We start from the raw sequence: 72089 nt of genomic DNA on the forward strand, positions 1-72089 counted from the left end.
AGAAATTTCTATAAATCTACTTGGCTCCTAGGACAAGGATTTTCATTTAACTTTTCATAAATTTTATTTCTCTGAAAGTGTTGAACATTATCTAGTTTACTATATACATTGAAATAACAGTTAAGAAGTGCAATTAATTTCTTTTAAATGTTTTAAATATTTGTTATTATTTTCATTGAAGTAATGCCTACAGATACTGATAAAAACAATACATTCCACAGTGTCGTGGTTTAACCCCAGCCAGCAACTAAGCACCACACAGCCGCTCACTCACTCCCCCCCACCCAGTGGGATGGGGGAGAAAATTGGGAAAAAGAAGTAAAACTCGTGGGTTGAGATAAGAATGGTTTAATATAACAGAAAAGAAGAAACTAATAATGATAATGATAACACTAATAAAATGACAACAGTAGTAATAAAAGGATTGGAATGTACAAATGATGCGCAGGGCAATTGCTCACCACCCGCTGACCAACACCCAGTTAGTCCCCGAGCGGCGATTCCCCGCCCCCACTTCCCAGTTCTTATACTAGATGGGACGTCCCATGGTATGGAATACACCGTTGGCCAGTTTGGGTCAGGTGCCCTGGCTGGGCATGAGAAGCTGAAAAATCCTTGACTGTAGTCTAAACACTACTGAGCAACAACTGAAAACATCAGTGTTATCAACATTCTTCACATACTGAACTCAAAACATAGCGCTGTACCAGCTACTAGGAAGACAGTTAACTCTATCCCAGCTGAAACCAGGACACACAGTAAAATAAATGGTCCATTTCAAATAGTTTAGAATCTGAACATACATTTGAAAATCAGAAGGATACTAATTGAGCAGATTTCTGCTGACCATAGCTATTTCCAAAGCATTTCTAAACTGAGTCTGAAATTCATCTTGCTGTTTTGCAGTTACTCAAATGAGAAATGATATGCACTACAGTGAAATCCTGTTTTCTTTCAGGCTAGATGGGTCATGTTTTTCTGGATTAGACTTAGAAGAAGGGAAAAGAAGCAAAAGAGTAAAACACTCCTTTTGTGTTATTTGGTTTCATTCTCACTGTGTATTCAAGAATGGGTTAATCTTTAAGTATAACGGTTACTTGGAGCATTCAGCACCATCTCTAACAAGGTAAAGAGGAATTCCTGGGAGTTTTAAGGGGCATAATTAGCCAACAGTAGGTAAGGGGAACTTTTCCTGCTGGAAGAATAGACTATTCAGGCTTGTTTTCCCCAGGGTGACAATGAAAAAAGCGTGGGCCTAAGGACTTTGTTTGCTAAATATTCCCTTTAGGAAAAGAGAGGCAGAGTCCAAAGTGCATACACTTTACTCTCCAAAGTAGGCGAGGCAACAGGAGTGGTTAAAAAACAAGAGAAAGCTATTGGTCATCTCTGTTTTACCTAAGAAGAACAAAGTCAAATCATGCTGTGTGTCGTTAACCATATTAATTCTGCTGATTTTTGAATAATTTTTCAGAGGAGTAGACACAAACCAAGAACAACCTTCACAGTATGTAAAAAATTATTTTTTTAAAATCAGAGATATTTTATAAAATTCACTAATACCTAAAATTGGGAAAATTCCAAATAACTGCATATTCTTTTAAATAAACAACTACTTTCTCATTTATTTTGTACATCTGTGCTGAATTGCAGAAAATATAATGATTATATCATTCAAATGAAATTAAATGAAGGACCTGTATCTGTTTGTGTCAAACAGATACAAATACAAAATGTAGACGTTTGTCAACAAGCTCCAAACTTCTGGACTTGTTTCAACATGTTTCTCCTTGCCCATTGTGAGAATTCACTTGCAATGTATGACATTAATAACTTTATTGATTTTAAGAAGTATCTATATTTTTCTTTCAAACAAATTGTCATTGAGATTACTGTCCTTGGCTTAACATTTATATATTTCTTGGTCAAATATTATTTTACAGGGAGCTATCTTAAACAAATTTAAAATGCATTCTGAAGATGAAAATAAGCAGAAGCGTACTGCAGATGGAAATAATCATGAGATCACTGCATCCAGCCAGGGTCATGAATATGAAGACAAACAGTAAGTATTCTTAAACATTGTAAAGATGTTCTGTATTGAAGCTTCTAAGATTACATTATCGTATTTTAGATTTTATTTTATCTTTTGTTTATTTTATTTTATTTTATTTTATTTTATCAGGAAAGCTTAATAACAGCAAGCTTTGTATCAAGTTGAGAGTAGCATTGATTGACACATTCATTTGGTGCAGAAGGACCTTTTATCTTTTTCTTTTAAGCACTAAGTGCCCACAATATTGACTAAGGTTATTGAAAAACAATTCTAAAATATGACAGAAATGATGTTGGAATGGACATCTTGGATCCAGTTATGTCATCAGCTAAAAATTATCTTAAAATTTTTAGTATGGCAGGGAATCAATGTTTTACATAACTTGAACATTTTATGTATTCCCCATCCCCCATGTGCAAAAATTTGATTTTATGTTATCTTCTTCTTTCCTGTTTTGAAAGCTATATACTGCTTCAGTTCACAACTTCCCTAACCAGGCAGTGGAACCACCAGCCCTTGTTGGTGTTGTTTCACCCTTGAGAGGGGTGAACTGGAAAGAGCTTGAGTTAAATTTACAGCAGTCAGGAGCTAATGCTACTTATATACCTGGAGGTTTAAATACAAACATCTCAAGAACGCTCAATAAATCATATTCATTTTTTACACAATTCTTTCCTGTAAAATTATTTCATAATTATATTTTAATTGAACTTCATTAATATATTACATTAGTATTTCTGTGAAATGTTGTTGCTTTTTAAATGCCCTAAAACTATCATACCTTTTAAGCAAGGGAAAGAAGAAGAAGAAAGTGGAAAAGGCTAAGATGGTCAGCCCATTTACACTGGTAAGATTTATTCTCTCTCTCTATGTATCCATATATATACATGCGTGCACATTTCAAAGTGTAAACAAAAATAGTTAAAATTATGTTAGAGTACTGTATATATGATCTTGTCTTTACCAAATACTTTGACACTACAGAATATTTGATATAGTATAGCAATCAAGCCGTTCTTTTTGTGGATGTAGTTTTATTAAAGAAGCTGTCTTATTACTGATATAGATTCTTAGGAGTCTTCCCTTAGTAAGTTATCATGCTAAACACACCTGTACTAGATTTTTGTTTGTGAAAGCTAGGGACTTCCACGGTCAGTCATTTCTTCTGACACAATGAAAAAGGTGTCCATATACCTAAGATTATGTGTGGTCTTGTCCTCTAAATTACCTGAGTCGGGTACTAATCACACTAATTAGCCCCATTAATCATTATTCAGTCACCTGAGTCAGCAGAAAAGGGCAACTCAATGGCATTGATGAAACTTAAAATTAAAAATTGTGTACTAAAATGTACTTTAAATTCCAGAATTTTTTATTTTTCTGTATATTTTAAAAAAGGCAATCCATTATTATTTAATCAAAGTGAATCCTAGGTCCTCTTTTGGTAATACTGAAATGTTTTATATTTTGTAGTTTTAAGTGTGCATAATGCGCAGCAATGATATGGCAAATAACAGAAATAAAACTATAGCTCATGACACTGGCCAGTACCCAATTTTTCTGCTTTGCTAGACCAGCTTGCACTTGCACAATTACATCATACCACTATAATTTACAACAGTAAACTTAGTATTTTACAGTACAGAATAAAGCCAATGATTTTGTAACAGATGAGCTCAAACTTTAAGTTCAATGGCAAGAGGTATTTAGGATTTCAGTACATTTTGATAATGTCTATGGTACATTAGGAACAGTTCTTCTGACTGCACAATAATTAATTTACAGTAAAATTAATTATTGTCTTAGTTATCACAATGCCATTAAAATTTCTTGTAATTTGAACTTTAAATGGCAAGCCTAAAAAGGGGAAATGTCTTAAGCCTTGTTTTCTTATGACCTTTCTTACCCAGGTGCAGATATTGATACATTAAAATAGTGCACTTCTCTGGTTTTGAGAGTTCATATTATAGAAGTGCTTATATTAGAAGGATTTATTCCTGTACATTTAAATTGTTTTGTAAGCTTAATTTCTAATCAGATAAAGTTGTAGTTTTGTGACACTAGATGTACAATTAATAGCTTTTACTTGACTTTCTTGACTTTGTAGACATAACACTGTGTTAGCATTCTAATACCACAGTTCGAATTAATTTCTCTTCTCACTCACAGTTTCGATACTCCAATTGGTCAGATAAATTACTAATGATACTAGGCACTCTCCTGGCAATAGCCCATGGAAGCAGTCTCCCTGTTGCGATGGTAATTTTTGGTGATATGACTGATAGCTTTGTTGCTTCTGGAAACTCAAATTTTCCAGGTAAGAATATATCTGCTATGAAGAGAATGATGGCTCATATTTGGAAAAGAGCCAGGAAGATTCAAGCATCCTGAAAGGAGATACTGATGTCAGAAACCCCAACTTGCTACTGTACTATGATGCAAATTAGTAACTCTTGTGTTTGTTGTAATAGGGATACACTATGGAAATTTTTTTTGCTCCTAATTCTTAGTTTCTGCATTAGGAGATTTTATTTTTTAATTTTTTCAAATTATCCACTACAGTGCACATTCAACAAATCATGTTTAACCGTGGCTGTGATAAACAGAAAGAGGCTGGTTTTCCATGAGTTCCTGTTGATTCCCTTGCATCAAATCTGACAATTATAGTTCACAAGGTGAATCAGATCAGTAAGTAGGTGCAACAGAAAATTCATTACCAAAATAAAAGTACTAACTTTCTCTTGGATCCATTTGTTGAATAGCCTCATTTGCTGAATCAGAAGTATGAAATCAAACACAAAGGGGGACAGGCATGCACAGCTGGATACAAGAGGGAAGAGTGATACTGTCACTTTGGTATCAACTCACAGTTAGACCAGATTATATTGTCCTCTGAACTCACACATTAGGTGTTAAACTTGTGAACAGGTTTGTTGCCTGAAATATTATCTAATAAGATTTCATTAAACATTTTAATAAAATAGAAGGTGATAGAGAAAAAATAAAGGATGTGACTGTCTTCTATTCTGCATCCATTTTTGTTCTTATTATGCTGTTATGACAGAAACATAAGCATATTGCCTTTATCAGAACAAGTAATTTATGATTTACTCCTTCCCAAGTACAATAAATTGATCAGATTTTTATGATGCAAATGCAAAATGCTGCAGCTGTAGTCTTCTCAAAAGGTTTGTCACTAAGTCCTCATGCGGGGCAGTAAAATTTTAGTGCCAATACCAACATTATAGCCAATGTTTTCATAATAGGTTAAGCTATCCACAGTTACTGATTTGATGTCAGTGTCTAGACCTGTATTTTTAATGGGTTTTGGCATTATACAAATGCCCTATATTTTCAAAAAAGAAAAAAATCAAACAGCATTTAATGAATGCTCAGGAAGACCTTTTAGTCTCAAGTTACATCAATGTAGTTTTGTAGTCAGTGGAGTTACGACTAACCTTATATCAGTATAATAATTGTTTTTTAATAGGTAGAACCCTGAAATCATCACACTCCTCCTTTTATTAAGATCAGCTTGATTCAAAAGGAGTTGTAGCAACTCAAAATTTGCTGGAGAGCATGCAGGAAAACAAATTTGTTAAAACTTGCTATATTAAAAGTATTTACTCTTTTCTTCCTTTCTAAGGAAACATGTCTGCAGTGAATTTCTCTTCAGATATTCTTGGCAAGCTGGAAGAAGATATGACAAGGTAATTAGAAGTTTATATTTCCTCTTCTTTTTTTTAATGTAGGCACACTTTTCTAGTCAAGTCATTCTTCTCCCACAGATGTTTTGCATACTTTAAACAATGTAAAAGCAATGGTTGATTAAATAATGTATGTAACTAAAGATTTGCACGTGAGATTATTGGAGGCACTGGGATGATTCCTGAACATCCCCAGCCATTCCAAACAACTTCCCTGCAATGTCTTGCTCCCATCCATCCCACCCCCTTTTCAGGGGTGCTCTGTGTCCCAATGCCATCTGCATTTCCTTCCTTCTTTCTCTTCCTCTGAATTTATAAACAGTAATTGTTATGCTAAAACATTATATTGATATAATCCATAGATTCTTTGAGCTGTGGTGATTTACTGATAAAAAGCAGAATTAAAATTGCCAGGTAGTACCTACTTTGCTGCCAAAGCATCAAGTTCAACTAAATTATCTGGGCTACAGAAAATACAGAGTTAGGTTATGCATGACCTTAAATCTAGCACTCTAGAGTTGGCAACAGCAGAAGAAAATAGTCAGTAGGTGCTTCTTCTACAAAGCTTCATAAAGAGAAAGTCAAATAAGCAGAAATATCAGCTGCTAATAGATGTGTTTTGTTAAGGGGCTTTATTAACCACTGTCCATAGACTTGGTTTATGCAGAATGCCTAAAGTTCATGTACAATTTCTTGTACCACTTCAGCTTCTTTTCTTCAGGTTGAAGTCTGTTCCTCATTAGGTATTGAAAAACATCTGACATCTCAGGAATGCTGATGTGATCTTCAAGGCAGTTGTCTTTTCTGAAGAGAAGGAGATAAGGCATTCACTCTAGCAACTCCTGCTCATTTATATTGAAGTGCATTATCATTTCTGGCAACAGTAGACTGTAAACTTATAGATCATTCAGATTAAGTAGTTAAGTTCTAATAAAAAATATCTATTTACACCAAAAATAATTCTTTACCTTAAAATAAATGAGCAAGAGCTAGTTAGGAAAAGGCTGTTACTTAGAAATTAAGAACTCTTATGTAATGAGAATGAACTGGCAGGGAACTGGCAATTATGTTTTATAAGACAATATGGACACATAGAGTTTCTTGCTCCCACAGCATTTCTGTCAGTTAGTCTCTGACATGAATTCAAGTAATGCATACACATTTCAGTGGAATAGTTTTGTGCCCAGTGATTTGAAAGCAAATTTGAAGGCAAAATTGCAGAACAAAAGAATTTGTGCATTGGTGAAGTTACCCTAACTGTTCTATGTTTTGTAAATACCTGATGCTTAGTTGCACAACATTTGTAAAGTCTGTACTATGCTTCCTCTAAAGGAACTTTAAAAATAGTTGTTCTTACTACATATGCAATTATAGGATTCTTTTTCTGAAACTCACTAAGATCTTAGTCTCCAGCATGTATTTTGACAAGTCCAATAGTTTTATGAAGTGTCATATAAACAGCAATTCCTGTTAAAATGTAAAGTTAGATAATTTGAATTTAATTGAGTGTTCTGTTATTCTTGCAAATGTAAAAAATACCTGATTCATTTTCTCTACAGCAGTTAATTGTTCTCTATATTTCTACCTGTTTAATTATCTCTTTCTAGTAACTGGTCTTATGGTTGGATTGCCTTTAAAACTGTCTCACTTGCTGGTTTTTATTTCTCTTCATTTTAAAGATATTTGTGTTAGTGTTTTCATTTCTGCTTTGAAATGAAAGTAATGGCACAGCTTTAAAATCAACATATTTTCTTTTTTTTTTCTACTGAAGCATATCTAACCTGTATTTTAAGAGCAGGATGTACTAGAATTACACAAGGTATTACTGACCTTTATAGCATAAGAGTAGTGTGTAAATCAATGTGTCATTTATAAGTCTTTTAGACCAACAACCAATCCCAACTATTTTTGATTAATGGTTTGGGTTTCTTTTAATCTCTGAACTCATATCACATCATCTCAACTAAAAACAATAGGAATCCTCCCATTGTCCTCAGTGGGCTGTTGTCTAGGAGTCACTACTGCTTAAAGAACAAAGAGTACAGGAAAACTGTCAAGCTACATCAACATCTAAATGTTGAGAACTGCCTGTTCTCATGACCCTAAGAGATGGTCTATTTGAAGGAGGTCCAAGATGGACCCACTGCTGGCCAAGGCCAAGCCCATCAGTGACGGTGGTAGATATCCTCTGGGATAACATATTTAAGAAGGGAGAAAAAAACCTTGCACAACAGAAGCTGCAGCCGGAGAGAGGAGTGAGAACATGTAAGAGAAACAGCCCTGCAGACACCCAGGTCAGTGAAGAAGGAGGGGGAGGAGATGCTCCAGGCGCCAGAGCAGAGATTCCGCGGCAGCTCGTGGTGAAGACCGTGGTGAGGCAGGCTGTCCCCCTGCAGTCCATGGAGGTCCACGGTGGAGCAGATATCCATCTGCAGCCCGGGGAGGACCCCACGCCGGAGCAGATGGGTACCCAAAGGAGGCTGTGACCCCGTGGGAAGCCTGCGCTGGAGCAGGCTCCTGGCAGGACCTGTGGATCTGTGGAAAGAGGAGCCCACACTGGAGCAGGTTTGCTGGCAGGACTTGTGACCCCACAGGGGACCCACGCTGGAGCAGTCTGTGCCTGAAGGACTGCACCCCTTGGAAGGGACCCACGCTGGAGCAGTTCATGAAGAACTACAGCCTGTGGGAGGGACCCACATTGGAGCAGTTCATGGAGGACTGTCTCCTGTGGGAGGGACCCCACACTGGAGCAGGGAAAGAGTGTGAGGAGTCCTGCCCCTGAGGAGGAAGGAGCAGCAGAAACAATGTATGATGAACTGACTGCAACCCCCATTCCCTGTCCCTCTGTGCCTCTGGCAGGGAGGAGGTAGAGAAAATTGGGAATAACGTTAAGCCCGGGAAGAAGTGAGGGGTGAGGGGAAGGTGTTTTAAGATTTGATTTTATTTCTTGTTGCCCTACTCCGAGTTGATTGGTAATAAATTAAATTAGTTTTTTCCCCAAGTTGAGATTGTTTCACCCATGATGTAATTGGTGAATGATCTCTCCTGTCCTTATCTCATCCCACAAGTCTTTCATTATATTTTCTCTCCCCTGTCCAGTTGAGGAGGAGGAGTGATAGAGCGGCCTTGATGGGCACCTGACATCCAGCCAGGGTCAACCCACCACAAACATCATGCATGCCACCTGGTCTTTTAGACATTAACTCTGAAAGTACAAGTATGAATAAAAAGCAGCCTGAATTTCTCTTTAGAAACAAATTGTTGAATGAGGAATGTGTTACTTATTAGTAGCACAGGAGTAGGTTCTCTTTTCTAAAGTTTCTAGTTAAAGCCTTGAGTTAGTGTGTTCACTGATTTGAATAAGTTGTTTGTAGCCACCTCTTATTTCTCTAAGAATGCCTGCCAGCAGGTCAAATAATAATAAAAACTGTTTACAAGGACAAAGTTCTCACACAGCTGTGTTCAAGTACTGAACTACATGCGTGGACTTGGTTGTATTTGTTACTCAGACAACAGTTTGCCTAAAACCCAACTATTTCTCAAAAGAAAAAGAACCATTATGTTACAATGCAGTGAGCATTTACTCTCTGTTAAGTTTCAGCAGTGAAATTACTGAATATATTTCATCAGCATGGAATCTGGCAAAGATATGAATCCCTTTTGATACAATTTCTCATGAAATAAAGTCCAAGCATAAAACAATTCTTTGAAGTGATGTAACATCATAAAGTAATTGTCTAAAGTAATTGCTGAATTTTGAAGCAGTGTTCTTGGTTTTACTTTGTTAGTTTCTGCGTAAAGTTTTAATGGAACTGAATATGATCACGGTCAATATTCAACTAACCAGCATTCAGTTAGGCATTAACCCATTTTTATTAAACAGTTTAGATAAAGTTCATTTCATAGTAAGTATAGTTCCAAAGTCCCTGAATAAACTGTGTAATATCTTAGCCACAAAAAAACTGGATTAAAGTTTAAAAATTTAATCTATAAAGCCATTATCTCCTTTTTTGAGCAGAACATTTACACACAGATTCCTGCAATTTGCTCCTGCCAAGTTTCATGCTACAGTTCTAAAGAATCTGTATGCATAACTAGCTACATGTGAGTGAAAGTCCTAAGAGTTTTAAAGCTTTTTGCTAATGATTTATATAAATGCAGTAGTCTTACAATTACATGTAATACACACCACAAATATTTAGCCATTGGTTTTGGTCATGTTTTACAAACAGGGAAGCAGTTCAGTTACATTTTTCTGGTTTAGTTCTGGTTTAATTTCACCTGTAAGTGATTCTGATGTCAATTCTGTATTAAATCAAGTCTGATTTGATCCTGTTTGAATGGTTTAAAACTGTGGCTCAAATTCAGTTCCAGTTCAAGAAATATGGTGGTTCACACACTCCTTGGTTTTGATTTGACACCCTGCTCATAGCACAGAGCTGAATTAAGTAAAATATCACTTATGAATAAAATAGAGAGCAAAAGAATTTTTGATCTAATGGCATTTGCTTGCAATAGATGTATATAGTAATGCTGTATTCTCAATCAGGAAATATTTACAGCATCCATGCATATATATATTTATATAGGCAGGCATGTTGTATGATGTAAATTTGTGTGTAACATAGGTATATATGTTTAGGTCTGTCTATATGTGTTAAAACAAAAATGTTACAGCGTTTTTGGAAATGACACATTTAAGTGAAAAAGGTATTGTAACTGAAATACAGTCCTAAAATAATCTTATGAGAAAATATATACTATATTGACAAAAAGTAATTCCTGTCCAACCTCATTTATTGCATATCTGAAAACGTATTAAATCTTACTTGTAGAAAACTTGCCAAGTTTTACAGAGAAGTGTAAAATCTAGTATAAACATATAAACTCTGATTCAGCTCTGAAACAGAAGTAAGCATCAAGCTAAATACAGACTAGCAAAGTAATTAAAAAACTAATGTCAGGGAATCTTGCCTTTTTTTTTTCCTTTCAGATATGCATACTACTATTCTGCAATAGCAGCTGGTGTTCTTCTTGCTGCTTATATCCAAACTTCATTTTGGACCCTGGCAGCAGGCCGGCAAATAAAAAAAATTAGAGAAAAATTTTTTCATGCAATTATGAGACAGGAAATTGGATGGTTTGATGTAAATGATGTCGGAGAACTTAACACTCGTCTTCTAGAGTAAGTATACTATACATTTCCTAGTGTTATTTTATCTTATTAAGCATGTATGAGTTACAATTTTTTTAATTTTTATTTTAAAATTGAGTTATTTCATTGTGAAATTGAATTGAATTATTTCATTGTCAATTGAAGTTTTCAAGTTTTCTCATGGAGAGTCTCAGGGACTGAACTTCTAATACTTCTGATACTGGACTGTCACAAGGATATCAGAAAAGCATTTTGATGAGTTCCCTTGACTCTGAGGATGACTAAAGCCCAGCCTATGAGATTAGCCCCATGAAGAGAAAACAGTTAATTTCTGTGCACACTGAGGACTGAATAAGGTGCCAGCTGACCCCAGCAGTGTGAACAGCTTTAACTGCATGACAAGCTATTCCTTTGTCTTTGCCTACATGAAAGGCTTTATCTTTTCTTTCCAGATATCCCACAGTTTCCAAACAGATCAAAAATTTGGAGTTAAGAAAGTGAGAGTAACTTTGCACTGCAGACAGAATTACAACCTTTTCAGACAAAAGAGGTTTATAGTATTACATTTTCACATGAAACATGAAATTTTTCTTGTCCAAAATATATAGTGCTTTATCTTGAAGCAAACTGTTGTTTGGAAGTAATTGAATAGTAAAGATTGTCCTCCACACATATGCCCATGTAACAAAACTGAAAAGGTTTCTTGTGCTTCCTACATTTTCCTTCTTGTCTGGATGTAATTTGTTTTTCAGTGATGTCTCCAAAATCAGTGAAGGAATAGGTGACAAAATTGGATTGCTTGTTCAAGCAGTAACAACATTTGTAACAGGATTTATTGTTGGTCTCATAAGAGGATGGAAATTAACACTTGTAATACTAGCAGTCAGTCCTGTCCTGGGACTTTCAGCAGCCATCTGGGCAAAGGTAGGTTAACATATATTCAGTGACAGGTTTTATATTAATGAGAGATAATGAAATAAATCTACATATCTGTAATTCCTACTGTTATAATGTATTGCTTAGAACAATTATAGCTTTAGGCAACATCTATGTACATAAACTGTCAGGTGAACTGTTTGTAAGTACTCTCATGTAGTTTGAATATTATAATTCCCATAGACTGGACAGACTTGTTTGATTTGAAGCTGTTTCTGCTAATATAGCATATTTTTATATAGAAAAGAAAGCAAGATATACGAGTAGAATCCACATCTGTAATTGTTAAACTTCATCCACATGAGTACTTGTTCTGTTGAAAGGAATAATTGCATCTCTTGAAAAATAAGTGAATAAATTAGACCAAGCCTTGGTCCCAGACACAGAGTTTCTTTTCAGAGTTGTTAACAGCTTTGGTAAGAAATTTTAGACAGACTTAGGTGAGAGAAGTACTAAATTACCATGGGATTGGAGTGACTTACATTTGTAGTCTGGAAGCCTTTGGATTTTTATGGGATTTTATTTGCCTTACATTTCAAAGATCATATAAACCTTCTCTGTCTTGAGTGAGTATATTGTGGAAAACATAGGGGTAGAGAAGCATGTGCTACATATGTCTACTGCCTAAGAGTCTTCATGGACTGTGGCAAATTAATGTAAGCTATAGAGCCCTGTGGCTAATGTAGCCAGAGATGAGAATGAGCTGAGGAGATCTGCCTGGGCAGAACCACACCAGCTCAGTATGAGTAGTCATCTCATCTCCTGCACTGGGTGAAAGCAAAGTGGAAAATCCAGCCCTTAGCTGTTGAGAATGGGTAATGTTGAATTATTTGATTGAATTCATAATATACTTAAGGATTTTGGTATTGAACATTCTGCACTCATACATAATATAATCAAAAGGCTTCATATTGGAAGTAACTGTGATAAAAGCCATGAAGTGCTTGAGCTCATTCTGTTTTTCTTAAGCCAAAATATTTGATTCTGTACTAGGTTCTCTCTGCTTTCACTGACAAAGAACAAGCTGCATATGCAAAAGCAGGTGCTGTTGCTGAGGAAGTTCTGGCAGCAATCCGTACTGTAATAGCTTTTGGAGGACAGGAAAAAGAAATTAAAAGGTAAGAACAATGTTTGCTTTCATCAGCTGATTTTAAAGTACTTGCTTCAGATGGTTTGAAATTTCCTTGTATCTTTGCTGTTGAAAGTTTGTCAAAACAAGTAAGTCTTGTGCTTCCTGCATTTTTAGGTAATGCCAAATTGTCTGTTTTAAGGCTATTATAAGTTTTACTGCATGTTGAAAGACAATTAGTTATTTTTCTAGAAAATGACAACGTAAGTTGATATATTGTCTTTACTCTAGAAAGTGTAAAAACTGCTTTAAACTTCACAGGGTGAGAGCTTTAGACAAAAAAAAAAGCCCCTGCCATGAGAACAGATGATGGTATCCTTCATTATCTGATTACTCAGTAGTTGTGAAGGTACTAATAAACAATACCTCTATTTCCACTATACTGTCAAACATAATTCTTATGATATATTTTCACCTTTTATCTTAAGCTAACAATCATAATCTCAAAACCTGTCATGAATGGTTCACGGTCAAAGTTCACTGACCTGCAGGTTATTTGTGGAACTTGAATGCCAGTCCCTGAACTGCAATGTCCTTTTTTATCCTATATACCAAGTTGGCTGATGGCCTTAAAGTCTCTGTGCCTGACTACCAGGCTTACCTTTGTACAGTCTTAGGGTTATGTATTTTCTGTATCTTGTTGTACTTTATGAGTGTTCTTTTTCTAATTCGTCCACAGACTTTTTGGTGCTGTGTGCCACAGTACATGTCTGAGGCTATTTTGAACTTCTTTCTTTCAGATACCATAAAAATTTAGAAGATGCCAAACGGATTGGAATAAAAAAGGCTATTACAGCTAATATTTCTATAGGTGCTGCTTTCTTACTGATATATGCATCATATGCACTGGCCTTCTGGTATGGAACTACCTTGGTCTTAACTGATGATTACACTATTGGCAATGTTCTTACAGTAAGTATTAATAGTAAATTCCCAATAATAGTGAGAAATACTAAAGAAAATAAATTAAAGTGTATATTTGGAACTTATTTGAGTTTAATAATAATTATGTCCCAAAATTGGCAAAATAGCATCCCTTCTTAACAAAAAGATTCTCACCACAAAAGTCTACATGTTGTTTCTATAGCATCTCAAAATCCACATCAAGCCAAATAAAAGATACATTATTTTCAACTGTTTCTACATCTTTTCTGAATTTCATGAGATCAGACTGATATAGAAACAGTTCAATCAAAAACTGAAGTACAGTACCCTTCCTAGTTGCTTTTTGTTTTTCAGATTTGTTGTGCTGAATATATCTGCAGGATGCAGAAGAAAATACTTTTATTTTAGCTGGTGTGTTGTCTAAGTAGATCATTTTATTGATACTTTTCTTACATTTTGCACCATAAGAGCTTGGAATCACTTCTCAGTATTTTTAGAAATCGAGGGTGAGAAAAATACACTTGTGACTAGGAAATATGTCACCATCTAACAAAAGGAAGAAAACCATAACTCATAACTTAAATTCTTTTGATGTAGCAACCATTCTAATTTTGTGTGAGATATTAAACAAACATGGTAAGAAGAATAACTTTGTTAACTGTGATGAAACCCAGCCAGGAGACCACATATTTTTTAAACTACATGTTTTGTTTTATTTATGAATCACTGAAGTTTGCGAAAAAATGGCTCTGATATGTGTTATTTGCTCTTTTGAACCTGCCTATTTTATTTTTAAAGGCAGGCTGGCATACAGAACATCTCAGTAAGGTTCATGCTCTTGTGTGTCATTTTTTCAGTTCAAAGTATTTTCAGTTTCTGTTATCTATGTTGTAGTTCATTGGAATGGTGTTATAACATGGATGGGAGGGTGTTGACTTAAGTATCACATCTGTGAATGACCACTGTTGGAGAAAAGATGACAGGTGTGATGGACCTTTTTTCTGACGTACTATGGCTGTTATTATGACCTCTGAGCAGTGTGGGTTTACTACTTTTGTCTTGATACTAGCTGAAAGCAATAAACTATGATTCTCTGAGAAAATAATATTTTTTTTCTTTTTCTGTTTTTTTCTTGTTTGCTTGCACTCACACTCCTTCATTCCAGCAGAGGAACCCTATATTACTTTGTGATAGAGAAGTTGGATTTGTGTACTTCTGTTTCACTGTCACTTTGAAAGCAGAATGAGAGTGCCTTGCATATCTGTCTTTGTTCCACTGGAAGATATGCAATATACTTTCTGGTCTTTGGAACATCTTTTGCCAAAGAATGAATTAGTACAATAAATCCTGAGACATCAAGTGTAATTATACATGTTTTGGCATAGATTTTGCAGGTCTCTGTCATTTTTTACTTCTTATCAATATGTTTGCAACATTCACATTGTGCAGGAACTCAGTTCTCAGCTGAGTCTTAAAAAGCCCTTTTCTTAATGTTATTCTTTGTTTAAGAGACACCCTTTAATTTTTTCTTTAATTCTAAATTCCTTAACCTTCTGTTAACAGGCATGGAGGCTCCTGACCCAAAGATATCTAATGTAAATAAATAAATAAATAAATGCAATTGTCTGCTTGAATAAGAATTTATATATGTCACTTAAACGTTTCTTTCAGGTCTTTTTCTCTGTATTGATTGGAGCTTTCAGCATTGGACAGACTGCTCCAAGCATAGAGGCATTTGCTAGTGCAAGAGGAGCTGCCTATACAGTCTTTAATATCATAGACAATGTGAGTATCTTTGCCCTCACTCTCATTTCAAAACTGAGACACCCTTCTTTTTAAAGTACAGCCACTATTTATAGATATGAAGTTAGTAAAAGTAAATAACAGTTTGTAAAATAAGCAGAAATATAAACATAAAAGCAGATAGAATGTGTAATTATTAGTCAGTTCCTCTTTGTCTTCTGGAGTTATCAGTCCTTCCTTCAAAGGTAAAAGTACTGGATCTCTGATCACTTGGTGTTGGAGGTATTCTCTAATGTTTTTATCATGAAAGGCACGTCACTAGTAGCGTGAGTCTCAGCAAATCAATAAAACGCAACCTAGTAACCTGGATGTGCACTTCAATTGCCAAGAGAGTCTGAAATCAGGGAAGCTGTGATTTTACTAGCTAATGAAGCTTGATGAAAGGCAATTGCATGTTCTGGATTATTGTTAAGACACGCTTCAAGTTCTAGACCCACCCTGGATGGAAATAAAACCAGTGATAATTAAGAACTCTGTTTCTCCTTAATGGTCAGGGGATTGGTTCTTTCTCACACAAATTGTTTCAGCAGAAAGAGCAAAGCTATAAACGAACAGTGTACGAACAGCTCATTAGAGATGATTTGTTGAGGTTAATCATCAGGCAGTAAAATGAATCCCAAATTGTGGCTACCTGTGGGTACAGTCTTAAAGACAACATACTAAATTCACACAAAAGCTTAAATGGAGAAATTATAAAAGTATTCTTGCATGAGCAGATCATCAATGTAGTAATGAGACAGCAAGACAGCATGCAATTTACATGTTTCAGAAATCTTGCTTAAATTACTTTAACATTACATTTAATATCTCTGCAGAATAATGGTGCACTCTAGGACCTTTTTATGAAAAAGATTATTAGGAAATATGATATATTTGTGTTTGGTTTTATTTATTTATTTTATTTTGCACAGGAACCTCAAATTGACAGTTATTCAGAGACAGGTTACAAACCAGACCACATTAAGGGGAACTTGGAATTCCGAAATGTTTACTTCAATTATCCATCCAGACCAGATGTTGAGGTACTCTAAATGCAACTTTACACATATTACAGTTAAACATGTGGATCATTTGTTAGGGAAAAAAGTCTCATAAATAAAATTTTGTTGAAAATATAACAATTCCAAGTTGATTCTCTAATTTATATAAAACTACCTTGACATCACAGTGATTTTAGCTAGAATTATTTACACCTTAGCTAAACATGTTAAGTTTTCTGAATAATTTTCTGTCTAAAGCTATAGTCAGTGTGGTTATGCAATAAAACTTAAAGATTTATTGCTATCAGAATCTAAATTTATGCATCTAACCCAAGTGTTTGTGTATAGTAGTAATAATAATGAGATAGTGGGTTTCAAAAGTACTTACAATGCAGCTCTGTTAAGACTATATCTCAACGAGTTAAAGAAAGCAGATCCAGCAAGGACCTGTTATATATGGAATAGAGATCAGAATCTGTGTTTTTCTGTCTAGACAGAGAAAAAAGTTTGCTTTTTAAAGCACCGTCATAAATCCAGGGTCTTAATGCAGTGGAGGTGGAAGGTATTTGAGTGATTTCTGAAAATATTTTCATGAAGAGTGTTTTTGTGCTATATAACTATTTCCTCCCCTATGTTGAAGGAAAAACACTGAGCTTGATAAAGGGATCTTTCTTACTTTTGATAGGCAGAAAGGAAAGACACAGAGCTTTCTTTTTAAGCCATTTTTACTCATAAATATGTTAAATATCTTGGCTTTTCCTTCTATCAAGAAAGTAAATGAAGTGAATGTGCTTGATTTTTCTTCATATAGAAATATAAATGAAAAGACAACTATTGATCTCAGTGGATTATTTTATAAGTTTATACAGGTATGATACAACTAGAGATTTCTCCCCCATGGTTTCAGAGATAATAATTATAGGAAGTTAAGGCTACACCAAACATTTAGTATTTCATAAATTACAGTAAAGAGAAAAATAAGGAGGTCAGATAACTCAGGGTAGTTAGTTTAATCTACATGACTTTTAAGTTAACTCTTATTTTCAACAGGATTAAATGCAGCAAAGTAACTGACAGGCATGATGAAGACTGCAAGTTACTTCTTATCTCACTAGACTGATTTATTTGCTGTCCTTACTGTCTCTTCTCTGTTTGCTTTAAGTTGTTAGAAACAGCCTAAATGGATTTAATTATGGATTTTATTTTGGTATAGGAAAAAGTTTCTGATCAATAGTCCACTGAAATCAGTGGTAATCCACAGGTTTTATATCAAATTCTATTTGCTCCTTTATTTACACTAGATTTGTTTTATACAAGGTCTATAGACTAAATGATCTATAGCATTATGACAAGAAGATTAAAAGATTAAATAAGGCTGCTTCATAAATTTTCAATTGTTATCACTTATGTTGGACTTCTTGTTTTGATCTAAAAATGTTATAGCAAAATAAGACATACTAGAAGATATGATTTGTCTATGCCTCTTGTTCCTAAACAGTGAGATATAATTCACTTGTAAAGCACACAAATATCAGTACTAAGGGTGAAGAGACAGCAGTAGTGCTGAGGGTAGAAATTTAGGAAGAAAGAGACCGTGACAAGGACACAGGGCTGCAAGGTATTGGGAAGAACATTGGGAGAGTATCGGAATGTATCGGTGCGTGGTTGTATATTTAGAATGGAAAAATGCACTTAGCCATGATGAAGATGCTGACATTCAGGTATGCATAGTTCATTGTAGCCTAGTCCTTCTAGAAGAGTAATTAGCAAAAAATATGCTGTTCTTCATTTCAGTATACATTTCTAACCACAGAAGTTGTACAAAGTCATGAAAGCTGTACAGACTCCTGTACACCTTTTCCTGTGTAAAGTAGAAACAAACACACTTTATTCCTTTTTTCCTATTGTATCTTCTTACTACTCAGGTGAGCAGGTGAAGAAGAAAGGTGGGCAAAATTAAATATACATGGCATGGATGTGCTAACTGTGTGTCTGTTCTCCAGCCCCACTACACAACCCAATACAGGTTATATTCTTGAAAATAAAATGAAGAAGCAATTACATGGCACCAAAGAGCTATATTTACCCTTTTTAAGAGACCCAAGGAAGGCAAAACTTTGTATCTTCCGTGGTTGTGAAATGCTATATTGTATGCTGACTAGTACAAAAAGGTTATATATTGTACAATGAAATGTCACCATTGTAAAGAAGCCCCACCAGCAATTCCAATCAAAAGGGGAAAAATTAAGGATACTTCGAGGTTACTAAAATGACTTTCCCTCCAAAACAATGTAGAGTATATTCTGTCACTTTGAACTGTGACTTTTACTGTATAATAGTTTTCCTGTAGTTTGCATGATGCATTAAAGAAAAAGGTGAGGCAACATAATAGAGAAATATTGCATCATATTTTTTCTATATTATATTTTAGTTACAGGTAGTAATCATATTGTTATTATTTTGTCATATGAACTGGTTCATGATACGGGTAATTGTGAAGTGTGTTGTATAAAACATTGGTATTGGACCAACTGTGATGTAAATATGAAGAAAATTAAGCTGAAGTCATTAGTTATCCAAAATTTAAACTCACATGTTTATAAATTTTACTTTGTACCAGATTCTGCTATACATATGAAGGGTATTTTATTATAGTCTTTAGAGTTTCTTCAAATTTACACTGGCATTTTTACATACAGTTATGTTTTTGGTTACCCTTCTTATATGCACAGATACTGAAGGGCTTGAACCTCAAGGTTAGCTGTGGCCAGACAGTGGCCCTGGTTGGTGGCAGTGGCTGTGGGAAAAGTACAACCGTTCAGCTCATCCAGAGATTTTATGATCCCAAGGAAGGCACGGTAAGATACCTCAAGTAAGATGACTGCCCTGTGTGCCACAGTTGTTGGAAGTCTGGTTCTGGCCTCATGGGCCTTGTTCCAATGACACGATAAAGTCTCCCCTAAAGAGGCAAGGGCCAGCCTGGGGAGAGAGGTTTCTTGACCAAAACACTTAGTAAACAGTTGTTGTCTGCTTCCTTTCATTTAGGTTACCATTGACGGGCAGGATATTAAGACCTTAAATGTAAGATATCTGCGGGAGATTATTGGTGTGGTGAATCAGGAGCCCGTGCTATTTGCTACTAGCATTGCAGAAAACATTCGTTATGGCCATGAGGACGTCACCATGGAAGAGATTGAAAAAGCTACCAAGGAAGCAAATGCTTATGACTTTATCATGAAGCTACCCAATGTAAGCAAACCAGCTGTCCTGCTGAAATAACTTCTCCTAAACCTTCTTGTGCCAAAGAATTCCTTAGAAGGGATTCTTGTAAGCAGAGGAAGCTATCCCTGGAGCTGTGAATAAGCACAGCTATGCAGACCTTCCTCATAACTTTTGAGAATAATGTTAATTTTAAATCTTTAGGTCATGAATTGGTGAGCATTTGGAGAACTATTAGAATTCCAGGGACAAAAACAATTAGGCAGGTATATCCAAGTGGCTGTTTATCCTGTAGAGTTTTAGAGGAAGGAGAAGATGCTGCTGGGGCTACTGATACCGACGTGCCTTTTCTTTACACTGCCTTTCTTTGGTGAAAGGACTGTGCCACTGAGTGTTCTGGAAATGCGTGTGGTTGTCTTGTAGAAGTTTGAAACTGTGGTTGGAGAAAGAGGGGCACAGCTGAGCGGAGGTCAGAAGCAAAGAATAGCAATTGCCCGAGCACTGGTTCGCAATCCTAAAATTCTTCTGCTTGATGAGGCAACGTCAGCTTTGGATACTGAGAGTGAATCAGTTGTGCAGGCAGCACTGGACAAGGTCAGTAGTGTTCTAAAATGAAGTAGGTAAGCAGGAGCCTAATATTTACTTTTTTCCAGACATTTGTTGAAAGACCTGCAAGAAATAGAGAGCCTTAAAACACTAATGGTAAACGTCAATTTGGCAAATATTCTCTGTACAGAGAGTTTTTGAGATCCTGTAGGTATTACAGAGAGGAATCTTGTTTCAAGTGAGAAGATGGAATTATATTTTCTGCATTATGAAGCTTAAATCAACATTTTCTTGGTGTAAACACCATCCCCTGCAATTTTCTGTCTTACTGACATGCATATTGTTGTCAGTCACCTACTTAATTAACTTGTGTTGAAGACTGGCAGACAAGGTGAGTGCTACCAGCATGTCATAAATGATCATAGCAGTGACTTCACAGGAAACACTCCAAGGAAACATTTGCTTCAGTTAACATGAATACTTCTAGGTTCTTGTTTTGTACTTAATGTAGAGCTGTCTCACTAAGGGACAGCTGATCCCTGGTGCAACCCAGGAGTCTCTATATTGGTACTGGGGCTGTATCCCCAAATGGTATTCTGAATTTAGTCAGATTCTGCTGGAGTACTGTAATGCTTCCCACTGCTGTTGGATAGAAAAAGACAGTTTGAGGAGAATTATTAATGGAAATACATTTAATAGAGAAGTTATTTGTCTAGCCTTTCTTGGTCACATTATCTTATAAATTTAGATCCTCATAAACCTTTGCAGAAGACCTAGGGACTCATAGAATGGTTTGGGTTGGAAGGGACCTTTAAAGATCATCTAGTCGAACCTCTCTGCAGGGCCATCTTTCACTAGATCAGGTTGCTCAAAGCACTGTTCAACCTGATTTTGAACACTTCCAATGATGGAGAATCCACAGCTTCTCTGGGTAACCTGTTCTAGTATCTCACCACCCTCATTGTAAAAAAATTCTTCCTTATATCCAATCTAAATCTATCCTCTTTTATTTATAAACACTGTCCCTTGCCCTGTCACTACAGGCCCTGGTAAAAAGTCTCTCTCTGCCTATGTTAGAAGCCCCATTTGTATACTGAAAGGTCACAATAACGTCTCCCCAGAACCTTCACTTCTCCAGGCTGAACAATCCCAACTCTCTCAGGCTTTCTTCATAGGAGAGGTCTTTCAGTCCTTTGATCATTTATGTGACTCTCCTCTGGACCAGCTCCAACAGGTCCATGTCTTTTTTTGTACCAGGGACTCCAGAGCTGAATGCAGTACTCCCTGTGGGGTCTCACCAGAGCAGAGTAGAGGGGCAGAATCACCTCCCTTGACCTGCTGGTCATGCTTCTTTTTATGCAGCTCAGGATACGGTTGGCTTTCTGGGCTGCAAGTGCACATTGTCAGCTCATGTCCAATTTTTCATCTGCCAGTATTCCCAAGCCCTTCTCTGCATGGCTGCTCTCAATACATCCATCCCCCAGTCTGTATAGATATAGAGGATTGCCCTGACACAGGTGCAGGGCCTTGCACTTGGCCATATTGAACTTCATGAGGTTCACATGGGCCCACTCCTCCAGCTTGTCAAGGTCCACCTGGATGCCATTCTTTCCTTCCAGCGAATCAACTCTACCACTCAGCTTAGTGTCATCCGCAAACTTGCTGAGTGTGCACTCAATCCCATTTATCTATGTCAATGATGAAGATATTAAATAGTATTTGTCCCAGTATGGCCCTTGAGGGACATCACTGAAGATGAACTCCATCGAGGTTCCAACAAAATTCCACTGCTTGGGATCATTACTTTGATTATTTAAACTAAATATTGCTTGATCATTTTAATATGGCCTGGTAATTAAAATGGCAAGCCATGACACTTGATACATCATATGTGATAAGTTTATAAATAACCAAAGACAGGTAGTTAGTTGAAATGTATTTCACATGAAATTGTAGACAATTTTATTTTCAGTGAAGCTACTTGAGTCAACAATGACTTAGAGCTTAAAACCCTGATTTTTTTTTAAATGTCAGTGTGAAATATTTTCTAATGCTTCTGAGTATAAGCTAACCTTCACAGATTTTAAGGTTTAAGTGAACAACTATGGGCTTAAATATAAAAATTTTAGCATTTTTTAAATTTTAAGGTTTTTAACATTGTAACATTCTAAAATATTAAATATTGAGAATTTTGTTTAGATATTTGTGATCAAAATTTGATGGGTTTATGTGCCACAGTGAAAGATTGTCGCTAATATTAATTTTCAAACTAAAGATTATATTTCTGTTTTAAGGTACTCATTGAAATCTGTTTCTTAATTTTTTTTTGAAAGCTATGTTTTTCTGTGAACCATTTTAATGTTTCCCTTTGGTCTTATTCAACTCTAATATGAAGACGAACAATTTTTGAATATACTTAGAAATACTCATACTAAATATTGTTATTTCTAGGCAAGGGAAGGACGCACAACAGTTGTAGTAGCTCATCGACTGTCAACAGTCCGAAATGCAGATCTTATAGCTGTGTTCGAAGGTGGAGTTATCACAGAACAAGGGAATCATTTTAAATTGCTTGAGAGAAAGGGACTATACTACAAACTTGTTAACATGCAGGTACTTTTTTCTCACTAGCTGTTGCCTCATTTTCTTTTCTGTATTCCATGGCCAAAGTTATTGTGTACTATCAGAAGTATGGGGAGTTCTGCAGCATATTTTGTTACAGCAAAAAAAAAAAAGTACTTTGAAAGGAGAGCAGTAATTTGAGAGAGAAGACCGCTAGTTTTGATATCAAACCTATTTAAACCCAGGATAGTACATTTTTAATCTTCTAGGGATTTAAACTTAAAAGATTATTTTAAGTTTTCCTTTTATGCAGTTAATATAGAGCAGCTGACTACAGTAGTCTGCTATTCCATTGCTTGCTCTTAGCCTATGATAAAAGGTAAAATACAGTAGCTGATACTGGAGGAATAGATTATGCACATTTTAGGCTGTTTAGTTATAATCCTTCATACTGAATTTCTTTCTAAAGAAAAAAAAATGTGGAGCAATAGGAGAAAAAGAAAAATAACCCAGCTATGCTGAGTGCAAAAATATGTACACTATTAAAGTTATCCAGCCAGAAAAAAAGAGATTGGAAATTAATATAAATATCAAAAAAGTATTAGTTATGAAGTGAAGAACAAAATACTTTGATACTTCCCAATGTCCCATGCGATAGCTAGATTATAGCTGAGTTTCACTGTAGCCTTCTGCGTCACTGGTGTTTTACCACATAACCACCATGCTCATTAAAGAAACTGAAGCTGCTATCTCAGTATGTCAGACTGAAGAGGGTAAACTAGGCCAATTAAAACATTTCTTCATAAAATAACTAAGAGAATGTATTTGGTCACCTTAGATTGAAAGTCGCGTTGTATTCAAGCAAATGTGATAATGGGACATATTAGAAAATATAAAATGGAAAGAAAATAAAAAATAACAGAAAATAACATAAGATTGAAAGAAAGCAAAAGAATTTATTTTTATTAGTAGCACAAAAAGCAGTAAGAAATAAAATCTTTCCAGAAGAAAAGAAATACAAGTTGAAGGCAACTTTGAATCCAGTTGCTATTAAATATCTCAGTGGTGGGTAGACATTTATTTATTCTGTCAAAGAGACTGGCAAAACTACCACCAAAAGAAGGACTCTTTTCCACTGTTCAGATTTTTTGGTCAAAATCTCTTTTTGACCTGTTCTGTCCCGATCTTCCTTATTACATTTAAAGTCAAGAATTCTTAAGTGTTCTGCACTAAAGAGGAGTAATTTTTTCTCACTTCATGAATAAACAGTGTATCCACCAAGAACTCATTCAAAAAGATCCCAAGATAAGTGCAAATGGTTTACACTCAGTTTAAAACTCTGTTAGGAGTTAATTCATTAAAAAAGAGCAGCTACTTCCGTACCCCTGCCGTCCACTTAGTATAAGTATTTTCTTGAGAGGTGAGATACTCATATATGAATGAAGCTCTGAAGATAGAGATCTGCTCAGATATATAACACAGATTTTCATATCTTCTTTATAGCATTACATTTTTTCCCCCATATCTCTTTCCACTGAAACAATCAAAGTTACTTTTACTTTGATTACCTCATAATTTTGGAAGTTCAAAGTAATACATGCATAACTAATCTTAGCATCATGCTCTTCCCTCTTTTAGGCAATAGAAGCTGAAGTTCCATCATCAGAAGATGAGAATGCACTCAGTGACAAAAAAAGTGAATCTGAACCAGAATTTGAAGAATCCTTAACAAAAGGATTGAGAAGACAATCAACTCGGAGAAGCATGAAAAAGCCAGGAGCACAAAATGATGATCCTGATGAGAAAACAAGTTCACCTGTAAGTATCTTTGCACAGATGTTAGTGAACTTTGATTCCTTTCAATAAAGTATGTTAAAATTAAATTCATTCTCCTGCTTCAGAAAGGTACAAGAAGAAGGAGGCATTTGATAGGGGTGAAAAAAACATGAGAATTTTCCAATTCTAAATAGCCTTTGACTGATAATATTCATAACTTGTTTTGTTATTCTCACCATGAATGATTATACAAATAAAATGGGACTTTAAAAATCTGTAACAAGAATGAGTTTATTCTTGGAAATCAGTTTGCTATAAAAGAAATATACTTACATATATTTGCATACCATACCTACATAGTCTATACAGGTTAAAGATTCATTTTTGCATGAGAAACAGAACATTCGGCCCAACATACAACTCTTACAACAAACCTTACAAAAGAATCATACAACAGATATGACTGCATTCATATTTGCAGCAAATACTTTGCTGTTATAAAGTGCTTAATGAACAATTACTTGAATTAATCTAGTCATGGATTACACACAGCAATATGCCCAAAATGAATAGTTCAGTCACCATTGACCAATACCAATACCAAGAGTATTGATAAATGAAAATTATATAGATAAACTAAAATATGATGACAAGAGCTGTAGATATATTCTAACAGCTCTTTCTTCCTTGTATTAAAATAATAAAAAGAAATGTTGTTAAAAAGCATACATTTTGACTTCCCCTGAGTAGATTCAGGGAGTAGGAAATTGACTATTAATCTCTCTTATTCTCCATATTTCTCCAAATACATACATGTTTGTACTAACAGAATTCCCGTTTTTTTAGGATGAAGAATTACCTCCAGCTTCATTTCTGAAAATTATGAAGTTGAACAAAACTGAATGGCCATACTTTGTAGGTGGAACTGTATGTGCAATTATCAATGGAGCTTTACAACCTGCATTTTCAATCATATTTTCAGAAATTATAGGGGTAAGTTTGAATAAAATATGCAAAAGACTATAAAGCCCACAAAATTTATATCTAATAAAACCAGGTCTCAAAAAATCACTGCATAATGAAGCTGAGGAGTGGATGAAGCACTATTACAAAAAACCTGAAAAATTATATGAAATTTACAAAATCCTCAAAATCTTATTACAACCTGAAATTTGCTTGTTACACCTATAATCCTATGTAACATATGCTTGAATTTTATATGAATACAAATCACTAGCAAACATAGTTATTGAAAAAGATGGAGAGTGTTTTAGATTATTAGTTGATTAAAAAATATATTGTTTTATAGATTTTTTCAGAAACTGACAAGACCATTTTAAGAGAAAAGAGCAACTTATATTCAGTGCTGTTTTTAGTACTTGGGATCATTTCCTTTTTTACTTTCTTTTTTCAGGTATGTTTTATTGTTTTAGCTTTATTATAATTGTTCATCATGTTTTAGAAACCAGATCTGTAATATACTAAAAAGTTGTATCTTCTTAATATACATCTCCAACTCAAACCAGAACCCACATTTCTGGTTCTAGATGTGCCTTATGCTGAATTGAACCCTTTTTGACCTAAAGCTTCTCACGTGTTAGAGACCTGCCAACCTATTCTGACCTCTCAAGTTCAGAACTTCCCCTCTTCTTCACCAGTCAAACACATCTCAGCATGAAACTCTGGATTCTCTCTCTTTTTTCCATTGCCACCTAACAGCCAACTGCTCCAGCCTTTACACTATACCACTCACTTCTCACACTGAAGCCTTCCTATTTGAATCTGTCAGTAATTGCAAATCTACTGATCTCCTACCTTAGCTCTCCAATTTTTTACTCCCCTAACCCCTTCCCCATTCTTATGTGAGCCCCCACAACAATTCTCAGGCCCAGTTCATCAAGTGATACCCATCATGCTGATATGCAGTTCCTCCTGCTTAAATACTAATGGTTGAACCTCATCCCCTGCTCTCACTGATCTCTACAGCCCTCTCAACTTTTAAAGAAAAAGTATTGTAACTTTACCTTAATTCTTATATGTATCTAACTGCTACAAGAGTGCCTCAGTAAAAAAAAATAAAAAGAAGGGGGCAGAGGTAATCATACAGGTGCCAACTTTGGCATTTAAATATTTTCATATATGGTCTGGTTTATAATTTCTGAATATGTTTATGTAGTTTTATCCATTAAATGAGCCTACACAGCAAAATAACAAAGTGCACTTGGGACAGCAGCATAAACAGTCTCTTGATAAAACCTCCTGGTTTATTTATGGAATTGTCTTGTTGCCTATGCATGCAAGAAGACTTTGAGTATAGAAGACTGAGTTGTAGATGGCTATGACAGGTTTGCTCAATTTATGAATATTCATATAATGTTTTAAATATGAGAGGGAAGAACTCATTGAGATGTAACACCCCCAAATTAGTGAGAATGAAAAAAAAATTAAAACATCCTTATAATCTCTTCATATAGTGCCCATTCTCTGATGTTCTTTTGTGCTTTTTTCTAAATCAGTCACATACTTGTGCAAATTTACTGACAGTGTAGGAGCACAGCAAAGATAATGATCAAAGTTAACTGAGAAATATTTGCTGATTGGAATATGCCATAATAATTTTCCTTCGTGTCACATAGTACAGTTGCATCTGTGGTTTGTATTTTAAGAGTATTCAATTTCACAAAAGTAGATTCCAAACAATTAATATTTTTAATAACATAAAGGTGGTAGTGAGCTAAAAAAAGCTAATTATAAACACTGATGTCATATTAAAATGTAGGAAGACTGTATCTTCCCAAAATTTTAACCAGCATATTCCTTTTTGTATCTTGTTAAATTGAATCATATATCTGGCCAAAAATATGTTTAATTCATTATAAAACATCACTTACGTATTATGGCTGATAGCTATGTCAGGTTGTGTTAAGATCCCAGGGAAGAAATCTTAATTCCATTGGAGTCAATGGAAAATTCGCATTTGACTTCAATGAATCCAGATTGCCTTATGAAGTCTTTAACCTCAAATGAATGGCCTAAAAGCTACTTGTTTAAATCTGAGTTAGGTCAACTTAGATAAAAATGAAGTCAAAGGGTTGATTAGTGAGCTTTTCCTTGAAGCATGCTGGTGAAGCAGTGCTGGGAAATATTGCTATGCTCTATATATTTTTTTGAGTTGAATGTCTGTACTGTGAACCTACTAGAATTTATGAATATTAAACCTGTTCTTACATTTGCTTTGTGCAATCAGGACTGCAATATTTTGTACTTTGACATTGTAGAGACAATGTATCTAAAATATTTATCGAATAAACACAAACAATGTAGTAGTATGTTAAGCATTGTACCTTTTCTCAAATAGGGTTTCACATTTGGCAAAGCTGGAGAAATTCTTACAATGAGGCTTCGATTCATGGCATTTAAAGCAATGCTTAGACAGGTAAAGATGATAAATATTTTGATTTCCAGGGTTTTAAAAATAATTTATTGTATAGATATAATAAAATAACTGTATTTTGCATTATTCTATCATATTATGACTTGTCTACAGAGAAGGTTCTTTAAATCAGTCTAGAAACCAATTTGGTTAGTTACATGTGGTTAAGCAAAGTATCCTTAGAGGGAGAATCTTAAAGCAATGCAAGTACAAGAGCTTTTTACGTACTCCTGGCAAGGACTTAGATTTACAGCCAAGTTACTATGGCCTGACAAGTTGACGTGCACCAGCAGTATCCCATTACATGTTCATTTGCCTGCTTTTCTTTCTTGGTGCCCTTTCTCCCCTAAAGAAATGCAATGCAACGCAGCTTACATTGTAACTCTTACTTCAAATGTCTGATTTAAATAGTAATATGTACAGATATGTTTTTATTTATTGCTTGAAGGTCTCTTTCAAAGAGTTCCCAAATCTGTAATTGTTGTTCATTAATATAATAGTGAGATTGTATTCTTAAATCTAAAGCCACTTTCAGAGAATTAAAATATAAATATTTCATAGTGTTTTTAAGTAATTTGTGTAGTTATCTAAATTGGCCTTAATCTTGCATGATTTTAAATTTTCAAATATACAATTTAATATTTCTGGGGGTTTATGTCTTGCACATAAAGCTACATGTGGACACAGAATTTGATTCATGTGAACATGACTATTTGCAATGCAGACAGAAAGCTGTTGTCTGAAAAACTATGAATTATAGATCAACCTCACTAAAAACGTAATGAAAGTGCAATCTTACAATTGAGTCTTGAGGTCACAAATGCCTGTACTACATCACCAGGCCTTCATTCAATGCATATTACACATGAAAGATTAAATCAGATATTTGGTTACGTGGTGAATAATTTATAAACTGTGTACCTGACCCAAACAATAGACTTTGACCAGATAAACCAGTTTGGTTTGTGGTTTGGTTTTTGTGTTGTTGTTTCATAGCTTCCAAATTAGCCTCTTCAATGTAGGAAGAAACAAAGCAATGAATTGGGAGTTTTTACCTTGAAAATGCTTTACACTTAATTCATCCCCAAACGGCTTTGCAATTGTGAAGGATTGTGACTGAAGAGTCATCTCCTCCAAGGAGATGCAGTTTCAGCAGCAGTGGGGGAGGGTAAATTTTGGGTTTGGGAATCCCCCAGGCTGCTCTCCTTCCTTCTCAGCAGTGACAGCATACACACCAGATCATCCACAAGCGTACACTTTTTTCTAAAAATATTCATTGTGCAATGAAGGAATTAGACTTAATTAAATACACAGAACTGATGCATTGCCACATACACAGTCTTCTGACACTGAACTCAGTTATATTAGGTAGACCTTAGTTTTACTTTGTGGTTTATATGAAATGTCCCAAAATTAGTCCTAAGAAAAATGTTTCTTCTTGCAGGACATGGGCTGGTTTGATAATTCTAAAAATAGCACTGGAGCATTAACTACAAGACTTGCTAATGATGCCTCACAAGTGAAAGGAGTAAGTAAAATTTGTTTTGGAATTTTTTGTATTTGGTTTAGTATGTAGTAAAGTTGCTGCTTGGGTTTGACAGGTTGGATAACAGTCTTGACTTCAACAACTAATATTCACTATAAAATGATAGCTGGTATAGAATGCACTGATGTGTTTTATAACAATGATGGTAATATATGTTTACAAAATAATTTCCAAGTAAAACTTTTTTAAAATTTACTATTGTGCTCTACTGTGATCTTCATTATTAAACAAACTCATTGGGAATCTCTTTATCTAAGAAGTCTGTTTAGAGGTATCCTATTTACCTAGAGATATGCATCTAAATTTGTTCAGTTTATGACCTCCTACTAATTTTTTGATTGTACAGATTCCTTATATGAAAAAAATTAAACATACTAACAATAGACTTCATTTTCATTGTTACTTTTTGGAGATTCTTTAGAAGTAATTTGTAGACTTTCAGGGGCCTGTAATATTAGGCTAAAGAGCACTAAATGTAATTATTCATGGATGCTTAAGTAAATTTTACTGCCACATGGAGTTATGTTCTTTTTTTTCTGAACTGAGGAGTTCTGTAGTATCTTTGGCTTTATTTCCATAGGAGAAGTTAAACATTTATTTTTCTTCTTCATTGGGCTCTGTGTGATGACTTATAAAGCTAGCTGCATGATCTACAAAATATGACAGATTTTAATGTTTAGCTGTAAATATAAATATGTTATATGGTTAAAGTCTGTTCAGCTTCAAGAGCAGAATTTAGAAATTGCAGTGCAAATTTAAGTAATCTGAATGTGGAAAGAGAAGAATTAAATGTGGTCTACATAATTTTTTACAAAATCATTTAAGAAACTCCCATTTTGAAAAACAGCAAAACTGAGTTAAGACTTTCTAAATAGTCTTTTGAGTATGAGGAATATTATAGGTGAAAATGCTTTCCTTATTCAAGATGCAGTTACTTTACCAAGAAATGTCTTTTTTTTCCCTGCAGGCTACTGGTGTCAGACTGGCATTAATTGCCCAAAACATAGCTAACCTGGGGACTGGAATTATTATATCATTAATTTATGGCTGGCAGCTGACCCTGCTACTTTTAGCTGTTGTACCAATCATTGCAGTGGCAGGAATGATTGAAATGAAGATGTTGGCTGGGCATGCTAAGAAAGATAAAGAAGAACTGGAAGCTGCAGGAAAGGTGGGTCTAGAGAAGTTCATCTATTTCTGTGTAATGTATACAGTCATGTTTACCAAAGCATTGTTGATGGACATATTACTTCTAAATACAGAACATATCATAATATATAAATTCCAAAGCCAGGCAGACTCTATGTAGTTACACTAGTAGACCTACAGAGCATAACACCTCTTCAATAATAATTGAAGACTTATGTTATTAACTGATATTTATTTTTATAATTGATAAACCCCAGAATGTGCTAAGCACTATTCAGGCACATTCTTTTCTCCTTCCTGTTCTGATCATTTCTATTTTCCTTATTTTGCAACCCTCTTCATTTTGACAATCTCTTTTTTTTTCCTGTCATCCCTTTTTGGCATGTTATCTATCTTACATGTATCACACTGCTTTTTTTTTTCTCTCTTTCATCTTATTAATGTTTGCAGGGATAATATGTATGTATCCACTGGTTTCTGAGTCTGTTTGCCATTCCTTTATTTCTTAAGTGGAAAAGAAAGATGGGAACTGAAAAGCGAGAAGGCTAGACTCTTGTTTAAGAACTTAGATGAAGGCATTTAATATCACTTCATTCCAAAAATCCTTTTGGGACAGAACAACTATTTCATCACTTCCCAGATATTGCTTTCTTCAAGGTAAAACTTTTCTAAAATCCCTTCCTATGTCCTACTGTTTTTAAAAGTTGTTGAGAAGAAAATAATTTATCTAAGGCAATGCACGTAAGGAAAGGTATTAATCTTCAGATTTGGTGTTTAAATGTATGTGTCTGCATAAGTGCTAGCAGTTTAGTGTCCCCTTACAGTTATTGGAGATGCCATAGTGTCTGTGTGGCCTCCGGCTGCCATTTCAGAAGGGCATGGGTCTACTCTATGTTCTGTGTCATATCTGCCATGCCTTACCCAAATGTCTGGAGTATCCTAGAGCATCTCCAATGGCACAAGCCATCTGCATGTGGGAACCTGAATTAGAGACCTTCCCACTCCAGTCAACAATCCAGCACAAAGAGACTAGGTAGGCACATAGCGCGTAGACAGGTACAAGCTAAAGGATGCATTTCCTTTCCTTTCAACTGACTACATTTCTTCTGCTTCTTCTTTCTAATGGCTGAACATTTATTTCATATTGTTTTGTTGTAAGATATGACAGAAAAAAGTTGACAATTCTTGGAATAGGCACTAGAGATTTTCTTAATGCAACAGACTGTGAAAAAATAGCACAGGTGCTACAAAAATTTAGGATTTTTTTTCAAAGCTTGAGAAAATACTTTATTTTCTTAGCAATGTAGGAGTTTCCCCTCTCGAGGCCACCTAAGCAAGCACTAGACTACAGGCATTTTATTCAATTACCAATTTTTTAAAAATCAGTTTTCTTCAGTGAAAATGGGGTCTACCTGGGAAAATTTGCTTTCTGCAAAGGGTTGTTGAACTTATGTTACTAATGAAAAAAGAAGACTACTCCTTTGAGTATTGGTGAGACAATATAACTAAGAAGAATAAAATCTATTTCGTTTCTTTGTTATCATTGACATTGTATATTACAGTCAAATCAACGAGTTAGTCAATTATGTGCAAATTTTCAAACAGTGGCACAAGCATTACTGAGGCTATAAGATAATTATATCCCCATATAATAGAACAAAGATAACAGTACCACGGTTTAAAATCTTTGGTAACAGTTCATGAAGAAAAATGCTTTCAGGTCTATGGTTTAGATAACTTAGATAAAAGTAGCAGGGTATGGAGGATATTTGTTTTTCTGTTTTAAACTGGAGGCATTTGAACTGTGTGGTGAATTGCCATATCTCTGGTGTCTTGTAAGACATAATATACAGGATCACTTTTCAGAACAGAATTTCATTCTGTTCATAGAATCAGAGTCATAGAATATCTTGCATTTGAAGGGACCCATAAGGATCATCAAATCCAACTCCCTGCTCCTCGCAGGACTCCCTAAAACTAAACCATATGACTGCATGCGCTGTCCAAGTGCTCCCTGAACTCTGACAGATTTGGTGCCGTGACCACTTCCCTGGGGAGCCTGTTCCAGTGACTGACCACCCTCTCAGTGAAGAACCTTTTCCTAATGTCCAATCTGAACTTCCCCTGATGCAGCTTCATTCCATTTCCTCGTGTCCTATTGCTGGTCACCAGAGGAGATCAGCACCTCCCCAGCCGCTGCCCCCCCTTGGGGAAGTTGTAGACTGCGATGAGGTCACCCCTCAGCCTTCTCTCCTCCAAGCTGAACAAACCAAGTGACCTCAGTCGCTCCTCCTAAGTCCTGCCCTTGAGACCTTCCACCGTCTTGGTGACCCTGCTCTGGACACACTCTAATAGTTTGATGTCCTTCCTGTATCGAGGCATCCAAAACTGCACGCAGTGCTCAATGTGGGGCTGCACTATTGCAATGTAGAGTGGGACAATCACCTCCCTCGACTGCCTAGCTATGATGTGTTTGATGGACCCAGGACACGGTTGGCCCTTCTGGCTGCCAGGGCACGCTGTTGACTCATATTCAACTTGCCATCAACCCAGATCTCTTTCTGTGGGGTTGGTCTCCAGCCTCTCATCCCCTAATTTGTAGATATAACTAGGATTACCCCATCCCAGGTGCAGAATGCAGCACTCGTTCTTGTTAAATTTCATACAGTTAGTAATTGCTCAGCTCACGAGTCTATCCAGATCTCTCTGTAAGGCCTCTCTACCCTCAAGGGAGTCCACAGCTCCTCCTAATTTAGTATCATCGCCAAACTTACTTAGTGTACATTCGACCCCTGCATCCAGATCATTTATAAAAACATTAAAGAGCACTGGCCTTAAAACTGAGCCCTGCAGAACCCCACTAGTGACTGGCCACCAGCCTGATGTAACTCCATTTACTATAACTCTTTGAGCCCAACCTGTCAGCCAATTTTTCACCCAATATGTCATGGACTTGTTTAGCTGTATGCTGGATATTTTGTCCAGAATGATAGTGTGAGACACGGTATCAAAAGCTTTGCTAAAATAAAAAAAACCCACATATACTGGCTTCCCTTAGTCAACTAGATGCATGACCTTGTCATAAAAGGAAATTAATTTAATTAAACAGGACTTTCCCCTCGTGGACCTGTGCTGGCTATGACCAGTGACTGCATTGTGTCTCAAGCATTTTTCAATAACTCCCAGAATAACCTTCTCCATGATTTTACCAGGCACTGAAGTGAGACTGACAGGCCTGTTGTAGTACAATAACTTATTAAAAGTGCTCATGCTTCTCCCTGAAGCTTCTCTCCTGCTTTTTGTGTAAGTGCTCATTTCAGAAACCCTTGTGCAGAACAGGGACTTTGCTGACTGCTAGGCATGAGCTGGACACAGAGGAACTTCAGGGAACTGGGTCCAGAGAAGCACAGTGTTCCAAAGCACTGGTTCTCAAAGACCTTTATAGAAAATATGAGCCATGTAATACACCAAATGCAGTAACAATATTATGTAAAAGAAATGCATATCTATTCTATGCTTTCTAAAATTAAAATATAAAAGAATTTTAAGATTGAAGTTTTATAAGTTTTAGGATGTTAAAAAACATTGCCAGTCTCTTGGAGAAAAAAAACCTCTCCCCAGCTTCAAATGTTTAGATGCAAAGAATCAAGGGAGTCACCACACCTGTGGGGAAAACCCAAGCATAAATAGAAATTCAACACTGAAAAAACACCATCACTGTGTAGAGCCCTTCTTTTAGAATCTAAATTTGCACTAATATAAATATGCAAGCAGATGTACCTGATTTCTCACATTTTTCTGGGCAGACACCAACTAATGGTTAGCTTCAGATTTATACATTATCTATAGCACTGTGATCTCTTACCCCATGGCCAGTTCTGATTATTAAGATGAAAAGTTCACTCATTCTCAAGTCTTTTGTCTGGATATACTTTCCTTTGGTTATATTTTCCCTTGAACTTACTTTATGGTCTTTCTTATACTAAAAGCATAAAGAATGAAATGGGTATTTCAGCAAAACATCTTAAGCCTTGAGGGTCTTTTGCAGACAAGGTCTACAAAAGTCTAGCTAAATTACTGTTGGCATCATCTGTATACATTTCCTGCTAATGTATACTTTCTTGTACATACAGTTCTCTCAGTTATAAACAGACCTGTTACTGTGCATTTGTATGGTATCTGTGCTCATAAGTGAGCTCTCCTGCTAAATACCCATCCTTAGAAATGAGACTGGTTGGCAGCTGAATAGAGCCTAGATACAGGTGTTTAATACTATTTGAGATGCATTAGGAAATTGAAAACATCCATCCCTATGGGATTGTCAGGTATAATCCAGTACATGTGGGAATCCCTGCCCTCCCAGAGCAGCAGCAGTTGAGGGCGACCGGAACACCCAACATACCACATATAGCACCAGAGGCAATGCGCAGGTCATGCACTCAAGCCCCGTGTTTCAGAGGTGAATAGAGGGATGCAGCACCAGTTTCAGTGTTGAAAGAGATGTGATTGTTCCAGGTGTCTTCCATTGGCCGTTTCTAAGCCTCATCCTCTTCTACATGCATATGGACTGAATTGACCACAAAGGCTCCTTACTGTGTGGTCACTGAGGAAGACTTTATGGGCACCTACATAGACTTAACAGGCTACATAAAAGCCTTGCGTCAGTTGCTCCCACATAGGCATGCATCTACTGCCTTCAAAAGTTACTAGGTACCTTTGTGTATGTATCAAGTCTAAAGAATCTGCAAGCTTAAAGAAGGTATTATTGATCAGATCAAATTTTTACTGCTGAGATCTAAGTAAGGCTCTAGGCACATAAGTAACCTGGACATTCTTATTATAGCCCAAATTCAGTGTACTAGACGTTAAATGCTAAATTGCCATTTTTCTTATTGGATATATTCTCCATAATTGTCACTGCTGTCTAATGGTTTTTCACTACTTATTTGGAGGACATTAAAGAGGTCTTATCAGAAAATCTCAGTGTCATAAAAAGAAAAATGTCAAATGCTTACTTTTGATATCAAAGGTCCATGATTTTAATAACAATTATAAACCCCACAAAATTATGTTCCAGCAGAATCTTTTTATTAGTTTAGAAAAAGGAATCACAACATAATCTTAACTTTTGATTAAAACTTTTGTGTTTCTATTGCAGATTGCCACAGAAGCCATAGAAAATATTAGAACTGTTGTTAGTCTGACCCAAGAAAGAAAATTTGAGCTGATGTACAGAGAACATTTGCATGTACCATACAGGTATAATAAAAACAACTAAGCTAAAAAACCCCCTGTATTTAAATTATAGCATAAATTACAAACATTTACTTGGACAAACATTGATTTTTTTTTTGTTAGCGTGTATGATTTAATGTATAATTTAATTACGTCAGAATTAATGTAAATATTTTGCATATTTGTTATTAACAAATGCAACCACCAGCCAACATTTTTGTTCTTTGATTTAATTAATTTTCTGTGATAATATCAGTATCTTCTATTGCAATGTCATTTGGTTTGGCAATATGTTAGTTTTAAGTGAGCTTTGGAAGTCATCTAATCTAACCTCCCACCTAAAGTGTTTCAGATATTTAATTAAAAACTTTATAATGTAAATAAAATATTGCATTAAGACGTTTTTGAAAGTATGAATAGAACTGAAAACATTTGAATAATTACTTATTGGTTTGTGACTGAAAAAAAGAAAAGGAACATAAATCTGCCTGGACTAAATCAAAATTAAAAAGTCTTAAAGTGAAAAACTAAAAAGATACTGTCAATTAGCTTTATTTGTTCTAGAATGAAATGCTTCATTTTCAGACATCCATGAGAAAAGTAAAGCAAATGACAGCATGTGTACACAGATATGATGGGAGACAAGTAGGGATGCTGCTAATACATCCACCATAATAATTGAGTGGTTAGAGCACAGTGCAGGACATAAAAGATATTACTTAGCTTTTTTTCTCAGGCTGCTAGATTTTGAGTCCATGTCTCACAACTTGCAGGACGGTGCCTAACCATTCTCAGGTTTGACATTGATGGGATTGCTCCAAGACTTTCATCTTAATGTTGTTCTAGTATAAATAAGAACTTACTGCCTTATGGGTCAATTTGTCTGGAAGAGATAGGACATGTGTTTTTCAGTTAACGTTTCAGTGCATGTTAAACCACTGATTAGGCAAAGAGTTTCTATTTTATAAAAATGGAGCTTAGGCCTTCTGTTATACTGGATTAATGCACAAATCAGCTATGTAAAAGAGAAGTCACAACAGCCTCTTAATCAAAAAAACCCCACACTTGTAAGTCTACTTCCTATTTGTTTTGGTTTGGGTTTTTTTCCAGAAGAAACCACATAGTTGTGACTTAGAAATAGCATCAATAAAATTAAAATATGTTCTTTCTTTTTTCTGGTATCACTCATAGTTACAGAACATTTTCTCTCTGCCTTGCTTTTAGTTATAGGCGTAGTTTTATCATCCAAAATCTAATTTCTGCATCAGACTTGCCAGCTTAATCTTATCTGAGAGGGGAATTTTGACTAGTTAAATTGAAAAGAAAAAGATTCTCAAGTGTTTAATATTGAACTGTTTAATATCTTTGTTATTTGGTTAACATAACATTGCAAGTAAAGAAAAAATGACACAAAACTTTGGCTTTTGATGAAGGTGAGCTAATAGTTCTGCTCTTTTTTTTTCTTCTTGTGTGATGCAGTAGTACAATTTCAAATGTGTTATTTACATCTTCAAAGTAGTAATCATGGACTAAACTGTAAAGTGTTTTAACACTCAAACTAGGAGATGGTAAGACAATAATTATACATAGCAGCTAAGGTGTCACATTCTTCTGCACCCATATTCCAAGCTGTTCTTGTAAGTAAATAAAATTCTGGAAACAAAACTAACTTTCTCTTGGACACAGACTAATAGGAGACAAGGGATTGTGTAGTTTAAGCATGAATATACTTCCCATTCATAACAGTATCATCTGAAGTCAATTAATTGTTTTTTGCATACAAGGACTTAAGTATGATTGCGCATTTTTATGAAAATATGCATTCTTTCTCACAGAAATTCTGTGAAGAAGGCACATATATTTGGATTTTGTTTTGCCCTTTCACAAGCAATGATGTTCTTTACCTATGCTGGCTGTTTCCGGTTTGGTGCCTATCTAGTGGTAAATGGACACATGGAGTATAAAAATGTGTTTTTGTAAGTATCTCTTTTGCAATCTTTTTCTGTCAGTACAGACGACGGTCTTTGTTACTGCTAAAGATATCATGAATCCATTGAGTAAGCTATGAGAAAACAGGCAAATTCTTCTTCTGTACTTAAATATGATGAAAGCATATTACAAAGTGGATACTCTAGGTGACTACACAGTCTGAGCTATTCAGATAGGCCTGATTTTGGATTTCCTTTTTTGTATTTAGTTGGGACTATTATGTTTTCCAGAGGTTGAAACAGTATCCTACTTAAATCACTTTGATTATTCTTACCTATCTTATTGTTCGTGTAGCTGTGAGGTCCTCTGTATAGTCTGCACAAAACATAGTTGTACCTGTTTATTGAATCATAATAATATTGTAAGAATCTTTTAATAGGTCATCAGTCTCTTCATCATTTCTATGTCAGGTTTATTCACTGAAATTTGAAATCTTCTCTAAAATACATGTTAAATAATTGGCCTAATGGAGAACAGGATTCCATAAGGTAAATGCTGTTCACTATAAGAGGAGGATAACTAAATTATTTTAGATGACATTCTGATAACAAGCTTGTTCACTTAAATGAACCAATTTTGTGGGGGAAATGAAAGTATGAACCATGAATGTAAGAACAGTATGTAGAGTACTGTACATACCCATAGTCAGGTGGAGCATTTTATTTTTAATTTAAGCAGGTACTGCAAATAAAATATGATTCTAATTTGCAGTATTCTTAGAAGGTGTATCTATTGCAATCTGAAATTATACTAGGAATAGTACAATTATTTGTCTCTAATGGCACTTTATAGGCTTTTAAGGGCAGAAACTCTACAAAAATTAAAGGAATAATTTTGAAATTATAGCTTGTCTTTAGCTTCTTACTTTTATATTTTGGGTTTATAATCACTGTTTATCCAATCATTTGCCATAATACCTAAAAGCCCCCGTCATAACCAAAGTCCTATTCTTCTAGATCATATATAAACTCAGAAGAAATATAATTTATAATTTAAGAGGCAATAGCTCAATACAGGTCTATGAAAACAAATATGAAAAGAATGAGATTCTACCAGTATGGATATCAGTGACCTCAATCCCTAAGAAAGGCCAATCATACCAATTTTTTGTTAGCAACCTGATTAAAGGTAGTTAACACAACTCATTTTGACTGGAAGATGTTGGAAAGTGTCTGCATCCCATCTGCTAGCTGAACATCTCTAGCTAGCTGGGTGAGGTAACTTCCAGTGGCTAAGTTACATTTGGAAGGGACTGTCTAACCTGAAACTGTGTGAGCCCTTGTAGGCTGTTCAAATGCAGAATAAAACAAATTAGTTTATATTGCTCTGAATAGAAAAGATTAAAATTAATATACATTCATTTATTTTATTTTGCCTTAAAACAGGCTAAGAAGTCTTATGTCAATTACCATTTCTCAGCGATGAGTAGTCCTATGTTGTGTGGCAGTGATTAATAGCTGAGGACAGCAGGTTCTTAAACGATTCTAATGTAGCCTGTAAAGATACATCTACATTCACCATAAAACAATAATAGCATAGTTTTCGACCTCTTTTTGGTGTTGTTAACCCTTCAAATTTTTTCCAGCAGGGCTGTGACAGCAAATTAAATCTTTATTGTCACCTTGTTACAGGCTTGATTTCTTATTTTCATTGATGCCTTAAAAATGAATCACTAACTCCCAGAGGTCATTGAACTATAGTGAGGAAACCACAGCGATAGTAGAACAGGGTTAGAGTAACAATTTTACCATGCATTGACCACTTTCCTCCTAGCCCCAACTGAGACTTAATATAGTTAGCCAGTATTAATAATTAAAGAAATTAGTGCTAATAAATAACAAAAACATTGAATTTGGAATGGAGGCTTATTTATCTCACTTCATTAAAAGAGGAAAAAACAAATTTCTGGAGCTAAATGAGTAATTAAAGCAATAATAGTTGGTTACTACTTTATTCTTTCTAAATTTAGCCCCCCTTTTTTTCCAAGTAAAAGAAAAAGTTAACTGCAGCCCCATTTCCATTGTCCTTTTCTTCATTGTCTATTGATTTTTTTTTCCCTGATTTCTTTTATAGAGTGTTTTCAGCTGTTGTATTTGGTGCAATGGCATTAGGACAAAGCAGCTCTTTTGCTCCAGACTATGCCAAAGCCAAGACATCAGCAGCCCACTTGTTTCTGCTGTTTGAAAGAGTACCCTCAATAGATAGTTACAGCGAAGAAGGAGAGAAGCCCGTAAGTAAGCCATGTGTGATGGGTGATATTATTTATTGACAATATGGACAGTAGTCTTCTCACTTCCTTCAAACTGATTTTTCCTCTCCTTCTGATTCCTTCCTTACCTCACTGTATTCTCGGCCTTTTATACAAACACAACATGGACCAGGTTCTCTATTGTGAGTCCAGCTTTTGCCCACACTGTCTAAAGGTTATTTGTTTTAAAAATCTGGTTAAGGTACAACTTGTGTGGAATTCAAGCAGCAGAATTATGAGCATTTATCAAAATAGTTCAGTGCTGTACTTTGATTCTAGAGCTTCACAAAGATTCAGACCACAGAGTTAAAGTCAGCATTCCAGCAAATGCAAAACTTTATTGATTGCAATGGGGAAAAAGAAAGACTTCTGCAATTCTATTTGAATCGTCTGTCAAATTGTCTTAAAGATGTAACAGTGATACTATTTCAATTACAGGAAACATTTGGGGGAAGCGTAATGATCAAAGATGTGGCATTTAACTACCTAAATCGACCAGAGGTCAAGATCCTCCAAGGTTTGAATCTGAAAGTAGAAAAGGGACAAACTCTGGCTCTTGTTGGTAGCAGCGGCTGTGGAAAGAGCACTGTTGTTCAGCTGCTTGAGAGATTTTATGATCCACTTGATGGAGAAATGGTAAGTATTTTTGTAAGAACGTGTTAAGTGAGGGTGTGCTCATTTGGTTTTATGTGATGTGATAAAGTATAATAGATATTTCTAGTTTTATTTTTTAAATATTTTTAATGTTAAAGACAAGCAGTGGCTAATCAGGGCTCCTTATTTAAATGCAATGAATGATATAAGGGAAAAAGTCCCACTTTTCCACATTATAATGAATTAATGAAACAAAATCTGTGTGGTAAAAATATGCCTGAACCACAGCCTAATGATGGCTTTGAATTCAGAGCAAATTTCCTGAGGTTTTTTTGTTAAGAACACTTTTAAAGTTATTAAGTATACATGTCTAGTTCTGTATAATATAGTAATAGAATTTGCCATCTATGTTCTTTCCTAAAACAGTGAACATTGACAAAAATAATTTTTATCATAATTTTTACTTGTCAGAAACATCTTTCAGAGTATGCCCACTTACCAAGCGATAGATTGCAAATACTTTCAGTAATTTTGGTTTTAAATACATCTTGGGTTTCCCACACTACTTATTCAGCAACTTTACATATTTTTTTTCGCATAATGGTATTGTTTATTGCCATTTTCTCTTTGATGTAAATGTGCTTAGAGATTTTGTTTGAAAAAGTTCCCACACATTTTGCATTAGATGAGGTGAGAATAAGATAGATTTCAGAACTTGTCTCTGCAGACATACTCACAAAAGATAAAGCAATACTTAAATAAGGCCTAGCTGTAATGGGCAAGATTTTTTTGAGTTGGAAATGCCCATACAGGTGCAATGTAGCAAACTGATGTGTAGAAAGATGCAGCATAGGTGCCCCAAAAGTATGTTTAACTAAGTGCAACTTCATCATCAGTGTTTTTGACCTTGTATCCATAAATAACCAACAATGGTTTACTGAAGGGAAAAGCACAGACCTCTGGCATAGAAACTGCAAAAGTGATAGACTAATTTACAAGCTGAGTTGCACTGTGAACTGAGTGAAAGGAGCGTATGCTTAAAAGCACTGTCAGAAGAACAGCTGTTCACAACAGTGACCACTAGGCTAGTCTGGTAAAGAGAGTAACTGTGCCTAAAAGTTGTGCTATTTGGTATGGTGGATCCATAATAACTGAGTTCTTTAGCTTCATCAGTGATTTTTCATATCAAATAAGGAACAGGAAGCAGACCTTAGCAGCCTGCAAATCCATTGGAATTCTAAGGAAAAGAGATGGCAAATACCTATGTAGTTGAAAGCAATTTCTCCTTTCTAGCTCTTTTTCCCCCTTTATGTCTGCAGACGTAGAAATGCTGCCACTGATTTCAGTGGATTTTGAATCAGGTTCATTATCATCTCTTTCCTTTGAAAAACAACTATATTGGCTGTAAATTGGCTGTTCTAGCACAAACTGTAGAATTAGTAGATTAATCACATCCAGTATTCATGCTATGAAGGAGGCAGTTCTTCAATTATCCAGCTGATCATGTTACCCAACACAGAGCCTAAGCACTGCGCTGGGTGATTCTAGTGGAGAAGTAACAGCCCTCTTAATGTCCCGGTATATTTGTGTCCAAGTTGATAGGACTTGTAAAATTATGAAACTGATCGATGCAGAAAATTTTTTTCTGTTCTCATTTATCTAATAGATAATGACAGCAACTCAGTAGCCAAACTTAGCAGAAGTGTGACAGAGTTGCCAATCAAGAAAACTGGCTGCAAATGATGTCTTAAGGAATCCAGAAGTAAATTTGTCCAGCATTCCATCACAATTAAATTTAAGACCGGATGCTTGGCTTAGAAGTGTGTGAATGAATGAACCCAATCCTTCCTTTATTTTAATGGAATACTACTGCCAATCTGTTCCTTCAGTGGGAATATATATGCAAAATAGAAGAAAGTTTTTCCACCAAAGAAAGAAATGAAAGAACTTTACCCAAAGTTCTTTGAAGTTGCCTCAGCATATCCTATCTTCCACTGTCTTCAAGCCCCTGATTAAATCTTGAAGCAAAGAAAAGGACTGAGGTAGCAGAAGGGACTGTCCTCACATTTATACAGTAGCCCTTAGAAAATTTTGGAACATAGAGGAGAAGGAGGGGAAGAGATTATGTGAGCTTTCTATATGGTATCTCTAAGGAAAGAAAGAGCTTCAATTGCACAACTTCTGTGTATGAATTTACAGTAAGTCTCAAATACACATATAGCCATGTGACTGAAATTTAAAATGTTTGGTTTCTCAGCTTTTTGATGGCAAAAATGCAAAGACACTAAATATCCAGTGGCTAAGAGCTCAGATTGGTATCGTCTCACAAGAACCAATGCTGTTTGACTGCACTATTGCTGAAAACATTGCATATGGAGATAACAGTCGGCAGGTGCCACATGAGGAAATTGTTAATGCAGCAAAAGAAGCCAATATTCATTCCTTTATTGAGTCTCTACCAGATGTAAGTTCTTCCTTTTCTCTCCTACTCAGAACTGGAGGTCACCTACTGTGGCAGGGAAAAATTGTGTTCATTTGTGATTTCCTGGGGTACAATAATTCCCTGAGATGCAAATAGATCTGAAACCGATTTTTAAATCTTATCCTTTCTTAATTGTGTTTACCATACTTATTTTACTCTGGGAGACTCCATTGTCAGATGGAGAGCTGAACATTTAAGATATCAGGGAAGAAAATCCACAATTACAGCTAACTGAGAGCTGGAAGTGTGGGTTGGGTTTTTAAAGTGAGTTGAACATTTCTTTTTAAGCTCCTATTTATCTCAAGCGTATGTAAAAGACTCTGCTAGACTGACAAGTTTCTTGTGCATTTATTCTAGTTATGCCTAGTCAGAATTTAAATTTCTAGTATTTCTACAGTTCAAAAATTACTAAGAAAGTTTTTCATATAGATCTCTGACCAACACATAATGATGTAAGAATTAGCATCTTGGGTCAGATGAAAGGTCTGCTGTACACAAAATCTAGTCCCAGGCAGGGACCAGCAAGACATATTTACAAATAAGCATTCCAAAAGGCTAAACATTTAATCACATTTCCCCTGAATTGTCATCTAACTTTGCGTAAGTTGTGACCCAGGAACTTCCAAAGATAGAAATCATGTTTTATTATTTAGTTCTGGATAGATTTTTCTTCTGTGCTTTTGACAAATCAATTTCTAACGTATGTCAACTTATATCCAAAACTTCCTGAAGAAAGGAGGTTGCCAGTTTAGTTGTATGTTGTTTATATTCAGCTTAATTTCAGGCTGTTAAGCTGCTTTTTGCATTTATTGAAAAAACACAAAGGCCAAAGCCCATGACTTTTTGCAGATCATGTTTAGTTTCTAATGACTTATCAAGATCTGCCCTTTCAAAAACTTTGTAGAGAAATCTTGTGTTACATAACAAGGTGTCATGAAACTTTTGTGCTTTTTGCAACCAAATATATAATACCTCAAAGACTACTGTGACCTACGCATGAGTTTGTCCAGAGATCTGACTGGCTCACCTTAAAAGACATGACAAAATTAAAAGCATAACTGTCCAAAACCGTAGTATAGATATAGATAAAGTGTATAAATGTCTATGTCTATATCTAGATATAGTGTATCATTTTCAGGACAAATTATATATCTTATACATTGGTACTTTTTTCTTCAGGATGAATAAATGTGGGTTAGAATAACTGATTGGTTAGGATGCTAGCTTGGAGCGTTTAAGGGCAGGGTTGATCCCCAGTATTGTTGTAGACTTTCACTGAGCTTTGGTGTTCTGCCTCCTGATTGAGAATAACATTCCCTTCCAACCCTAGAGGGGTTGTTGCTTTGAATTTATGAAATGCTTGATGCTACAAAGAAGTCTCCTAGTGAAAGATCTACAGATCTGTGGCAGATAGCAATTCTGGTCATCTGTTTTCAGAGAGCTAATGGCATAGAATATGCAGTTTATGGATGGCTGGTGTCAGGGTCAATATGCTTAAATACACTTCAGAATCAATTTGCATTCATAGTCTGAACTTAATATGTTGTTTCTAGAAATACAATACCCGCGTAGGAGACAAGGGAACTCAGCTTTCTGGTGGTCAGAAACAACGTATTGCTATTGCCCGAGCTCTTGTACGTCAGCCCCAAATTCTGCTACTGGATGAAGCTACGTCTGCCTTAGATACAGAAAGCGAAAAGGTAACTTGATTGTGAGCAAGGAGTTCGGAATCTAAATTCATGTTTGTTTGTATTATGATTATTGTTTTCACTCGCACAGATTAAAGCTCAAAGCTGGAAATATGGTGCTTTATGCAAATTACATATTTATGCTAATAATAGACAAATATAAAAGTCTTACCCTTCCTCACCAAAAAAACATAATGTTTTTTGCATCTGTATGGCAGTAGGCAGATTGAAGTAGCAACGAAGGCGGCATTTTTTGCCCGGAATTCTTCAGGCTTCGACTGGAAAAGTGCTATCAAAATTGAATCAGGAGGCACAAACTTCAGAAGCTGAAAAGATTGAGGATGCTGCCAGAGAACTTTTTTTATGGGAAACTGCCAAATCTTGCTTTTGTAGTTTTTCTTGCTTCTCCCATTGCTCTCCAGTCCTTGCTATATGTTCATGGCTAATATGCAAACTTCCAGTGAAAAAATTGCCAGAACACTTATTTCCTTGTTAAGCCCAAAGTTGCAATCTTGGTATAACAGAAGTACTATCTAGATGTAGAAAAATCAACACAGATTCTAAAAAAATACTTACTATTAATGAGGCAAATATTATAACAAATACTATAATCTGAAAAGCTCAAACGCTATGGACTAAGTTTTGATCAATTCTAGGCATAAAAACGTAAGGTTTGAGGGGAAAATACCATCAAATAATTCCAGGATTCTTTGTTTTCTTAATTACATGCCAGTTAGGTACAGAAATTTCATCTCTTCTTTTATTCTGCATTAATAAACATAAGGAATAAAGAAAAGAAAACAAGAGATTCTTATTAGTATTTTTCTGCCAGCGCTAGCTTTAAGAAAAACTCATGAGACTCCCTGCAAAATCATGAGAACTGGTATGATAGTAGTTGACCCAAGATTACTGACTTAAGTCCCATATATAATTAATCAGTCATGGAAGGGACCTCTGGAGATCTCTAATCAAACCTCCTCTTCAAACAAGGGCCAATACTGAATTTAAACTAGGTTGCTTAGTGATGTGTCCAGTAACGTTCTTTAAAATCTCCAAGATTTAACAAGCTCTCTTTTGTCCCTGTTCCAATGCTTAATTACCCTTGCAGTGAATATTTTTCTTATATCCGGTCAGAACCTCCCCCGTTACAATTTATGACCATTTTCTCTTTTTCTCCTACCATGCATCTCAGTGATGAGCCTGGTTCCATCTCATCCTCTTAGCTATCGTGGCATCATCCACTATGACAGTCTTGACTCTTTGCCAACACGGCCTAATTCTAAAACAGGAAGCTAAAGCCACAGATATTCCCTTTCCCTCACTGTCATATTACAGTTTACTTCACAGATGGCACCTGAGGTATATCTCATGACAGCTGCCAGAATAGTTCACCTTTTGGTTTGTTTATTGTGCAGATTGTTCAGGAAGCACTGGATAAAGCCAGAGAAGGTCGCACCTGCATCGTGATAGCTCACCGCCTGTCCACCATCCAAAACGCTGACAAGATTGCCGTGGTCCAGAATGGCAAGGTCATAGAGCAAGGGACCCATCAGCAGCTCCTGGCTGAAAAAGGCATCTACTATTCTCTGGTCAATGTTCAAAGTGGGTCATGCAACATGTAAATTAAAGGCAGTACTTATCTCCAAATTGTCACTGTAATTATTTCAAAAATGCTATTTTTGTCACTGTAATTATTTCAGTATCAATAGTCAGTCTTGATACTTTTGCTTTTCCTCCTTCCTTTCGTAAGTCCTACGAAAACAAGAAATACTAAGTAATTACGTACCAATTTCTCACTACTAGTTTTCATTATTCAAACCACTCTACTATATATCCAAAGCAGAGACCTATTGCACTCATAAACGTAGAGGCATACTAAGCCAGGTGTAGTTAATATTAGCTTGCTTTGAACTATGTCAAAATCACACTAATCATGCATGTCTGGTAAACCTGTAAACATTTTCATGCTCAGTAAAAATAGTTTTGCTATTGCCAGAAAGAAACCTCAAGCTTTATCCTCACTGTGCCTTTGTGAGGCAGTCAGTCCTGGCCTATTAGGCTTGTTATCAACTTGTTATGAGAACTTGCAGGTCAGCTGGAGCTTGATGCCAGATGTCTCTTGTTATGATGTGGAGTTTTAACCTGGGATGACGCAAGGGTCTTGGAAACATGGGTGCAGGCTGAAAACAAAGGTCCCAGAACTGTAAGTACCTCACTGATGATCAGTTACTGATCATTGAAGAGATGCAGCCTTAAGAGCTGGGGAAAGACTACTTCAAGTATAGCACAGAAAAGAAGCAGCAGATAAGAAAAACCCACAACTGATGGGCAAGGCAAGGCATCTGCTGCAGCCTGGGAAGTAGTATCTGCAAGTTTCCCAAAGCCCTAGGGGCCAGAGGTCGAGGGCTAAAAACTCTCTAAAGACTGCAATATTTTTCAAAAGGTGAAAATCTTGATTTGGGCCTTGGAGGAGGGGGAAGGAAGGCATCCTTTTCAGTGTTAGCTTCCTTCATTGAAGAGCTCTTGAACCTTATCACCCTGATGACTAAGATTCTCAAGGACTGTAACCATTGGTGCTAATTATGTGGCATCAGCTCAGTAGTACTGTGTATTAGTTGCTAATTTAGGATGACTATTAAGGACTAACTGCTATCAATATGCGGTAATAGTGATTAATAATTATTACAAACTAACAGTTAGCAATGTATATTGTTAATGAATATCTATGCAGTAAAGTTTTGTTTTTAAGTTTAAAACTGGCCTGATTAATCAGTCTTCAACACTTCCATCATAGCAATTTCTGATTCCCTGAGATTTATACATATGATCTGTCTTATCTACATGTAGATATTTATACACACACAGACTAACTGATAGGCAGTTAGGCTCATTAATGTACTAATAACACTCTCTGGGATGTTGATTGATGTAGTCTTATTGTATTACTCTTGAATCACTTACCTGTTTTCTTTTGTTCCTGTCTTAGATGGAAAACCAATTTGACTAGCAAATTTGTTTGTTTCCTATTTATGTATTACTTCATACAATAAGGTTCTTGTCCATGAGTAAAGTATTAGTCTGCACCATAATATAAACTAGTTATACTTGCAATTGCAAGAATGGAATAGATATTCTTTAACATTATAGTCTGACAATTCGTGAGAGCATATTTAGATTGATTTTTTTTTTTTTACTAAATTCTGGATTTTAGTCTTTTATTTTTAAAACTAGGCTTTTTAATTTTTGATGATTCAATTTCTAATGATTGGATTAGTAATGATGGGATTGTTTCCCCTACCTGTATCATTTCAAAGATGCTTGATTTACCAGAAAAATTTAGCTCTTCCTGAAAATCAGGCAAGCATTGTAAATGTTTTACCACAGACATCTGAAAATCAGTTTTGAAAATTTTCACCATATAGTTTAAAATCTATTTCAGAAATTCATGTCAAATGTAGAAACTTTCCAAAACAATCTACTTTTTCCTATCCTTTTCTTCCACATTTCTAAAGAAGTATTTCCCCTTTGTTGAGATTTACATAAAAGTTTGCGTAATATTTGCTAAACACCTCACTTTTGGTTGAAAGGGGCTATAAGGAAAGTAAGCACTTTCTTTTAAGGATAATGGATCTTTGTTTCCAAATCCACCATAAATGCTTAAATAACTATGCTGCTGATCACAATTGCTTTCCTTTCAGAATTTCCTTTTGGAAGACCACAACAACCATATTAATACTACTGTGCTACCACCAGATACCTCATGAGGTAATTTTTAGTCACAAAGCCAAAAGGACAGACAGGGACATCTCAAAAAATGTGTTTTTCATCATATTCTGTTCATACACTTTTACATTATAATGCTTGACCCAAAGGAAGGGTTGACTGACCTAGGATAATTCTGCTTTAAGGACCATTATTCTACTGCATCTTTCTACAGAGTATAAGAGATCTTACTTCCTAGCTCTGCGTTTTCAGTTGGGGTCCGAGACATTTTGGTTCACCTTGATGTCAAAATACTTGTCTGAGCTCTGACTCCTCATTGGAATGGTCAGCACTCATCTTTGACTGTAAGCACCCTAAACACTTGATGATATATATGTGTTGCTATTCTGAAGTAATAGGCCTTTTTTCCTCTGTCGTCTTCTTTTGAGAGGCTGCAGCAGTTTCAAGCAGAACTTACCTTTCTGGAGGAAGGTAACCTAGCAGTGTTTTTCACACATTTCTTGTGCCTCTTGCCCAATTACCTTTGGAACAAGTCTTTAGAGAAATGTTGGCATCAACACCATCTTGGCAATCCTAACCACTTTCCAAGCATATGCCACTGACTGTCGGGAAAAGGAAACAAGGAGGTCTTAAATTCAACAGTCTGATAGCCTTCCTGCTGAAACAACTAATCAAAAGAGAACTCTCAGAAGAAAAACAGGCTTTAGGTCTAGAAAGCCTTTCTTACTGCAGATTCTTATCAGGGTATTGAATACTACAGTGTCCTATTGCCCAGTATTGTCCAGCATACTTACCCCTACAAGGGCAATTTGCTGTTCCTTATGCAACAAATACCTCACTACTAAGCCCTTCTATAATTCCTGACACAAAGCAAGAGCATAGATAAACTCCTGCATTTTCCCTCCCCTCCAAAGATTCTGAAGGAGTATTTCTCACCAACATCATAGACCACATACCATCCCCAAACAAAGACTGTAAATCAGTTCTGGATCTCCACTAGTCTCTTCTTCAGGCATTCCCTCAAAGTTCTTCCCAAACTATCCCACATGTTGGGAGATGTTCAACAATCTTCCACCCTGACGTTGACTCCACATCAATCTAGCTTTAATGGAACCAGTTGTCCTTCCTTATGAGTAAATCCTTTGAACCAGTTGCCTCTTTCTTGCTGCTATACTTGTCTATGAAAACAACCTTCCTAGTAACATTCATTTCTGCAAGACGCTAAAGATCTCCTTGAAACATTTGTTAATGAGTAATCCTTGTAATCATTCATACATAGTACTAATAGACACACGGTTAATCTCTTCCTCAAGATGTATTGTCTATTTGTACATTTATAACTCTTCCTCCTATTCCTCTCCCTCAAAATCCAATCTACCTTGTAGACTTACTCATTGAAAGGAAAGATGACGACAGCTTGGAGGAGAGGAGAAACATGACACACTGCCTATGAATACAGGGTGAAAACACTCAACTAGCAATTCTTGTGCAGAAAAAGCCACACTGTAAATGTATTTATAGACAGTCTAAATAACTGTTATTGTCAAGTACCCAGTCTTTCTTCTAGATAAATTATCTAGAACAATGTAGTTTAGTCATACATTCATTCTGTATTTTTAAGACAGGATGATATCTTTTATTCTAGTTATTTTAATGCAGTAAACTGAAAGTGGAAAGTAAGAAACAGGACCAGCAAGCAGGCACTTCAAATCCTTTGCTGTGAATTCCATGGACTGTAGAGATATCAAAAGTAGAAAACAGGAAGGAAAAGAGCAGAATACACAAGGACAACTATCTTTAGCAATCCCTGTTATTGTAAGGTGAGTACATTTCCTTTTGTCTTCGTATGCTTATTCCTGTGGACATTTCATTCTAGCTGTACTCTGTTAACTAAGGAGATCGGTATACTGATGCTGTTGCCATAGAGGTCTAGGACAGGACTGCATGTAACTGAAAGTCAATATTCAGGCCTAAGCTAATTTCTGTAAGCAAGCCCATCTTCTGCAGGGTTAACAAAGGTCTGGCCAATGAAGTCTAGGGCACAGTTCATCCCATTCTAGAGTTGCTGTCACTAGCAGGCCAGATTAACAACAACCTCATATCCTTTTATCTCTTCATAAAAGGACATGAGCATGATTATCATAAATACCTACATTGTCAATGCCTTAGTGTAGAGAAAATGAGTCACATCTTGAATGACTGCTTTATTAAAATAAGCATCTTAGATCCTGCACTACATGTTTCATAAAAGTAGATCTGTAAACACTAGCTGCAGCTTTGTATTCACCAAGACAGAGACATTTTTATGGAAATACTAGAAATTGTATGGGGCTGTTTTAAAATGCCTAAACATTTAAAGTCATTGATATTTTAAATAAATTAAAAGTAAAGACTGTGTTTGCATATATAATGTGTATATCATCTGTGTCTTAATAGATTTGCTTTAAGTGTCTGTGGGTAGAAACAACATATCATTCATTTGCTTAGTAAAGGAGACATATGTTAACACATTTTTTGAATACAGCAAACAATTGTTCTAAGATAAAATAGCATGTTCCTTACATCATCTAACAAATAGAAATAGTTTTATTTCCATGTTAATTCTGATTTGGTTCTCAAATTACTTATGAAAATGGAGTAAGTGAATAACTTGATTGATGTGGAATCTAAGAAAAAAATTAAGCTCATGATATGCAAGATGTTAAAATGAAGAAATGTTGAGAGAGAAGGACTGTGTATCTATCTGACAAAGTAACTCCTACTTTTCAAGTGTCCTTAGTTAGGTCAGCTTTGTTTACAGCAATATATAAAAAGAGTCAGGGCAGAACTTAGAAAGGGTTAAGCTACTGTAGGTGTAAAGTGACTAGCATTATCTACTCTCTGTTTACCACTGGGGCTCTGACAAGCTGTTCAGTTAACATTGGCATCACATGTTTTTTGTTCTAGGCACACTTGGATTTCCCCAATATTAATTTCTTCTTACCTTCACTTGTACATATATCACCTCTTGTACAGCTTTCGTTTTGGATTAATCAATGATGTGCTTTTCTGTTGTAAAAACTCTTCAGTCATTCCTTTACATGCACATATTTCACAGTGATGTAAAACAGTAAGTAATTTCCATGTTGTTCAAAAAAAACCCTGTAAACCCTAAAATTTATGCACACATTCCAAGGGACAGGTGGAAGAAGGCACTATAGAATTATGACATGTTTCTCCATCCACAAAGTGAATTCAGCATAGAAATTCCTAATCTAAATTAAGTCTTCCCAAGATTTTCTGTTGGGTAGCTCACAGAATATTTATCTCCATGTACCTGTCTATTCTTCAATGTAAAAGAAGATGAGTTATTAAAGAGGAGAATTATTTACATATCTGCTAAATCAGAAACAACTCACACATTACTCTTCATGCATGCTAGAGTTGAAAATTACAGTTCACGATGCTAATACTTCAAGGTTCAGCTTGTTAACCATACATTCAATGAAACTTACAACAATGTAGTTTTGCAGATGTTTATAATTTCATTTCCTGCAATTTCCTGAAGGGCTTGATAAATCATCAGAGACTTAGTTGCTCACTTGGCTCTCATTTGAAACCTTTCCTTTGAAGACATAATTATTCCTTCTAACTCTCATTCTTCCATTATTACCTATGAGACTTTAAAGATAGAAAAAATGTATGTGATTTCCATCTAAGAATCCTTAATTGATAAAGAATTTCTAAAGTATCCTTCAAAATTTCTCTAGACTTCCTCATGAAAAAAATGAAAAGCTAGGAGGCATTTCTGTGTCTGAACTTTCACACCAGTTTCCTTTGAGTTCATGATGGAAGGTGTGTATTTTCTTCATTATCATCAATACTATTAATCAATGACTTTTCTTTCTGTGGCCATGTCTTTAATTTGCCACATGATGGCCTCATTTGTTCAGACAATAGCTAAATTAATCTGCATTTTCTTTTAGAAATTTATTTTTCTTTTCTTCTTCATGTATTTCTTGTTCAACTCGATATATGCAGTGTTCTGTCTAATCCAAAAAGCAATATTCTTATGAGCTTTTGGTTACTGTCCAGGATCTCCACTCTCTTTTCTGCCCAAGGGAATAGTATCAGTTTATAGCTCTGACAGCATTGCTACCACGTCTACTGAAGTCAGAGTTCTTATGACCTAGACTAAGGCAGCAGACACTAACTGTTCTTCCCAGCTTGTACTATGTTAAGCAGTCGTACTGGAGGCAATCAATGATGGTAGATAATGTTTATCTTAGTATTTAAATCAAAGACCTTTCATTCATTTCTTCCTAATTTAATCTTATTTGTCACAAAATACATTAAGATAAAGGAGAAGATTAAAGAAGAGTCTTCCCATGTATTAAAAATATTTTTGTGTATTACAAAAGCAAAGAGGTTTTCATTTAGTTTGGGTAATTTCATTCCAGATATAGAGTTTGAGTGCCATTTTCCTAAGTGAATTACTTTAAGAGATAGTACATTCAACACCACTATCATTCTACATTGAATTTCAGGTGCCCTATAATTTTTAAAGAACAGATATAGAAATTTACAAAACAGGGTATTAAAATGCTACAGTTACGTTAAAATGAAACTTTTCACCTTCAAGACAACAGGCATTTTACCACCAACACCAGTATTTTATACCAGGTAAATTTAGTATTTCCTGCTAATAGAAGATAAAAGCATTACATAATTGCATAATTTTGCAGCTGTGGACAGGAAAGTTAATGTTTGGTTCAATTTAATATACTACAGACTTTAAAACAGATGTACAATGCACTTTTATGTCACTTAATAATCTTAAAAGAATATAATTATGTAATTGGTAAAACTGGCTGCAATGAGGATACAGAGATGGTTTATCGCTCTACACTGAAGAAAAATCTTTTTCTAGGATGAGATTGCTTCACAAGAAGAAATGTCTGGTGAGTATATTCACAAGTATCATAAAGAAAAACTGTTCTGAGAATACACTCTCATCCAAAAAAAATTTAATATAACCACACATTTCAAAGCTTTCAGCTCTACAGCTCCCAGCTGTAGAGGAAATGCACATCAGTTCAGTCAGTAAATAGTTTGGTGCTTGAGACACAAAACCAGAGTTGACATTTCTGCAAAGCCTCATGGAGCACTAACTCAGGCTTCTCTGGCTGCTCCTGCTCATCCAGCTTTAGGAGTTTATGTGTGTAGCCACTTGGGCACTGGCCATGACTACAACTATTGTACTATCACATACAAGCATCAGAACAGCAGCTGTGGTCTTCCTGCCCGTCACCCCTCATCTGTCTCCTTGTGACTAGAGCAAACCCCTGGTTTAGGTATTTTGCCTTGGGATTTCCACATCATGTCTAAAAGCAAAGCATCAGAATATTCATGCAAATAAAAGTAACTTCTATCTTGGATTAAGTCAACAAAAGTTTTGGACTATTGTTTTTATCCACAGATTTTTTTTCTAAATACTCAAAGCATATTGATTCTAACTTATCAGTACTATACTAATTACTAACTAGTCTCTTCTCAGCCACTCTCCAATCCAAATCCATATCCAGAAAACAATAGGAGAGAGCCATAGCAGATTTTACAATACAATTGCATTAATTTTTAAACAGGTGATTTGGAAGCACACAGTTTTAATTTTCTTCTTTTATATGCAGGCTACAATATTTTTGCATTTTACGTAGTTAGAGCAATCACAGATAAAGGGGACCTCAGGAGATCATCTGGCTCAATGGCCTTCTCAAAGTCAGGTGAAGCAACAAAGTTAAAGTAGGTTGCTCAGAGCCTTGTCCAGGCAAGTTTGGAAAATCCCCAGCAGCTGCAGTTCCACAGCCTCCCCAGGCACCTGTTCCAGGGGTTGACCACCACCATCAGAAGAAGTTTTCATAACATACCATAAGAATTTCTCTTATTACATCTTTAGTTACCTGCCCTCTCAAGGGCTTCAAATGAAACTGCATATGAGCTATTTGAACAAGCTTAGAAAGGAAATGATAGGGCAACTTCTGTACTATTTCAGTCTCATTGATAACTGTATTAAGATTTAACAGAGTAATTCAATTTCATGCTTAACTAGTAGCAGACTTAGGATTTATTCAGATTTGACTCAGGTCTGCATCTAAGAGAATCTGAGGTAGCTTTAGGAAAAAAGTTTTTCTTTTGTAGGTGAAAAGCTTTCCCAGCTCTCCCAAATACATATGGAAAACTCATGCCTCTTTACCTCCTGAAGGGTAATTCCAGCATTTGAAACAAAACTTTTTCCTGCAGAAGCAGCAAGAGAAAAACACTACCGTGCAGAGTGATGACAGCTAGCATCACACTCTCTAGATTCCCAGCGCTAGCACTGCATTCAGCAGAACTCCCATCTTTCTCCCCATTTTTTGAAAACCTAGGAGAAACTAACAGTAAAAATTCACACAGAGGAGAAAAGAAAAACACACATTGGTAATTCCTCCTTCCACACAGAGAGGACAAGAAACAGTAAACTGCTCTGACTCACTTGAAAGACCAGGTCAACTCCATTCAAGTAACAGCCACAGCTAAACCTGTTTCCTTCAAAGATGACCCAGCTAAAGGTGCATCCCATGGACCCCACCTACATGCCAGAGAGCACAGCTTCTTTCATTTAAGGGATTATTTCATAGCCACACCTTTCAGACCATCACTACAGGCTCAGAGAGGAAAATGCATTGAACTTCTCTTCTTGGTTTTGTTGCTTGTGGAAATCACATCCCCAGACTGGTCTGAGCACTCTTGCCTATTTTCTGGCAGCAAGGTCAGACATGTATGTCATGCACAAACCAGCGTCTCCCAGGAGTACCCCGGGCTGGCACACTGACATGGGTGCCTCCTAAGAGCCATGGGATGCTGAACACATCCACTCTGTTACTCATCCACAGATACATTTTTACTCAAGGACTCATGCTCGTTATTATGCAATAAGAAAGACATTTTTACTCCTTTTTCTTTTTCTCTTCTTCCTCATTTGGAGTATGGGGACAGGAACAACCTGCTCTGACCTAACCATTCCTAGGCACTGCCCTTCCAGGGCGTGAGAGGTGATTTACCATCTACCCTACAAGGAGAATAAGGTATCCAGCAATTACCTGAGAGTCTGTTTAGAGGTCCCTGTGGCGACATGATATCCCACGGCTCCTGCCTCCATGCAGATCCAGTAACTGGATTTAAGATTTTTTTTGGCTTCAGCAGCAAGCTGACTAAAACCCAGAGTTATTATTTTCCATTTTGTTTGGGGTTTGTGTGGCGGGGTTTTGGTAGCAGGGGAGGGGCTACAGGGGTGGTTCCTGTGAGAAGCTGCTGGAAGCTTCCCTGGCTCCAAGTTGGACCCACCTCTGACCTAGGCCGAGCCCATCAGTGATGGTGGTAGTACCTCTGGGAGAATGTATTTAAGAAGGTAAAAAAAACCCCATCCCCACCTGCTGGAAAACCTGCAGCTGAGAGGGGAGTGGAATGTGAGAGAAACACCTATACAGACAGAGAGGTCAGTGAAAAGGAGGGGGAGGAGGTGATGCCCCTGCAGCCCATGGAGGTGAATGGTGGAGCAGATGCCCACCTGCAGCCCATGGAGGACCCCATGCTGGAGCAAGGGCCCTCCAAGATGGCCGTGACTGCATGGGAAAGCCCACACTGGAACAGTCTGTTCCTGAAGGACTGCAGCCCGTGGAAAGGACCCACGCTGGAGCAGTTCGTGAAGAACTGCAGCCCGTGGAAGGACTCACACTGGGGAAGTCCATGGAGGACTGTCTCCTGTGGGAGGGACCCCACGCTGGAGCAGGGGAAGAGTGAGGAGTCTTCCCCCTGAGGAGGAAGGAGCGGCATAGACAACGTGTGATGAACTGATCATAACCCCCATTCCCTGTGCCGCTGGGGGGGTTGGGTAGAGAATTCGGGAGTGAAGCTATGCCCAGGAAGAAGGGAGGGGTGGGGGAAGGTGTTTTAAGATTTGGTTTTACTTCCCATTATCCTTGTTTTGATTTGATTGGTAGTAAATTAAATTGGTTTTGTTTTTTCTCCCAGTTGACTCTGGTTTTTGCCTGTGACTGTAACTGGTGAGTGATCCCTCCCTGTCCTTGTCTCCACCCATGAGCTTTTCTTTATGTTTTCTCATCATCATCCTACCGGTGGGGAGGAGTGAGCAAGTGGCCTCATGGTGCTTTGTTCCCAGCTGGGCTGAAACCATGACACACTTGTGTACTTCTGTACAATAAAATGCATGATGAAACTCTTACTCTCCTTAGTACACAATCTATGAGAAACTGAAAGAGTTAATGTCTCAAACATTGTGGTGGGGCAAGTTCTACTTAAAGACAAACCCTGCACAGCAAGGAACCAAGGTGAAAAGCCCATCAGCTCAGACATCAGCAACAGGAGGGGGAGGGCGTGCTGGAGGGTGCGCAGCTCCCTGTTCTGATAAGCTGTTCTGATACAAAGATCAAACAATGGCCAGTCTGCAAGGAAGGAGAAGTTACTCCACAAACCAGCCGCAAGCCCAAAGGCTCACAAACTGCTCGTTAACCTGACCAGTTCGGGTGCCTGCCTGAAGGAGGGGCAAGGATGATAAAAGGACACAAACTGAAGCCCCAGTTGCGCAAGCCCACTGGAACTGGACCCTCGGCTGACTGGACCAACGCTGGACCCAGGAGCGGTGAAATCTTTCTCTCTTCCTTTTTCTCTCTCTGTCTTCTTCTCTCTTTCCTTTTCCTTTTCCACAATCCCTACACCTCATCCCTTTAAGACATAAAACCATTGACCAAGTCTGGGACTAAGAGTGGATCCAGCCACCCCCGGGCCCTTGTCTGAGGAGGAGTCTGGAAAGCAAGGGGGTCTGCTCTGAACCTCGTGACTCAACAGGAGGGATCTCCTTATTCCCTGTATCGATGTATATGGTTACACAGTTTACAGAAGTAGTCTTATGCCGATTCCTGTTGTGAGAAACCCTGCCACCTACTACCACACCTCCCCAGTTCAGTTTGCTTCTGTCATGAATAAAATCTTTAACTGATCGTTTGGTGTTGTTTCACCTTAATTTAGCCTGAGGGAATTTCAAATTAAACATGACTCCCTGGTCTGTCCAGTCTGGGTCATGACACAGTCATATTTAGGTTTTTTATGACGATTGCTTCATGGGAAGTATTAGTAATGTTACAACAGAAACAGGAGACATCACTTTTATACAGCCTTAAATATATTGGACTTGAAACTGCTTACAGTAGTAAAGACCCACCAGCCCAAAGTGTAGACCTAAGATATTATAAAAGTAAAGAAATTATTACAGATATATTATTAGATTTTATTTTTTTAATTTCAGTTATAGTCATCAATTCAAATTCCTGCTGGACATAGTTAAATTGAATGCAAAATTTGTTTAAACATAAGTTTTTAATATTTTATTATTATTCATATTTTATGAAATCCATTATTTTATTCTTAAAACGATTATTAAGAAGTTGTGTTTATGTTACAATTTTACCTTTTTATGTATTAAAATTTTCTTATTTTACTTTTTACTGCGTCCTGCACTGTTAACACTGTGTTGTCGCTCAAATGCATTTGCTGCAATTAGGGAAGTTTTCAGCACGATTCTGTTTCTGCTTTTAGTTTCGATACTCCAACTGGCAGGATAAACTCCTCATGGTGCTAGGCACTACCATGGCAATACTCCATGGAGCAGGTCTCCCCCTTATGATGATCATCTTTGGTGACATGACAGATAGCTTATATACTTGAGAAAATATTACTTATCCAGGTAGGAACTGTTGTAATTTCTAGTTGGTGTCATTGAAATATGGCTTTTATGCAAAAAAAAAAAGAGTTGTAGTTAAACAAAATAAAGGGTAGTATAGCAGCGCGCCTCAAGCTATTGATTCCCAGTTTGCTCCTATGCTGTGGGCCAGATGTGTCACTGGCCCAGTCACTACTGTGAGAAGTGACAGGGCTTTAATTTTGATTAGTTCTGTATTTCTTCCAACTAGTCTACTGTGCTGTTACAAACAGTTCACTTATTAACTGCTATGTCAGGTTTAAAGGAAACACTTTAAAATATTACAATTTGGGTTAAGGAACTCAATAAATGGATTAATGGGAAATGGTAAAAGAAACTGAGAAAGAAAATCTGTTGTGCTATGCGTTGAAATCAGAAGCAGTTCTTATGCAAAACTAAATATTTAAACCAAAATATGTAATAAAGCCCCAGTTATCAAAAAAAGTGGGTGTAATAAATACATAACCCAGCACAAATGTTATTAGATATTTCAATATTTACTAATTGCTGTGTATTTTTGGTCTATGCTGACTCTTACACAACCTTTAAGGGAGCTACAGAGTGGATATGTCAGTGGGAATCTAGTAAGTGGGAAGTAAGTCATGCGAAAACATGGAGGACAGAGGATTGGCAACGTCTCCTGGCAATAGGAGATCCCAACCTTTAAAGGTGGGATGGGTGAAGGGACACGCTTGGGATAGAACCCCAGCTGCGAAATGGAATCAACAGGTGGACCACCTGGCCCAAATAAGGATGGTCACGGGTGAGAAGGAAGGCTGAGATAGACTAGCAGAATGGTTGCATATCAAGCAAGACCACTCAGGGAAAGCAGATCTCTATTACGAATGCCAATCTTGGGGTTGGCCAGTGTCTATGAAAATCTGTGAAGCAATTCTTACAGCTTGCCTGCAATGCCAAATAAGGCTTAAGGCTAATCACCCAAATCAAGCTCCCGCCCAGCATATCAGACAAGGCAAGGCTCTTTGGAGCACGTGGCAGGTTGATGATTACATTGGTCCTCTGAGACCATCCCATGGAAGGAAATATATTTTAGTGGGAGTGGAGGTAGTATCAGGATTGTCTATGACCAATGGCTCTTGGCACAGCTACTGGAGACCAGACAGTCCAGGTTTTGCAAGAATGGTTTGGTGTTCTACCTATTCCTGAATGTATTCTAAGTGATAATGGGTCGTATTTCACAGCCACAGTGGTACAAGACTGGGCACAAGGGGAAGGCATCAAAGGGTGTTTCACACCCCATATTACCCCCAAGCTAATGGTATAGTTGGGTGAACCAATGGCTTGATCAAAAAACATGCTGTTGTCTCATGCCATAACTGGGACACACCATTACCACAGGCAGTTTTTACTGTTAATAGCCGATGAGGAAATTATGGAAGTCCAAAAATTCAAGCATTTTGTCCTATGGGACCATTAAGGGGCAATGACTCTATACCAGATAATCAGAGATGCCAGTTCCCACTGGAGACATACGTGGGCCAACCTGCCATGGTGAAACTGCCCTCCACTGGTATTGTTCCTATGACCTTAGCAAAACCCAAAGGCTTGTATGCCTGGGAAGCCTTAGAAGGGAACGGAAAGACTCACCACGTCAGTGCCCAGTGGATAATCCTGGACTTCTAATGCTGTGACCTGGTTTAAGACCAAGGCCTAGTTTGTGCTTTCTTACAGGACAATGAAGAAACAAGCCCTTCCAGTGCTTCTGCTGGCAGTGATGATGGTGGCAGGCATGGATGGTGAAGATCTGGATGATAATGTAGTGGTGAAAATGATGGACATCAGTATATCACGAGCCCTTGAGCTCACATGGGAGCAATGTAACAGTTATAGTTGGAGGTTCAGATTGGATGCGGGAGGCGGTTATACTCATGTTGTTTATAGTTGGTCACCAGGTGCAGTAAATGTTAGTTCTGTATGCAACACCAAATGTCAGTAGATCCTCCAACTAACCCACGGGATCACGGGGTGGAGTTGGAATGGTACTACACTATGCCCTGAAATTCCGTGGGGGGGACTGTGTATGGTACCCAAGGGAACACCAACAGAGCATTCTAGAACTGAGTTTACAACTATCAACCTCAGCCAACACTGCATGCGACAGTTTGGGGACTCTTGAACGATCAGTTATAACATACTGGTAAAATGACTATCCAAAATTGAGCTGTATTGGATTCAATGTTACTGAAAGAGAAGGGTGTATATGAAGTTTTTGAACCTGTCAATGGACAACTGCTGTGTTCACTCCAAATGTGTCAATGTAGCTTCAAGATCAAATCAACAAAAGAAAGTGGCAAGAGACTCAGAGGCAATTGCTTCTGCACCAGGGACTAACTGGCTGGGAAAGGTTTTGATATATTCCGATTTTCTTTGACAGGGTGGATGACCAGCCTTCTCTAATCTTTAATAATGCTTGTAGTTATGATTGCTGTAATCTGTATTGCAATAAGTTGTGTCAAACGTGGTAGCGAAGTCTGTACTAACGGTTAAGTATACTCCTTTAAAACCTGTTCATGCGCTGGATATTCCTGTGTCAGATATTCCACTTTAATTCTAGACCAGAATGGAATGATGACCCACAATGAGCATCAAATTCAACAGACTGCACTCCCTTTTAACTTTGGAGGCAAGAGGTGACTGTACCACCACTCCAAGGGAACCATTTGAATCATGACTGTGGTCATGGGGTGGATTGTGTGGCAATACACTCCCCTCAGCAGGAAACAAAACTTCTCCAGGCAGGGAGAAGAGAAAAAACCCCAAACCCTAGAGGCTGCAGGTTGAAATTTGATCTGACCAATGGAAATGTGCCAGATACACTGAGGTGACCCTCTTGGCCAATACGGATTAAATGACCACAGATCAGATTCGACAAGGGTATAAATGGGTTCCCGCCGGAGGACATGTGGGAATCAGTCCTCCTGGGAGCAGTGGGTCTGCAGCCGGGGACTCCCCCTTGGGTCGGGGCACCGCCTGAGGTAACTCCTTGAAGGAGAGACCCCTCAGCTTTTAGGTAAGTGATGCGCACATTTTGGAGCCATCATTTTAAATCTTAAGAATTTTTCAGTCAGCTGTGTAGTATTAATTCCCTTTACATCATTGAGCCTGTGGTTTACAAAATGTTACCAGCGTTCTAACTTTTTACTGAAGAATAAATCTGAGCTTTAACACCTGTTGGATTTGATTGTGCATGCCTCTGTAAGAATTTTAGAAGGATATTAAAAGTGTCCCAAAGACTATGATTATAGGTCCGCTTATTTAAACAACAACAAAAAAAGACTTTCAGACTGATATAAGGATGAGATTATCAGAAAAAAATGCTTTTCTGCTGCTAAGTTTGAGCATATAAGAGATGCACCTGAGAGTCCCTTTTGTCCAAACATCATCAACTTTGTCCTTTTCTTCTAAACCAGTGGGAACCTTGCTCATGTTACGTGACTTTGAATTTCCTAAACTTCTCCAAAGACCTCCATGTTATTTCCCACTTCTCCAACACCACTTTGTTCCTTGACAGAGAAGTAGATAAGGTACAGAGGGCAAAGAGCTGAACACTATATTCATACAGTTGCATGGTTCAGCCCAATGATCTTCATTAAAGAGCATTATGCTTATTTAAATCACCGAACTTACCTGTCAAACATTGATTTCAAAAGGAGTTAACCACTCCCTCTGAATATTTGGACAAGAATGACTGTTACTGGTGCACAGAGGTATAATGATATTCCTCAAAGCATCCCCAAAAGAGTCAAACTATTAAGTGTTGTCACCTCTGCTTCATCATTTGATTTCTACTGTGCAGTATTTGCACTGGAAAATTAGTCTAGGTTTAAATCAAGTGTAAATATAAAGTGCAGTATCTAATTCTGAAAACTTGTTATGATCACTTCTTACTGCAGAGCCAAACCAGAACAAGGCATATTTATTCTGAAATTAAAGTGCCAAATGTACATTCCAGAATTGCTCATTCCTGATTAGCTTTACATGTAGACGAATCCTTATACAATTTAATTACACCTTTAACCTCTGGCAACAAGAATTCATTAAATAAAAACGTGTCCCCTGGACAATTGGAAGGAAGCGCCTAATACCATATTCATTAATTTTCTGAACTTTACTTATTTATGAACTTACATTTGTAAAGTACTCCAGAGCACTATTAAATAAGGTGGGTTTTATAGCTCCTGTGTATTGTTTTATAAATATTCATAAAACCAGCACACATTCCAGAGAAAATATTGTATTTGAAATGTGGAATTTAGGCTAGTGGTTGTAAAGTACCTGAATTTAACTAGTTTTTTAACTGTTTATTATCTTACAGGTAGAATGTTCACTTCTGGCTTCAGAAAATGCTTTGTAATGTGTTGCTTAGCTCCAGTTCCCTTAAACATGGTCAGGGGCTAGGTAAGGTGTTAGGTAGCTGACTGCTTTTAAGCTCCATTCAGCATTGTTGGGATAGGAGCTTACAGAAGGAAATTATTATCATGTGATTAAATAAAAATAAACTAGCTTTTCTCTAATTTGCTCTCTAGCAAATTTTTCTTTATTGAACCATATGTTAGTGAATTTTTCTATATAGATTTTTTCTTATGCTCTCATGGGAAAGTTGGAGGAAGAAATTAGGAAAGTTTTCATTCACTTCATGGCTATTCTTTGCTTGTAATAGAGATCTCAAGCAATTGTCCTGTAAATATTATTCTACTATTTAGCTCAAGATTAATCTCATGATAAATATCTCATGGAAAGGAAGGAATTCAGTTTTTTGTTACGTCATCATTGTATGAGTCAGGGGCACGTTGCATTTTCTCACTCTAATCCCAGCCTGTGCCAGATGGCTCCTGCAAACCTACAACCTTTATGCCAGAAGCTCACTCAGGGGGACAGTTATTCCTCCCTTTCTTGTGTGTCAGGATGCCTTGTTGTCCTCCCATGCCAGTTCTCATGCCTTTCCCTCAATGCATGCTCCTACTCTTGCTCTTCCCCCTTGCCCACATCATTCTACTCCTTGTCCTCCCCTTGTACACTTCTCCAGCTCCCATTTTGCCACCAGCCCTGCCTGCCTGGCAAGCTGGCTTCTTTTCTTCCTGCCACAACTTTCCTGTTCATCCTGTCCTGGTTTCAGCTGGAATAGAGTTAATTTTCTTTCTAGTAGCTGGTATAGAGTTATGTTTTGGGTTCAGTATGAGAAGAATGTTGATAACACACCAATGTTTTCAGTTGTTGCTAAGTAGTGTTTAGTCTAAGTCAAGGATTTTTCAGCTTCTCATGCCTAGCCAGCAAGAAAGCTGGAGGGGCACAAGAAGTTGGGAGGCGGCACAGCCAGGGCAGCTGACCCAAACTGGCCAACGGGGTATTCCATACCATGGGACGTCATGTCCAGCATATAAACTGGGGGGAATGGGGCTGGGAGGAATCACTGCTCGGGAACTGACAGGGCATGGGTTGGCGAGTGGTGAGCAATTGCACAGTGCTTCACTTGTTCTGTATATTCCAATTCTTGTATTATTATTGTCATTTTATTATTCTTGTTATTATTATCATTATTATTTTCTTCCTTTCTGTTCTATTAAACTGTTCATATATCAACCCATGAGTTTTCCTTTTTCCTTCTGATTCTCTCCCCCACCCCACTGGGTGGGGGGGAAGTGAGTGGCTGCATGGTGCTTTGCTGCTGGCTGGGGTTAAACCACGACAATCCTTTTTCCTTTTCTCCTTTGCTTTCCTGCCTCTCTCAGTAGGTAACCACCACAAGAGAGTAAGGCACAGTCCAATGCACAAATGGCTGCCACCCACCTGGTTCTGAGGGAGGTCCTGGGAGCAGGACCTCTCACAGCTGAAGGAGCTCTGTGCCAGCTCTGCAAGAGCTTCTATGGAGATTCCCCATTTCCTGCTCTTTGGCTTTCTCATTTTCGGCAAAGCCACAAACGTTTTGGCTGATGCCTAACAAATGCCCTAAAATGTTGGAACTGATCACATGCAAAGCCCCAAAATTACTTCATTTAATCCGTTATTAAATGACACCATATCAGTCAGCAAAGTCAACTAATTTCATACATCTCTAAACCACATGTTTTCTACTAGTTTATGAACTTTTTAAAGCACAGTACCTAGGAGACCCTAGTAGCTGTATGAAAACTGTAGGTACTATTTTCACATAACTCCATCAGCTAGTGAAGTTTGGATCCAGTTTTATGAAAGAAAGTGAAACAAAGCTTCTTGTAACTCAGAGAAACTACTCCCTTTCTTCCTCCCCCATGCATCCCTTCAATGTCAAAAGCTCATGATAACTTCTTAGACAAGCCATTTATTCTCTCCATGTTCTTACTGCACAGGATCACACATTTAAAATTTATTGATAATAAGGGAAATTCTGAAAAACGTTCCTTAGAGACAAACACCTTGTACTCTACCAGAAATAAACCAAAATGAGACAGTTATGAAATCATGCATGATGGAGTTTCCATTAAATTTCCAGGTTTTCTGTTTTCATTTAGTCTTTCATTTAGCCACTACAAACACAGAGTAATATCCACCTAATGGTCACCCACATAATAATAATGATTGCCATTGGGAAGGTGAATCAAGTACTCTTTGGTACCCTTTTCTTCTAGAAGAACAAAGAACAGACAGTGAAGTCGAGAGACGCCAAATTTAAAACTGATAAGAGAAATGCTTTTTATATAATGCCCAACAAATCTGCAGAGCTCATAACAAAAAAAATATAAATTAGGCCAAGAACTTAGATATTTTTAACGTTTCTAATTGGATAAAATTGTAATAGGGACTGAGATGCAACAGTTGGTCCGATTAAACTGTCTCACTGAGAAGCTATTTCATGTTAGTCTAATAATATTTATCCACAGTCTTCTAAGGTGTTAAGCACCAGTTATTTTCAGAGACAGGCTGTGAGGACACATCACAGGTGCCATTGTCTGAGCAATTTCCAGGTTTATGGTTGGAGGGGGGGGGTTGTTCCTTTTTCTCTCTCTGTCTACCTATACCATATCTCTTCTCTTGTCATGCTTTGCCCTTTCCAGGTTTTCCTTCTGTTCACACTTCTTTTAAGGCCTAGCTCCTCTTTCTTCATGCCCCCTTTCTGAAATGGAAAGAAAACCCTAGTCTTTTTGTTCAATCTCAGAGAAGGGTATTTGTTTTGTAAGTAAGCCAGGATGGTCTGCTCCTTGAAGGGAGTATGAAATCACAGATGGCAAATTCTACTCTTGTTGTACAAACCCCACTATGTACGATAATAATTAGGAATTATTCATACAAAAATTATCTGGCTCAATTCTGGAACTGGAATCTAAACATAAACATTCAGTTTATTTGTCATGCAAAAAAGCTGGCAAAAGCAGAGCTATGTGTTTCTTAACAAATGTCACTGAACAAATAATTCACAATGTCATATACTTTTATTTTCTAATTAATTGTTACTAATGATATTATAAAATAACCACAATTAATAGGGATTTTGAACCAAAATTAAATTAATTCCATTGTGTTTTGGCATAAACTGAATGTGAACAAATGTATAAATTCTGGTTTTTCCCTAGTTTTGCTGCTTTTTGTAGCTTTTTTATTATGCTGGCAATGATTAAGAACAACATTCAGCTGCTCATTTAATTTTAAGTTATTAATGTACTAATATTTTTCAGTTTAAATATGAAATATTTTGTTTAACTGCAATCATGAATAAAACATCTTTGGCATTCATTTGTAACAAAAGTACTTAGAATAGCTTTCGTTATTGCTTTTTCTTTTTTTTGAATGTGTGGAGCCTTATTTTGTCGTAATTGCATGAACAGTACCTAGACACTAATTTATTTCTTTTTCCTTAGGAATGTACACAATTTTTTAAAAACTAACATTTCTCAAAGATGACTAAACAAAACAGTTAAATTATGATAACATACAAACAATTAAAATTCAGTATCTATATCTTTACTTTGTTAAATGAAAGTGGATATCTTGAAGCTTAACTTACTTTTGCTTTCATATCACTTAAGCATTTTTAAAATCCCTGTCTTAATTTTCATTGATTGTGGGAAGTATTTCTAAGAGTCAATATGTCATTCTAAGCTTGTTTTTTTAATCTATGTCTTCATGGATTTTAAGACAATACTTTTAGAAATTTTTTTCACTTTGTGGAAGTTGTATAATAAGTTAGCAAAAGATAACAACTGAAATCTGATTCTGAAAGAAATTAAAAATATTCATTATAGTGAAGAAAGAGGAATAGCAGCTAGTCCTGTTTGGAGTAGAATTAATTCCATTTCCAATCTTTTTGTTTCCTTTCAGATATGCATATTATTATCCTGGCACAAGAGCTGGTGTTCTTTTTGCTGCACTACATTCAAGTTTCATTTTGGATGCTGGCTGCTGGCTGGCAAATAAAAAGAATCAGACAAGAATTTTTTCATGCTGTAATGACACAGGAGATTAGATGGTTTGATGTAAATGATGTAGGCAAATTTAACAGTAGATTTCTAGAGTAAGTATTACATATCAGTTAACTGGCAACTGAGTACTAATTCTAATTATTGCAAATCAGTTGTAATACTTCCCTCAGAGCAATATTATTTTATCTTATTAAACTCCTCCGTAAGCTATGCTATTATTTATATGGATCCTGAGATGTGTACAGATCATTTAAATGGAACCCGAGGAAGAGAGGTGTTGGAGAATGCTGCTCCATGCCCTCTGTGGCTGCAAACTTGTAGCTGTGTTGAATTGCAAGTGTTAGAAACATGATGAAGCACTGACAAAGTGTACTGCATCCAAAGAGTTTATTTCTGTCTTTTCCACACATTCTTATTTGTTTGGATATAATTTGTTTTTTTCAGTGACATCTCCAAGATTAATGAAGGAATAGGGGGAAAATGGCAATGTTCTTTCAGGCAGTGGCTACCTTTTTCACTGGATTTATAGTTGGTTTTACAAAAAGCCGGAAAATAACACTTGTGATCCTGGCACTCAGTCCTGTTCTAGGGTTCTCATCAGCTCTCTGGGCAAAGGTAGGCAAAAAGTGTGAGTTTTCAATACATTGGTAAACTATATCTTCTATAATCCCATTTGGTATCTGTAAGATTTAAAAATGCAGTCTGGCTCTTAGTGAATTTAGACCTTGCCCACATGCAGAAAGGTGTGAATAGGTGCATGACGACACTGGTACAGCTGAAGAAGTGCGGTGCCTCCACCATGGACTCAGCTATACTGCTGCAAAGTTTATGTAAGTATAAACATGAAAGGGTAAATAAGCAGTACCTTTGCCTTCTTCATTGGACACCATGACAACTACAGCAAAATAACCAAGTACTGTCAGTAAAAACAAATAAATACAGAAATGAAGTCAAATGGCACAGCTGCCATCATCGCAGGTAACTGACAGTAAGTTCTGGCATGAACCTGGAGTGAATCAGGTTTCCTAAGACAAGGCCCATCTGTGGGCCCCGACCCCAAGGCGAGGAGGGCTTTACCCCCAGGGACAGCACAAGGACACGGGCAGAGACAGCCGGGCAGCCGGCACACCGTTAACTCTGCTCCAGACCATGCCTTTGCCATTTGCTCAGCTCCCAATCACTTACTGAAAACAGCATGCCAGAAGTGGATGCAGACCACCTGGAGAGAGAAAGAGACTTCATCTATAGAAATATAATTGCTTTTGGCTAGGACTTTCAATGGGGCATCAGGATGTCGAGTACCAACTGGCTACTAAGTTTCAGTGACACTGGCCAGCCTTGCCCTTTCAGCTAAGATGAAAATCCCAACCCTATTTAACATGTGCGGTCCCTAATACTCCATAGCACATGAGTACTCTGCTATAGCTTCATCTGCAGCCTACTATGTGTTTGGAACATGACTGTTCCCATGGCTGTCGGGCAACTAATTGTCCTGACACAAACCAGAACGGCCTGACCGTGCTGGTGCAAGTATTTCTAAGTGTAAGGGATCTTAGTCAGCTCCTCTGGCCGTCCAAAATGATGAAAGTATAGAACTGAAAATCCAACCTCATTTTTTGGCAGCAGATAACATGCATTTTTCTAGTCAATATATTTTATGCAATGCAAACATTGTCATGATGCCCTTCATTAAATTTCTGCCTTGGAAGTCAAATGTGGATTCTTTTTAAATCTTTATAATAAAATAAAGCAGATAGGAAATTTGGTACAATAAATTAAGAATTCTTAGACATCAGAACAACACTTGAGCTCGTTCTGGTTTTGTTTGAGTGGGGGAGTTAAAATATTTTTCTTCTGCACAGATAATTTCCACATTCACTAACAAAGAGCTAGCTGCATATGCAAGAGCAGGAGCTGTTGCAGAGGAAGTTCTGGCAGCAATTCGAACTGTGGTAGCATTTGGAGGACAAAGAAAAGAAATTGAAAGGTGAGAATAAAGTTTCCATATGTTCATTGTTTTTATAATAGTGACTAAAGAGATTTTGAATTTTTTTATATCTTTGCTGCTGACTTCTTTCTTGTCGCTACTTTTTTATTAGCTTCAAAAAGCATCATAAAACATGCAGAGATACAGTTCCTTTCCCAAAGAGAATATGGTCTTACAGGCCTCATAAACCCAGTGAGAGTTGTAAGCAAAAAAGACAGGCACGTGGCAAAAAAAAGACAAGTATAACACTAAGGTCACAAACCAAGGTTATGCATATGTATATATTTCTATTATACTATGGAACATCATTCGTGCCATCTTTTTGATCTTTTATCTAAAGATAACCAGCATGACCACAAATACTGCCAGGAGTTTTTCAAACTCGAGGTTCAATAACAATTGTTATCCACAGAAAACACGCACCATCCCCTGACCTGCTTCTCCCTTTATGCTCCAGCCGCCACTGCTGCCGGCTCAGGCAACTGAAAGAAGTCCTTTGGGTATCTGGCCCTCACTTCCCAGTTCACCCCAGCATCTTTCTTTAGTTACCCAGTGCTTTTCATCCCCTCTTTTTCCTCCTCATCCTTAGAGCACTGTTTGCCAGCCACTTCCTGCCATGGGTGCACTAAATGTGATTGTAGGTCTTTCCTCGTGACCCAGAAGTGGGAAGGACCTCCTGTGTTACCAGGACCAGGTAGTAAGCAAATGTGTCATCTAATTCCCTTCTTAATAAGCATAAAAACTCCATTCTAAAACCAGGTAGGCTTTTTAACTCTACTGCTGGTGGGAGGCTATTCTACTGCTTGACTGTCTGAAGATGGGACATCTCTTTCCAACGAAGTGTATGCATAGTTCCTATACATTAATTTGTTACTGTATCAGCACTGAACATTTGCTTTAGTAGTTCCCTCCCATGGGTTTACTTTCCTGTACTGTTTATATAAATATATCATAGGCTCTCTCAGGTGGCATTTTGCTAGGACAACCAAATTAAGTTCTTACAGTTTTCTCATACAGTATAGGTTTGCCATTTCACTGGTCATCTTTTATTTTACATAATTATGGTTCATCTGCTTCTCTTATTACTACCCTCCAACATCAAGTCTCTCATTCTGTAAGACATTCTGGTATTCTTTTTCCTGGCCCTCTCACTGGTCCTCTGTACTGATTCTCTTGGGTTTGTACCATCAGGAAATTTCATTATCCTGAGTATTGTTTGCATGCCCAAGTCACTAAAATAAGTAAAAACAATAAATCCCAAGACTGACTGAAGAATTCATGTTGTCAACTCCCTTGGGTATTATAGCTCCCTGCTGAACACCACAGTCTTGCTTCAAACTGTACTGTTCTTTTATTACTTCACAACTACTGTTCATTTAATAATTTATCCTATGGCTTTAGGATAAATTGGCATTAGATGGCATTAATGAAGTCCCAAAGGACTAGTTTTACTGTCTCGCCTCTCTAGAAAAGACAGTATTAAAGAAAAGTAATTGGGTTAATCCTTTGCTTTCATAACCCATAACACATTTCATTTCTTGTAATTTTGTATGATTTTATTTTATTTCCATTTATTTCTGATTTTGGTATTTTCTTCAGGATCTGTTTGCAAGCTTTGTGTGCTGTTTTTGTCAGGCTACAAGATTGTAGTTTCTCAGGTTACTGTTTCTTTTGTAATACTTCCGTCCTGTGGCTCTATCCACAATTCAAGGCACTGCTTACCTTTCTTCATAACATCAGTAATATTCACTCACAGTTGGAAGATTCCACCTAAAATCACAAGATGAGAGCTGTTTAACAGCTTGCCACAGCCTTTTTCCACTCCTCCAGGACTTGTTCCAAACAAAATTGATCAGCTCAGTCTGTTACAACATGAAAGGCAGTCAATACGTTTTCATCTACTCTTACCAAGATCTTTCTCAGAACTGGATTACTGTTTACAAAAATATTTTTATACGTTTGATTTATTTTATGGGAAATTTATGAATATACACAATGTAAGAAAGATTAATTTCCTGTATGTTCTGGTTTGGGGTTTTGGTTTTTTTTTTTCAGAAACAAACAAACAAAAAATTAGAAGATGCCAAACACATTGGTATCAAAAAGGCTATGTCAGCCAATGTTTCTATGGGTATTGCTTTCTTTTTGATATATGCATCGTATGCCTTGGCCTTCTGGTATGGAACCACCTTGATACTGTCCAATGATTATACAATTGGAAAAGTCTTTACAGTGTGTATTCACCAGTAGCTGAACAATGTTTATGAGAAATACTGAACTGATCTTGTATAATCTTTTTGGAATATGTGACGTCAAATTTTAAGTGAGGTCGAAGTTAGCTTTTCAAAATACTTTTTTCACTTTTTCACCCCTGCTAATAAAAAGAAACAGTACAGTTGTTCTGCATAACACTGATACTTCTGTAAGTTGGGTAGCAACATAAAAATCACCTAATTCGAAGTCCCTTGTGAAAAAGCCAGTTTGGATCAATAATAATTAGCTGTTAATTTTTTATTCAGTCACACCAGATCTTTGCTGAAGTACTGAGGTGGTTGCATTCAGGAGAGAAAGACCAGGCGTCAGGCAGCATTCCCTTTGTAACGTGTTAGCTCCTGTCTTAGGCACAGTTCATTTACCTACAGTCTTTATCTATGCTGGTATCAGGTTGGACCTTTTGTTGGAGGGCTTGCGGTATGACAGTGTGGTTGAAGGTTTGATCCCAGTCACCGCCTGCCTGCTAAGGAGTTTGTATCTGTGATAGTAAGCAGCTTTTGGAGCCATTCTCTCCATTGTGCTCAGGCACCAGGGTCACTAGCTAGACCCAAGAGTCTTTGAGGAGCAGCTCATTTAATTGTTCCCACTTGTGACCAGGTGGGTGGGTCCATTTTGTTGCCAGCAGGAGCAGGGAGGTGAATGTTCCCCTGTACTCGGCACTGGTGAGGCAGTAAACCAGCTGGGAAGGAGCTTTGTTCTCACATCCTCAGTGAAAGCAGCAGGTGGAGCAGGGAAAGCAGGAGCACCTGCAGCCAGGCTTCTGTCTCATCTGGCAAGCAGCAC

The 72089-nt window shown here is 36.8% G+C and overlaps 1 protein-coding gene and 1 pseudogene across 1 annotated transcript; both read left to right on the plus strand.

Moving 5' to 3' along the window:
- The first annotated feature begins 1929 nt into the window (after nucleotides 1-1929).
- Nucleotides 1930-46759, plus strand: LOC104836402 (multidrug resistance protein 1-like). The gene is made up of 27 exons (XM_010575041.1): nucleotides 1930-2062; nucleotides 2843-2900; nucleotides 4223-4370; nucleotides 5700-5763; nucleotides 10754-10945; nucleotides 11668-11839; nucleotides 12845-12969; nucleotides 13721-13892; nucleotides 15537-15650; nucleotides 16580-16690; nucleotides 19381-19506; nucleotides 19694-19897; nucleotides 20291-20461; nucleotides 22865-23026; nucleotides 24614-24793; nucleotides 25598-25744; nucleotides 26061-26165; nucleotides 28110-28187; nucleotides 29629-29712; nucleotides 30698-30901; nucleotides 36038-36138; nucleotides 37950-38090; nucleotides 40177-40333; nucleotides 40790-40987; nucleotides 43203-43409; nucleotides 44981-45127; nucleotides 46531-46759. The coding sequence occupies exons 1-27, from the start codon at nucleotides 1965-1967 to the stop codon at nucleotides 46735-46737; spliced, it is 3873 nt and encodes a 1290-aa protein (XP_010573343.1). The 5' UTR covers nucleotides 1930-1964; the 3' UTR covers nucleotides 46738-46759.
- A 9229-nt stretch (nucleotides 46760-55988) lies between these two features.
- Nucleotides 55989-72089, plus strand: part of LOC104828762 — a 49694-nt pseudogene continuing 33593 nt past the window's right edge.

The sequence above is a fragment of the Haliaeetus leucocephalus genome, unplaced genomic scaffold, assembly GCF_000737465.1.
Source record: "Haliaeetus leucocephalus isolate CR32 unplaced genomic scaffold, Haliaeetus_leucocephalus-4.0 Scaffold0, whole genome shotgun sequence".
In the NCBI taxonomy this organism is placed as follows: domain Eukaryota; kingdom Metazoa; phylum Chordata; class Aves; order Accipitriformes; family Accipitridae; genus Haliaeetus; species Haliaeetus leucocephalus.

What these genes read in the sequence shown, in the direction of transcription:
- LOC104836402 (XM_010575041.1), top strand. Translation starts at nt 1,965, where the DNA reads ATGCATTCTGAAGATGAAAATAAGCAGAAGCGTACTGCAGATGGAAAT. An exon ending in TGGAAACTCAAATTTTCCAG is followed by an intron (nt 4,371 to 5,699) that starts GTAAGAATATAT and finishes TTCCTTTCTAAG; the next exon opens with GAAACATGTCTGCAGTGAAT. An exon ending in CAGCAGCCATCTGGGCAAAG is followed by an intron (nt 11,840 to 12,844) that starts GTAGGTTAACAT and finishes ATTCTGTACTAG; the next exon opens with GTTCTCTCTGCTTTCACTGA.